This window comes from Lactuca sativa, chromosome 2 (assembly GCF_002870075.4).
Source record: "Lactuca sativa cultivar Salinas chromosome 2, Lsat_Salinas_v11, whole genome shotgun sequence".
In the NCBI taxonomy this organism is placed as follows: domain Eukaryota; kingdom Viridiplantae; phylum Streptophyta; class Magnoliopsida; order Asterales; family Asteraceae; genus Lactuca; species Lactuca sativa.
In genome coordinates this window covers 14,305,030-14,377,118 of record NC_056624.2, presented here as the reverse complement: position 1 = coordinate 14,377,118, position 72,089 = coordinate 14,305,030, and the positions used below count along the sequence as shown (strand labels likewise).

Sequence of the window (72,089 nt, the reverse complement as noted above, 5' to 3'; positions counted from 1 at the left end):
TCTCCATATTTGGTAAATTCTCGACTTTCCATAAATAACAATATAAGAACCAAATCCATTATTGCTAATAATAGAAACATTTTAACATCAATTTTTCATACACGCCATTGTAAGTATAAATAAATAAAATTTAAAATCAAAATTTATTTTATTGCGGAAAAAATTTGTCCTTACAACGCAACTCATTGAAAAACTTATGCTAATACATCTTTCTTAGCAATCTAATTCTAACTCTAAGTAGCAGCTCAAGAATCTATTCTTCGAGAAATGCGATCGAAATCCATTCCTTCGCGGTTAGATTCTGCTCACTTCTTCCCTTAAGCTTCCTTTGTTTTCTTCGATCCTACAAAACATCAATTGTAATCTTATTACATTATGTATTAAGAATCTAGGATAGAAGCTTAAAAGAGTTAGTAAATGGATTTTACCTATATTAGAGCCATACGTTTCGACTCTCCCATCTCTTAGATCTCTTAGGTAAATAGGGCAGCTTTGTCTCCAATGCCCCTTCTCTTGGCAATAAAAGCAAATCGACTCTTTTGGAACAACACATGGAACTACTTCAGACATTGTCTTTCTCTTATGATCAAACTTTTCGATCATAGCATGTCTTTCGTTGCCATCGTCTATATCCATAGAGGTCTTGAAGGCAGATTCACCAATCAACTTTGCTTTTCTTTTGCGCCAAATCATTGCTGATTCAGCAGCAATAAGCATGTAGGTGAGATCTATAAGGGTCACGTCGTATTTCATCATATAGTACTCTCTTACAAACTCACTATATGAGTTAGGAAGTGACTGAAGAACCCAATCAACAACCATTTCCTCACAGACAACGGATCCCAACATTCTTAACCTATCAATGTGTGACTTCATCCCTAGGACGTGTGCACACACCGACTTTCCTTCTTTATGTTTACTTGCCAAAAGGGCTTGAGTGATCTTGAACTTTTCAAGCCTTTGAACTTGTGGGTTAGGGAGAATAATTGGAGGTAGAGGAAGTGAAGCATGATTTCTTGTTCCTCGATCGAATCGTGGAATATCATCTTCATGTGGAATGCTTGTTCCACGGGATTTGGGAAGACCATAGTTGTCGAACTTTGACATCTATAATACGGGAGAAAACGAATTCAAGTTAGTTGATTGAATGAGTCCTTAGTAAATCACCCAAATGAGATACTAAGGCTAGGACCCAACACAATATTCTACAACTCGGGATAGGGATGCCGTAACCCAAATTGCAGAATATTTGAAGGTAAGTGAATGACGATTCACTAATTTCCACCATGAAAAACGAAAAAGAAATTTAAGTTTTAAATCTATGAAAACTCCTAGATCCTTTGAGATTCATTGAACTTTCAATGGCATGTTTATATCTCGATATGCCCCTCTTGTTTGTGACTGGGATGCCGAGGATCACAAAGCGGGTGTGAATAACCATGCAAACTACATGGTGCCCTCACATGTTACGGTCACCTATTCGATGTGCCGGTAAACCACACACGCTCCACCGAACTATGACAAACATTGAGTCACCCTTTGCTACCTTTGCTTAGACCCATTTAGTGTGCCGGTTAACCACACACGCTCCACTAACGTCTTCGCAAGGGCACAAAGTGTAATTTCATGGAATTGCATCAATTCACTTTTGCCTAAGTAACTAAGATTGGGAATTTTGTGAAAACATTTAGTTACTTTAGTAATTCATTATACTTATAATGGAAGGTTTCGTCCTATCCTACCCGTTCGGCTAACGACCCTCCACTAGTCAAGAGTGCGGTGGGTAAGAGTGGATACCCATTCAATCGCCATTTTATAGGCAATTTCCTTAAACACCCCTTATAGACCTTGGAAAGCAGAGAGTCACAAGTGTCACTCCTCTAATGGCTTACAAACACCATAAGCAAGTGGAGAAGGTATAAAGAGAGAGGAGGGAGGTTAGAATTCGTCTCTAAGACTTCTTAGGAAGGGATACACGAATTCATGACCTTGGGGTTGTTTATATAGGTGTAGAGATAGGGTTTCAGTCATTATCCTTATCTAGTTGATTATCCATTAAGCAACCAATAAGATAATCCTTGAATCCTTATCATACTCGAATTCTAAGAGATTTACACCTCAAATTCGTTCACCATATATATAAGATAATCCTTACCTTATTTTGTAACTATCACATAATTACAAATCAGCCCCTCTAGTTTAATTAATTACACTTGATCACAAAATTAATTCTTAATTAATTATTGACCAATATTAATTAAACAAATATGATTTCTCCTTTAATATATTATTTTTATAACATATTAATAAATCATAATAACTTCTCTCTCTTTATTTATTTCTCCAATCAAGTTGCTTTGGTGAAGGCAACCCAAAAGGACCATGCACCATCGGGTCAAGTACATACCAAAATAGTTATGGACTTAGACACTAATCCAACAGGAACTCGCTAAGCTCTGTGCTTATGGTTTTCAGTTTTGGTTTTAGGTACTTCCTCTTTGAAGGGAAAGAATCCAGCATGATCGCAGTGCATCACACTGCATTTTCTACATCGGAGATCTTTGAGATTTATACTCTGATGTTGTTTTATCATGACATGTTTTGAATATTGATACTTTGGTTTTGATATTAGTTGATACTATGGTTGTTTTCAGAAAAATGGTATTATAATTGTTATATTAAAAATGAAATTTTTGGTCGTAAATTTTGGGATGTTACATACAGATTATCTGGAATGCTTACAGAGCCTTCAGCATGACTGGAACGCCGCACTGGCCTACAGACTATCGGGCATGCTCACAGAGCCTTCAGCATGACTGGAACGTTGTACTAGCTTGTAGATTCTTTGAGACGCTCACAGTACCTTCAGCATGACTGGAACGCCTCATCGAGCCTTCATCCTATTTGGACCGTTCTCTTGGCCTTCGGCCTAACTAGTATGCCTAATGGGCCTGCTGTCTATCCGGGATGCCCTAGATCTCTTAGGCTTAAGTCTACGCTGGTCCAATTCAACCCAACCACACACAACATGTCAACATATTCATAACAGATAAACATACATATAACTAGTCAACAATCAGACAGATCTTACAGATCACTAATCATAGCATCATCCTATATAACAGGATACTGATCTAACAGATCACTACAACACGATATCATACTATCACATAATTGGATATCTAATCCCATAGGTCGGCCTTGGTGCCTTTGACCCATGAGTACAGTGAGGAAACTCACCTGAAGCGGTTGAATATCTCATACAAATGCTTGGACCGCTGATTTGGAAATCCACATGTGCTAGCACCATCAAATATCATCCAATTAATAATTGAATCTCGACCCATAATCAAGAATCTAAATTACTTGCCTAATGACCAGGGTAAAAGACCATTTTACCATTTTTCTTACTTTGCCTAAAACCAAGGCCCGATATGGTCCAACTTCCTAATTGGGCCCAAAAACTATCATGAATCAAATTCCAAGAAAGCCCATAATCAATGCATTGCCCAAGGTCAAAAGTCCAATGGCCCAACAAGGCCCAAACCAAAAGGCCCAAATTTTCACATCCTGAAGAGTACGCCCCGCGTACCAGAAGTGTACGCCCCACGTACACACCCTCTAAGCTCAATTTACAAGTCCTTAAAGCATGAAACCCCATTTATGCTAAACATACTTCTGAGTATATCCAACGTACTCATCAGGGGCCAAAAATTCATAGTAAGCTCTTATTGGGTTAAGTCAAAGGCATCCAACCACTTCTTTTAACCCTAAATGATGTCTTAAACCATAAAGTCAAAACCTTTAAGCCTTTGCATGGCTAAAGAGGGCTAAATCTCCAAAATCCTTCTTTATACAACACTCAAAACCACTTAACTCTTGCATGGTTCTAAGGAAATGATCAAGCAATCATATTTATGGCTCAATACACTTCAAGGCCTCAAAAAGGAAAATTAATATGCTTTGGAGTACTCCATACTCACAAAGATCCAAACTTTAGGAAAAAACTTATGAAACTATGACATAACAAGATCTATGAATAGATTCATCAAGTTTGAAGCTTTATACCTTGAGAAGTTAGATCAAGATGCACTAAGCCTGGATCCACAAGCTCCAAGCAATCCTACACTTCTCCATGAAGCTCCTTCTTCTATGAGCACCAAAATGCATGAAATACCACCAAGAACTCAAGAACCACACCAATGGAGGATAGGGCTTAGGGTTTAAGGGGATGGAGGCTAAATATCATATGGTTTAGTGGTGAGTTAAGGTGCTTAAATACGGTCCAAGACCCTAAATTAGGGTTTGGGTCTGACTGAAGTACGCCCTGCATACTCCCTTAAGCATCATCGGCCAATCTGCCTAGTACACCCCGTGTACTCCCATGTACGTCCAACATACTAGGCTCAACACAAGTACCCCCAACGTACACTTATGCATGCCCCGCGTACTGGGTTTAACCCTTGAACCACCAAACTTCCAAAGGTCATAACTTCTTCGTTCTAAGTCCGTTTTTGACGATCCTTATATCCCCATAATGGTAACGAGAAGATCTGCACTTCTGTCAACTCATTCTTACCTTAAAATTTTCCAAACAAAAATCCAAAATTCATAAAAAGCCCGACTACCACATTAGGATTATACCCTTGGGCTCCAAATCACCAACCGAATTTCAAGATCATTTATCCTACCTTATCCACACCCAAATGGGTCTAAATCTCTCATTCTCAAAGGCCCTAATGTTGGTATAGTGTCCAAGGTTATTAACTATTGATAATATTTCTAATAATAACAGGGTCCTTTTGGGTTTCCCTAAAGACCCAAATTGAGTAGAATAAACAAAGGAGAATTCGGTTTATTAATTATTATGGTTAGTAATTAATTAGAAACTTATTGGAAATATATTTTGGGGATTAATTAACAGTTTAATTAATCAAAGGGTTAAATATTCAATTAATCAATAGTTGGTTGATCAGGAATATTCTAGAACCCTAAGAAGAAGGGTGGTGGACGAAAATTCCCTCAGGATAAGGGGAATTTCATTTTAGTGCTATCCCATCCCACATGGGCTTGAGGATAAAACCTTAGGAGGTATTCAAGGCTATAAATAGGGCCTTAGGGATTCAATCCTCTTTCCTCATTCTTGGCTTGAAGTTTCGCCTCTTCTTCCTCCTCGCATAGGTACAATTTCTAACCCTTTTTGGGTTTGTCAAATTGACCCTTCTCCAACTTATTTTTATTCCACTCTATGGTTTCACTGGGTGTGATACCATTAGAGGGATTCTGGTTTGGGTCCTCTCATCCAAGCAACTTCATGGAGGATCAAGATATCAAGCATAGATATCATTGGCTGCACAAGAGGTATGTGTTCTTCCCTTGTATTTTCGATTTTCTTAGGGTAGATGTAACTAGCTTGAAACCATAGATCCATAGGTTGCATCTATACTTAGGTATATCGTAGATTTGATTTTTCCAGTACCTAGTTTAGAGTGTATTTGATGCGTAGAAAACCTAACAGTGGTATCAGAGTCATTGGTTCATGATTACATTCACCCTAGGTTCATATTTTTCGAAATACTTGTTTAAAATTGAATGAAAGAAGAATAATTGAAAATTTTGTAAGTGTTAAAACCTAATCATTGTTCATGACGTGAGAGCATAGGGCTCACGACGTGAGCGCAACATAATTAGGGTTTCGATTTTTCTTCCATTTTTCAACTTAGAAGTTTTATCAAATATGGATAAATACCAAATTTAAAATAATCTGGAAAATTGATAAATATTATCTAAATATGATTATTTGAATCTGAATATTTATTTATTAATTTAAATATTTAATATTATTTATAATAGGGATTTATAAATTTGAATATTAAACCCTCGTTATTTATTAATTGTTACATTGCGTCATCGCAATTAATTAGAATTAATAATAGACAACTAAATTTACAATGTTTTAAATTTACCCCATGTATTTATATATATTAGAATTGTGTCTATTATATGTATAAGAATGTTACAATATGCGTCCTCGTTTGTTTTAAATATTGACATTGTCAGTCTTACCATGACTAGTGTAACGCCCGCAGATCCGGGCTGGTCAATTTAGAGACGATGAGCATCAAAAATGAGTTTTTGATGGAAGATTATTTAGAAGGATCAATCTAAACCAAGTTGTATTTTATGTTACAAGGGTTCCGTACATATAAAGAACGCCGAAATCCGAGTTATAACGAAGAAGTTATGGCCTGTCAAAGTTTTACGGCAAAACCAGCACGGCACCGGGAGACGTAAATAGTGAATTTATGGTAGAGGACTTTTTATCCTTAGTGATCTAAACAAAATTTGTAGTATACGTTAAACCGATAACATACAAAAAAAAACGCCCAAATATGACTTTGTATAAGGAAGTTATGAATTTTCTATGATTTGGCTTTGTAGTGCACAGCCCGAAACTCGAATTTTCGATTGAGCGGTTTTTGGCCTATGCGACCTAAATAAGAATTTAAGATCTCATTAATAGGAACTCAACGGTAAAAAGACAGATGAAAACAGAGTCCATATGTAGAATTTATGAATTTTACGCATACATTTAACAGTATAATCTCCTCGTACTGTTAAATTTAAGATCGGTCGAGAATTAGCCGACAGATTCAAAATGAAAGTTGTAGATCTTATTTTTACCTACACGCGGATATAAAGAACTTCAAAAATGGAGGTCGTATGTGAAAGTTACGGATTTTAGAAGTCGGAAGTGTGTTGTGCGAAAATGGATGATGTTACACAATCTTGGCCATTGCTTTCTCCCCAAGTCTTGCCACTAGAAACCCTAGGAGGCACATGTAATTTTCGAAATTAAAATATAATTAGGGTTAGGATACATACCTTGATTTTTATATTGTAATAACAATCAAATCCTTGAAGATCTTGAACTTTGGTAGCAAGCACCACAAGTGTCGCGCCTCTAATGGCTCACAAACAAACCTAGCAACCAAGGATTACTATGGATAGAGAGAGAGGTAGAGTAGAATTTCGGCCCTTAGCCTTTCTTGGAGTGCCATCCACGAAATCCAACCCTATAGGGGTTTATATAGGTGATAAGGAAGGTTTAGGATAAGGCAAGTGTATCTTAGATAACCTTAATCCCTTAACTTCCTCCCTAAGGCTTCCAAGGCACCCTTAGAGCCCAAGGAAACCCTAGGACACTCTAGATTTCGTTCCCCGCCTCTAAGGGAGGTTCTAGAATGCTCAATGCACAACTTTTGAACATTGTCACCTTTAGTCCCTGTAGTTTCAATTAATTCCTTTAATCCCAAAATTAATTTATGATTAAATATTAATTAAACAATATGATTTCTAATTAATATATTATATCCATAATACATTAATAAATCATTTATCTTGATTATTAATTTATTAACCAAGCAATAAATTAATAGATTATTCTTCTCTCTCTAACAATTATACTATTCAATTGCCAGGTTTGAAGGCAACCCAAAAGGACATTGCTACTATAAATTCAAGTACATAACAATTATAGTTATGGGCTTAGACACCTAATCCAACAGTCTCCCACTTGGATAAGTCTAATAACTATAATTGCAAGTATAACTTCAAAATTTGACAAGCAAATTTTAGCTACCAAAAGTTGTTGTCGAACTCTGACCTAGTCAGTGACGTGTCCTTAGATAAGGGATCATATATTCCTCCATTCTAGATATCGTATAGACATAAGACATGGATCTTAATCATTTTCTCTGTCTATGTTCTGTTTCCCGATTTTCGATTTATGACGACTGACTAATTGAACAAATCAGATCAGTCCTGGCTTGGCCAAGCACTTTATGGTGTCATCACTAAATCATCGAGCGGCCCACAGATATCGCTTTTATCCAACTTTGGGTAATAGGAACGGATAAACATCGACTCATATGCTTGCTCTATTTACTCATCAAATCACACACAACAATACGTTTTATAACACCAAGTTACTGGTGCGTTTACGTATTATCAATGTGCAACCGATTTGCAAACTGTAACTCATATCTCTTTGTTTCAAGAATATAAGATATTATCGTCTCACAATCACTCGTGATAAAATCCATGAAGTGATTCAAGTGAGCGTGGGTTTAATCCAATACTCTAATCTTATTAAAGCACTCATGAACTCTGCAACAAACGTTTGCTATGTATAAACACTTTAGACAATCTACAGACGGACTCATGGCAGTCTTGCTTCATACCTACTCCCAATGTATGAGCGACTGTGGATGTTTGAATAACCTAGTTATTCTGGAAGTCAAAACATGCAAAGTGAAACGCAATAATAATATTAATCCTATATGGCCCCAAAACTTTTGAGCGTAAATAAAAACACTTTTATTTAAACACCATATTAATTACTCATTATTCACTGCTTATTGTTTCAGAAAATCAACTTATTACTCGAATTATAACCACAATTGTACCATGCTCCAAGCATGCACACTTTGGTTTCCTATGGTCCATACTTTGTGAAATAGATCCATTGAAACTTTTCCAACGAAACTCATTTCACAATCCCCAATCCTTATTATTAGTATAAGAAAACCAAATTCTTGCCACTTTTAGAATATGTTAGATTCTAACATTTTATGCAATGATTCTTTCGTAATGTCATAGCACAAAAGTCACCAAGACCCGGCTAATGAAATTGCAAGGTATTCTATCGGAAATTGTTACAAGACAATTTCATAGACGTGAAGTCTCACATTCAAAGTACAATCCTTCTCGCATAAAAGTTTGTAACCTAGACATATTTCTTAATATCCAACTCCCATTAATGGAAACATTTCCATATTTGCCATATGACAACTCATTCTTAATAGAATCTTATCTATTCATAATAATGTCAATATAGTCCATCCAATACTATACTTCCAACTACTCACAAGCAACAAATCCTCAGTGAACCTCAGATCGTCCTTTGATAGTTGTTTAATTATTTTAGTCAAAACCAATTCTAGTCCTTTTTCCCTCTTAATGCCCTAGTCATTTGGAAAATTTTAGAATGGTCAAATATTATTGGACACGATGCATAATGTCTCATATAAAGACATGATACTTTATCAGTCTTTTGCCATAATATTTTGTTAGCCATGTTCTCACAATTCAAACTATAAAGAGGGATGCCGTAATCATAATCGAATGTTGAGAACGTGCTATGTATCCTTGACTAAATTTTATTAGCATTTCTTGATCTAAGCTTTTAGATTTTGAAACGAAGTATAATATTCTCTCCCTTGATTATAGAAAAACAACTTTTCAACCCCTACAACTTTGCAAAGTTAATCTTTGTTTTCTATAATTAATATTGCTAACTAGCAATACTTGAAATAATAATCATGCTCCCACTAACACAATGATTATTTCTATACAAGCATAACACTTATGCTCCCACTAGCTTTGACATGTATTCAGAAAACACTTGAACTTCTAGAAAACAATGCTTATTTAATTCCTTAAGTTCATATTTCTAATACCCAATGCTTCGATAAGCCTTTATCTAAGCTTCTCAAAATCACACACCTTTCCTTAGATAGCTCACATGTGTGTCTAGACTAATTCAGAACTTATTTTACTAAGTCCCAAATGTTCAGACTAATTGCCAAATCTCACAATTCGAACTATGAAGAGGGATGTCGTAATCATAATCAAATTTGAGAATGCAATTTACATAATCGCTATCTTCTTAAAATCTCTCTTAGTGAAAGCGTTTCCTCACAATCATTTTCATGAAGGAGAGAAACCTTATGACACTTAGATTTTATGGTGTATGTGTTCCTATCCATGTGAATTTGCCATAACCATAATCGAAAGATAATGTTTGTGACAAATTCAAACTCTTATGGATAGAACTTGTTCATTCTTAATTTCTTGCCATCAAGGGTCCCACCATTGCTTCCCAGTTATTTGGCAGCTCACCTATGCCAATCAATGTACTTTCATTGATGAAGGTGTTTGCCCTTATGCATTCAATTGAGAACTCGTAGAACTCATATGCATAATCACTCAACTGGATTGGCACAGAAATACAATTTTGTCAACACGATAGGTTATAATCCTCAAGTCGTGTTCTAGTGTTTAATAGGTTTACTTCTTGATTTGTTCTTGAAATTTTTCAAGACAATTTAGACTCCCACTGACCTCTTGACATATATGATTCTCTTGTCAAGAATCTTTCCTAGACAAAACAAATATTCAAGAGTTAGTGTAGTTCTTATCAAGACAAAACACTTCACATAGTTGCTCCTAGTTGGTCTTTGTCATATCCAAGACAGCACAACTTACCAACTTTCAAATGTGCAAGAATAAGAAAGCCTTTTCCAAACCCCACATTTGATGAATGCTATAAACCTACTTAAGACTTGTCACTCAATTCACAATCTTGGAATATAACTCTAAGACTTGATATTGGAACGAAGTATGATTGACTTCTTGATTTTAACCATTTCTACAATTCTCGATTCCTCTTCTTAGACATACAAATGCACTAAGACTCACTTGGAGGATCAATTGAGATATGGTTCATAATCATTAAGACTTATCATAAAACACAATAAAAGGTACTCTCCCTTCTTCTTAGAATAGAGAAACTTTTATCTTTCTACCTACTTGATTCTTCTTATTCGTTCTGCTATTGATTGAAACTCTTTCAATCAACTCAGAATTACACTTAATCTTATAAGTATAACCATACTTTAGTAAATCATGACGAATATCTTTATCACTCTTGTGGTGGACTAGATCAATGCACAACCTAGTGTACTCGATCTCCTAGTCCTTCTCTCGACACTTTGTCAAAGAATTAGTCTAATTTCCAAATATGAAGTTTCTCATTCATCACGCAACCAAGTTGCATGACTCCAAGTTTCTGTCAAACTGAAACTTGGGCGATGAGAATCTTCCCTTATTCGGCAAATTCTCGACATTTCCACAAATAACATAATTAAGAATCAAATCCATTATAGCTAACAATAGAAACAATCAAACATCATTTTTTCATACACACCATTGCAAGGATAAATAAATAAGCCAAAATCAAAATTTATTTTATTGCGGAAAAATATTGTCCTTACAATGCGATTACTAATGAAAACTATGTAAATATTACTTAGCAATCTATCCTAACTCTAAAGTAGTAGCTTTAATATCTGATCCTTGAATCATGCGATAGAAATCCATTTCCTCGCGATCAGACTCAGCTTGCTTCTTCCTTTAAACGTCCTTTCCTTTTTTCGATCCTTCAAAACATCGAAATGTAATCTTATTACATCATGTATTAAGAATCTCCAAATAGGAACTTAATAGAGTTAGATAGTGGATTTTTACCTGAAGCAGAGTCATACATCTTGACTCTCCCATCTCTTAGATCTCTCAGGTAGTCAGGGCAGCTTCGTAACCAATGGCCCTTTTTTTGGCAGTAGAAACTTATGGACTCTCTAGAATGGCACACGGGACTATCTCAAACTCAGACTTTCTCTTGCGTAGAGAAAACTTTTCTGGACTTCCAATGTTACCATTGCCCATAGAGGGTTGGGATATTGATTTACGAGACAAATATGATGACCAGTGCGCCAAATCATTTCTGATTCAGCAGCAATAAGTAAATAAGTCAAATCAATAAGGGTCGTGTCGTGGTCCATCACATAGTACTCTCTAACGAACTTACCATATGATTCGGGAAGTGACTGAAGAACCAAGTCAACAGCCAACTTTCTTTAAACATCGACACCCAACAATCCCAATTTATCAACCTTTTATCCAAGATATGAGCACATATAGACTTTCCATTTTCGTGTCTTTTGCCAATAGGGCTTGAGTGACCTTGAACTGTTCAAGTCTTCGAACATGTGGGTCAGGGAGAATTATTAGAGGAGACGGAGGAAATGAAGCATGATTTCTATTTCCACAATACAATCGTGGAAGATCATCTTCATGTGGAAAACTTTTTCCAACGGATTTAGGAAGACCATAGTTGTCAGACTTTGACATCTGTAAAACGGGAGAAAATTCAAGTTAGTCGATTAAGTCCTTAATAAAACACCAAATGAGATATTAAGGCTAGGATCCAACACAATATTCTACAATTTGGAAGAGGGATGTCATAATCCAACTTGCAGAACATTTGAAGGTAAGTGAATGACGATTCACTAATTTTCCACCATGAAAAACGAAAAGAAGATTAAGTTTTAAATGTATTGAAAACTCCTAGATCTTTTGAGATTCATTGAACTTTTCAATGGCATTTAAATCTCGATATGCCCCTCGATTTGTGACTGGGATGCCGAGGATCACAAAACAGGGTGTGAATAACCATGCAAACTTACATGGTGCCCACAATGTTACAGTCACGTATTCGATGTGCCGGTTAACCACACACGCTCCACCGAACTATGACAAACATTGATTCACCCTTTGCTACCTTTGCTTAGAACCACTTAGTGTGTCGGTTAACCACACACGCTCCACTAACGTCTTTGCAAGGGTACAAAGTGTAATTTCATGGAATTGCATCAAATTCACTTTTGCCTAAAGTAACTAAGATTAGGAATTTTATATAAAACATTTAGTTACTTTATACTTCATTATACTTTTAATGGAAAGGGTTTTCCTTATCCTACCCGTTCAGCTAACGACCCTCCACCAATCAAGAAAGCAGTGGGTGAGATTGGACACCCATTAAACGGCCATTTTATAGGCCATAACCTTATACCCCCCTTATAGATCGGCTTTGTGAATGAGGTCTACTAACGGTAAGACTAGCAGTTTAAGTTATACATATATAATATTAGACTTTTAATGTTATATATAGTATAAGGGTGTATTTTACACTTTTAAAATACTAGGTAGTCTAATTTAATAAATTAGACTTTTAATTTAATTAAATGTAAACCATATCACTATGGGTTTATTAACTCTCTTTTAATTATACACTTAATTAATTTAATAAAACCATAAGGGTGCAATTTGAACTATTTTGATTTAATAATTATTCAAAAATTAAACAATTAATTAAATTAATAAATCAAATAAGGATTACCAATTTAAATTAAATATATTAACTTAATTTAATCCTATATCCATGGATTTCAAATTTTAGGCAGGGATATCTTTAATTATCCAATTAAACAATTAACAAGATAATTACCAAAAATAACAACCTACTAACAAATTCCTTAGATTTCGAAATTTTAAGGCAAGGCTTTCAAACTTGCCTAAAAATCAAAAACCCTAGGGTTAGGAAACCCTAGATTTTGACTCCAAGGTGGCCAAAGGAAAGGGTTTTAAAACCCTTAGGGATTTTCAAAAAATAGGGTTCTTAAACCCTAATTTGCCAAAATTTAAAGGCCTTAGGGTTTAATAGCCATAAACCCTAATTTTGTCTAGTTCAATCAATTGTACCAAATCTAATTGAAAACAAAAACCATACGCTCTGATACCACTGATGGGTTTTATACAAACAAACAATCCTATGTGTGCATGCAACCCTAGATTTGAGGATCTATGTTTTCACTATTAGACATACAAGCATTGAACACAAAAACTAGAAACCCTAGGAGGCACATGTAATTTTCGAAATTAACATATAATTAGGGTTAGGATACATACCTTGATTGTTATATTGTAATAACAATCAAATCCTTGAAGATCTTGAACTTTGGTAGCAAGCGCCACAAGTGTCGCGCCTCTAATGGCTCACAAACAAACCTAGCAACCAAGGATTACTATGGAGAGAGAGAGAGAGAGAGAGAAGTAGAGTAGAATTTCGGCCCTTAGCCTTTCTTGGAGTTCCATCCACGAAATCCAACCCTATAGGGGTTTATATAGGTGATAAGGAAGGTTTAGGATAAGGCAGGTGTATCTTAGATAACCTTAATCCCTTAACTTCCTCCCTAAGGCTTCCAAGGCACCCTTAGAGCCCAAGGAAACCCTAGGACACTCTAGATTTCGTTCCTCACATCTAAGGGAGGTTCTAGAATTCTCAATACACAACTTTTGAACATTGTCACCTTTAGTCCCTGTAGTTTTAATTAATTCATTTAATCCCAAAATTAATTTCTGATTAAATATTAATTAAACAATATGATTTCTAATTAATATATTATATCCATAATACATTAATAAATCATTTATCTTGATTATTAATTTATTAACCAAGCAATAAATTAATAGATTATTCTTCTCTCTCTAACAATTATACTATTCAATTGCCAGGTTTGAAGGCAACCCAAAAGGACATTGCTACTATAAATTCAAGTACATAACAATTATAGTTATGAGCTTAGACACCTAATCCAACACTTTATATGTACGAAAACCTTGAGACATATTCTACAACTTGGTTAAGACTATTTATTATAAATAATATTTTTAGGAAAAGTCGTTTTCGACACTTATTGCCTCTAAATTAACTAGCCCGGGTTTACGCGCGTTACAGGTTAAAAGGCTATTAGTGTTGGTATACCTAATCTAGGCCCAAATGCCAATGAAAAAGAAATGATTATTCTAAGACATGCTCTAATAGCAATCTGTTTTCATAATAAGAAAGGACTTAGAAAGCATATATGACTAAAATATATATTTGAGGTGAAAGGACTGAAACATGAAGAAGTTAAATTTGATCAAGGATTACGAGCCCTTGCTATTTTCCATAGGATTAAAAGATAGCTAGTTCTCCCATGTTTGGTGATTAGTCAAATATGTGGATTTATAATGCCATCAGAACACTACTTCTAAACCTTGAGTATTTCACTACGGATTAAGTACTGACATTTGTAAGAATGTGCAATGGCTAAAATGAAGTAAGAAGACTGAAACATGGAGAAGATAATTTAATTGTGAATACGAGCCTTGCTACTATTCATAGGATCAAAAGACAACTCATTCCCAAATGTTTGGTCTATGGTATTATAATTGAAATGGTTTATACTATGATTCATGAGATAGTTCTGACTTATTTAGATGTGGAACATTCAAACATGTTAAAAGAAAGTCATGAAATCTATGAAGCTGGTATAGTAGCAATAGTTCAAAATTGATTCAAATATTTGAATAAGGTGTATTATTGTGGTGCGAATATCTGTTGAAATTAGTTTACATAATGGATCATTCGGATTGACCATAATAGGTATTGATTCAAATACATCCAAAAGCTTTGCGTAAATGTATTTGTGGAATCACAGTCTTGGAAAAATAAATGAGAAGCGCATTACCAAGTATCCAGTTGGATCAGATTTTAGATATCATTTGACTTGGAGTCTCATGATAAATGAAATTCTTATTTATCAAGATAGATGATGAATACATCATTGGGTGATGTGAATATCTGTTGGAATTGGTTTGTACTAATGGACCATTCAGATTAACCACGATACATGGTAAAACCAACTTCTTATGAACGTGAGTCTGGAACCTTTCATGTGCTCAGAGCTCTCAAAAAGCAAAGATAAGAATCAACTGGGCAATAGGATGAGACACTCATAGTGAGCATCTCAGTCCAAAACTTTATCGATCATTTAAGAATTTGTGAAAGAGTCTCACGAGCTATCTCCACCCAAAACACTACCACAAGGAGTGTTAGTTGGATAGAGATACAAATCACTGATTGATTTTGTACTAGATGAGTCATATTATGCATACTAACAGTTCATGGACTATACCATGAATAGTGTTACGAGAAGTCCTTTGGTCTTGTACCAACTAAGAAGGTTCATGAAACACTCTATGATATGTGAAGTGTGATTCATTCCTCAATAGCACATATGGAAGTCTACGATTATGAGGCTTACGCTCGTCGTGAAGCGCTCGACAATCTAGAACTCAGAATAGAGATGTGTTATCTCGGTGGAGAACCCATCAAGCATTTTGGATAATTGTTTAACAATCTTTTTGAGAATGAAGTGTATGTAACTCGAAGGGCAGTATTCTAAGAGAGGGAGCTGATTTCTGAAAGGGGTAGTGGGAGCCACATTTATCTTGATAAGATTCGTGATTCAACCAACGAAGAACCTAAAGTTGGACCTAGCATTCAGTTCGAGATTGAAAGAGCTATAGAGGAAACTAACATATTTCCACCTCTTCCTTATAGATATGATAGAGTACATCATACGCCTAGTTATATAAGAGTTTATATTATTGAGGTAAATGATTCACTAGTATGGAGCAATCAGAGTGTACCAAGTATCAGAAATTATGGTAGGACCTAAAGGCTACAACATGGAAGGAGGACATGGAAAGCGAGATTCAGTCCATGTAGGTTGAAGCTTGGTAGATCAAGCACTTGGCCTTAACCATTAGGCGGAAGTGGATCTTCAAGAAGAGACAAGCATGGATAGGAACAGACACGTCATCAAACCAAGATAGGTTGTGGAAGATGTGTAAGCTTAATAAGTTCATTTATGGACCAAAATAAGCTTTTCACAAGTGGGATCATTATTTCAATGAGAAAGTTCAAAGAGTTTGAATTTTGAGATGAAACGCCCCGATTCCCAGGTATCGTTCAAATAAGAATTTAATTGGTTTCAAGGCTTACTCGACGAGTTGGTTGCCCTACTCGTCGAGTAGCAACGGGTTTGACATGCATGTTTAGTGACCTACTCGCTGAGTCCATGAAGAGACTCGACGAGTAGGAGCTGGCAGATGAAACCCTAAATCCCGGGGTTTTGCACCCTATTTAAAGGAGCCTCAGCCTCCTTTGGCCTCTTTACAGCCTTTGAGAAGCTTAGTGAAACCCTAATTCGTGTGGTACTCTTCTTGGTGTGATTTAAGCCTTGGAAAGAAGGTTGGCTAGGAGGGAAAAGCTTGAAGAGCAAAGGAGTTAAAGCAAGGAAGGTGTGGGAAGCAGAACTTACCTCAGCTAGCATCTTCTGGAGGTATCAAGTTGCAATCTTTACTTCCCTTTCCTTTTAGATCTCTTTTCTCTTGGTTGAGTTTTAGGGTTTTATGGATTTTGAGTTGATATGGGGAGCTATGGGCTAGATCTGAAGTTGTAACTTCAGATCTGGACCCTTCCTAAGTCCTAGAGCCATAAAGTTACGGGTATGTGTTAGAACGTAGTTCTTTCAGGATCGAATGATTCTAAACATGCAAACAAATAAGTACGTAAAGTAAACACGGATATGGATTGAATACGTTGAATGATTAATACTTTAAAACCTCAGAAGAGCTCGATTAAGAACTTCGACTATAGAGGTGTATTAGGGTTACAAAACTCAAGCGTATTTAAAAGAACGTCTCCCCATAATGCATGCACGCATATATATAGTCTAACCCTAAGAGATAATCACGGATGGACAGGCCCAATCCGGATATATACAAAAGACCTAAGATGCAACACAATAAGCCCCAACAATCTCCCTTTTGCATCTTCGGGACCGAGACTTCAACCCTGTTTAACAACCGAGGGCTTCTTCACCGTCTTGAACACTCTCGGTATGATAGCTAACAAATGGTACCGAAAGGTAATGTACCACCGAAGCATATCCTTAAAATTTTTCTTATCAGCATCCGAGTTCTGCTTGCACTGATGTATCAAATTAATAATGTGCTCCAAGCAGTCATTAGAAAATAGATGTTTATCTACCAAAGCGAACAAGAACTCGTTAGCTTCCCCCTTCATAAACATCACAGTCAGATGCTTAGAATCAATATGACCGATCTTCATCTTGTTCACATCCCCCGGTTTTTGAGTAGTCTTGATCGTCGGCTTCTTATTCATCACTCTTGCTATCTCCTGATCTGTTGTTGCAACTTCATAGATGTAGGAGGCCAACATTCTTTTCAAGTGCTCCAAAATCGGCTCATACTCCTTAGAATTGGTGAGCAAAATGTTGTATAGCAAAACCCAATCATGTGGATTGAGATTGGGAAGATCTGCCAAGGATATCATCAAGACAGAGTTTGCAGACCCTCTTGTGATCTTGAAATTTACATTCACAAATTTGTCGGAGGGAGATGGTTTCAATACCTTGACAATTGTAATTTTCTGGGCAGTCCATATCAAATATTAGGGTTGGCCATACTTCAAGTAAAAGTCTATAAGCTCTCAGTCAACCTTCGGGTTTGGAAAAGGAACCTCAACTGTTGAGTCAAAACAATGAAATGTAAATGCCTTTCTTGTAATCGACATATCAAACTGTGAGTCCTTCGAGTTATCGCAGTCAAAAGAAGCAATCAGTTCCAACCAATAGATACTTGGCGATTCAATTGCTTGACTGATCAACACATCCCTCGTCCATTCAGGAAACAGAGCCTTCTTACATTTCAAGATATCTTCTTGTTCTTTATTGCGTCTCTCTGTCTCCTCAGCCTCTTTTGTGATTTTTAAATTTTCATCTAATTCTTTGTCTCTCTTCTTTCGTTTAAGCGGATCAGCGATAGTTTCTTCTTCTTCACTATCAGAGTCATCAACAACTTGTTTCAGTTTTTCAGTTGGACCAGAACCTAAAGCTACATTAACCTTCAGTTCTTTTGTGACAACCACTTTTTGTGGTCCCTCTCCCCCTTGTTTTGGAGTAATGAAAGGCTCCGAAACACCTTTCATCTCATGAAGCATGGCAAGGGCAGGGAGCAGTTTGCTTGTTAAATGATTGCGAATGGTGAGAGTAAGAATCAGATCATGAGCACCAAGGAGATTGGTCAACATGTCCTTAACATCACTTGCACAACTACGAAAGACAGCTCGCTCTGTTTTTAACAATGAAATTTCCTTCTCTGATTGACCAAGTTGAACTTGCTGAAGTGCAATTGTAGAGGCTTGACGAGCTATCTCCTCTTTCAAGGCACTCTCTTTGGCAATGTTGGCATGTAGTGAGTCCAGTCAAGAAGAGACCGAACCTAGCAGAGAAGCGTTGTCAGCTTTGATAGAAGAACGAACTTCATCAAACTTCTGTTGTTCTTCCTTTAATGACTGGGAAAGTGATTCAACCAATTCATGAATTTTGGCAGCATTCATATCAACATGACCTTTCAAGGATTCTAAGAATATCTGCGTAGTGCGAATAACTTCAGCAACATCACCAGATGCTTTCTTGCAAGTTGAAGTGGATTCCTTCATGGTATCGGTTGATTTATCCATATCTTGTGTATATTGCTCTATAGTTGTCTCCACAAAAGCTTTTAGAACAACCCCTCCATAAGCTTTATTGTCCACAAGCAGCTTATCCAACTTCTCGTGAATGCTCTGTAAATGTTGGCGGTTGACAGGAGCATCTGTGTCTTCATCAGACTGAAGCCGATAGGGACTAAAGTATGTAGAATCAAACTCATCATTGTCACCTCCGAGTGTAGCACCGGACTTTGTTGAGTGGGTTGGAGAGATAGGCTTAGTGTTGACAGGGGTTTCGGTTTCAGTAGGTGCCCCCGTATCAGATACGTTGACCCTTGCTGATTGTTCTGGAAGTGTAGTAGTAATGGGTTGGGTAATGATCAGAGTTGACAAAGTTGTTAGAGAAATGGAAACAAAATAAACTGGTGGAGGTGGGAGAGAAGTTTCTGTTGGTGTAATGGGAACAACCGAAACTAAGACTTTCGGTGTCGGCTTTGGTGGTGTCTATTTCGGTGATGGAGGTGGGGTTAGAATTTTAAGAGGTGGAGATTCGGTTTGTGGAGGTGAACGAGGAGGAGTATTACCTCATGGAGATTCCGGAGGAACGTTATCCTCTTCATCATGTTCAGAATGATCAGGACTTGTAGGAATTTGTTGTTTTGATCTCTTCGCCATTTTCTTTATCTTCTTTGGCTTTGAAGAGAACTCCGATTCTGACTTTCGCTTTGTCGATTTTAAAGGTTTAGGTTGTTCCTCCTCGGTTGTTTCCTTCTTTGCAGCCACTCGTTTCCCCCTGTTGCTCGGCTTGTCAACAGCTTCTAAGGCAGCCTGTTGTTCAGGAGTAAGAACTATCGGCTCCTTTGGTGGAAGTTGTTTGTAATCAACCATCACTTTGCTTTTGGTTGTCACACCCCTGTACATGGTTTCCGGTATAGAACCATAATGAGTAAACTCTGTGGGGTCTGAGATGATGATCTTCTTGGTATGGAAAGTGGAAATGGAAGCGATGAGAGCATCCTTCATCGTTGGAACTTCCAGAGTATCAATTGCCCTTCGGGTGATGAGAGTCCAAAACCTTCCACATTAAATTTCTGATTGACGAGTGGAAGTGTTAAGGCTCTGCACAACCTAAGACCATATGATAGAGCCATAGTCCAGGTTGATACCATTATACAGACCATAGAGAATGGTCAAGAACCCTTTACTCGTGCCATCCGATCTAGCACTTCTTTCCGCCAAGCCTTTAATGAGTAAAGTGAGAAGACCGTTCGACTGAGAAGGCAGACACGACTTCTTTACTTTAGCAATGGTAGTCAACACGTCTGTATAGCCCATTTCATACAACATTGAGAAGATCTGTGTTGTTGTGATAAAGTCTGGAGAAATCACCGAAGAATCCACTGCTAGATGAAGTAAGGAACAAAACATCCCTTTGGAAATAGAGGCTTTCTTGGAGTGTATTTAAAAATATATTCATTCCTTGTTCTTGCCATACGATGCAGAAGAATAAACTTGAGATAATAAGGACATCGGAACAGCCTTGAACTGGGTTAGGGCAATAACCAAAGGAGAGTACTTCAAGCATTCAACAACTTGTAACATATAAGAATCATATAGAAACGGATTAAGTTCTATAATCATATTCTGATTTGGTTTGATGGTCAGAAAAGCAGATGAAGTAATTTGATCTTGTGCAGAAGATGAGGTCGCCATTGTTGAACAAGTGAAGAAGATGAACAGTTGAAATCGCCGTTACAGTGTAGAAATATTATGACTGGTAGAAGACAATGAATCGTGCAAACCCTTTATATACTGTTGCCAGGAGAGAGAAAATTGTGATGATTGTGATGTTATAGCTAAACTGTAGCCTAAAAAAGCAGGATTTGATAGGTTGGGTGTTCCTAGGTATGCGGCAGCACGCGTGCGTAGTGTGACCATTCAAATTCACGCGCCCAAAAAGATTTTGACGATCTGCATTTGAAATAGACTGCACCATCCGAACCTGAATTGCCCTTGATTCACTAGAGGACAAATAAACTCAAACAAACCATCAACAGAATGTGGGAAAATTAAAAATTTTCATGCATTCGAGTGACAAATGATAAGGTAATAAAGCAAATGTGTATGGGATGTGAGTGATGTCTGATTATCAGACACGAAACAGGGAATTCTGGGCAAGAATCGCTTCCTTCGAAGTCAATAATGACTTGAAGTGCTTGTGTGGATTCCCGAGAATACGATCAAGTGTTTGCAAATAAACATTGAAAGGCTTCTTTTTATGACATAGGCTCAGGGTGGCTTATCTTCAACCGAACATCGATTCTCAAAATAAGACCGAGTGTTGGAAGAAGTACTTGTGAGACCGATGTGGTCTGTTGAACAAGTAGGCAGGTTATATTGGGTTATGACAAAAGAGTGTATAGAAATCTCAAAAAAAATTAAATTGGATCTTTTTGGGAAGAATAGTCTTGGTTTTAGACAAATTCATAAAAGACCTCGCAAAGAAAAGATATTTCATTTGGTAACAAGTAAGATCTTGAATATAGAAATTCACCGTTAATTCATTATGGGTGTTGAATTTTGGGTTTCACTCAGCACGTAGTATACGCATCTAAGATCATAAACACAGATTTTGTGCAACCATAAACCTCAGTGGTAAGAACCGAGAGTCTCAAGGGTTACAATTGTGAACCGAGAGTCTCAAGGGTTACAATTGTGAACCGAGAGTAGATGGAGAATGGTTTGAGGATGGCGAAAGAAACGGAAGCACCTTCTGCTATAAAACAGGACAACGCAGAGAAACTCTTAACTCATGTGAAAAGAGTAAGGTGGCTCCAGACCGAGTAAATAAAAATAGCCTGATTGGGAAGAAACGATAGGTATTGATCGAATCATTAAGGCCTTGATCTAGGTCGTAGAGACTTAGGTCAACATGCAGCAGCATGCTTCTAGGGACCCTTAACTAATTCATTAAATAAACATTATACCTTTCTCGACTCCAAATTCTGTGATACGTGTACCCTTGTTACTGAATATTCTGAAAAATAATACAAACAAATATACCTCACAAACAAAATGAAGAATATTTTCAGGAGATTGAATATTCTGAAAAATAATAAAAACAGAAAGAGAAAATATTTTTGGATTTTTGAAGTTTTCTGAAAAATAATAAAAACAGAAAAAGAAAATATTTTTGGATTTTTGAAGTTTTCTGAAAAAGAATAAAACTAGAAAAAGAAAATATTTGAAGCAAATGAAAGACGAGAAAAGAAACAAAAAATAATTTACAACCGAAACCTAAACTTAGTTGAGTGAAGCGAAATAGACCGAGCGATCGGTTCATTTCGGTTCCCGAATTTTAAGGAGCCGAAATAGACCGAGTGGTCGGTTTATTTCGGTTCTCAAAATTTGAGGAGCCGAAATAGACCGAGCGGTCGCTCCATTTCGCTTGTCTGATTTTTAGTGAAAGGATTGAAGATTCGGTACCGACTCTGCTTCCATCATACCCAAGACTTGTAAGATTTTGTTAAAGAGGGCTTCAGGTAATGCCTTAGTGAATATATCGACCAATTGATCACTAGATCGAACAAAATGTACTTCTACGTTCCCATCTTCTACATGATCCTTAATGAAGTGATATCGAAGTGCAATGTGCTTCGTTTTTCGAGTGTTGCATCGGATTGTGACAAATCCTTATTGCACTTTCTGAATCACAATAGAGTGGAATCTTCTTCATGCTTAGCCCGTAATCTCTCAGTTGATTTTGAATCCAGATTACTTGAGAAGTTCAAGAGGCTGCAGCAATATACTCTGCTTCGGCTGTAGACAATGACATGCAAGCTTGCTTCTTGGACTGCCAACTAACAAGTTTTCCATCAAGGAATTGGCGTCCACCTGTAGTGCTCTTTCTGTCTAATCCACTCCTCCTAGATCAACATCAGAATAAGATTGAATGAAGAATCCGGTTCTTGCAGGATACCAGAGACCAAGAGATGAAGTACTCTTTAGATAACGGAATATGTTCTTCACAGCAATCATGTGAGGTTCTCTTGGATTAGCTTGAAACCTAGCAAAATAACACACAGAAAACATAATGTTCGGTCTACTAGTTGTTAAATACATAAGTGACCCTATCATTTGTAATATTCATTTATAATATTCATTCAGTCTCCAATATGTTTCATTGGAATCTCTAGTTTATGTTGTATTAGTCTCTAATATTATTTTTCAAGGACTATATATTAGTCTTTGATACTGTCATCTTTAGTCTGCAACGTCTTTCCTTCTAGGACCAACTTATAGCATATAAGTCTTTGATACTATCATTCTAGAACTAACTTGATTTTTTAATTACTAGATATTAGTCTTAGACACAATGTCATTCAATCTGTAACCTGCTTTTTTAGCTACAGAATATTGGTCACGAATCTAATGTCATTAAGTCCCTTATCAATGACTACGGTTTTGATAACCAGCCTGAACAGTTCAACCAGTTGATCTAGAACCAATCAGCCATCCAGATCTGCAAGACTTAAAAAAGGCTGAAAACAAACCAATAAAACCGACAAACTGGTAAGAACTACACAGTTATTCAAAAACCATTTTGGTTATTCCTTAAACTAGTTTTCTAACAATAATATTCTTAATATTTGAAACACAAATGTCTTCAAAATCTAATAAGCATAAATATTGTGCTAGTAACACTAAAAATATAAAACTATCAAATGTTAATTAGAGAAAGAAAACTAAAATAATCATCATATTTTCTCACAAAGTGACCAAACACAATACAAATTTACTAACCTTTGACAAACAAATATTGACATTGTTGAAGCTCACTGTAGTTTTTAATATTAAAATAATAGGAAAAAATTTTAGGATGCAAAAAATTACTATTACATTGTTAGATGGCCCAAAACTAATATGATTTTTGCCCTCATCTTCCCTGATCTATTTAATTATCTTCTTGACATTTTGGTGACTGAAACCACAGGTGGATAGTGAACACCTCAACCTGCCGGATCATGAACGTGCTGAAGAAAGGGCAAACAAATTAATAAAACCATCTATGAGAATAAGATACCCATATCAGTGATTTTAGATGGATGTATAATTATCTAAATTTGGAAAAGATGTAAGAAAAATACAATCATATATACAGATATACTCGATTCATACGGTAACAAATTATTGAATATGACAAACACCTTTAAATATTTACTTGACACTTGACAGAAAGCAAATTAGTCGAATACACATTCTTTTCCATATCAATTGTAACTTGGAGAAATGCAAGATTACATCAATGAGAAACGTAATGTTTAATCTTTTCGAAGTTACTCAGCACAATAGATATCTAATGAATTAAAAAAAAAAAAAAAAAAAAAAAAAAAAAAAAAAAAAAACAAACAAACAAACTTATTTACATCAATGTAAAAGAAATGTATACCTCGCATGATAAAAAAAAAAAGTAATGAAAGAAATCATAGGGCTATCAACTAATGGATTAATAAAAACTATTTAACCACATAATAACTTGAAATTGGAACTCTATTTCCTATAACCACATAATCTTACGGATTACAATGGCCTAGTGTTAATATGTGTTTCCTGGACACCGAGAGAATATAATAGCTTGGCTATTGAATTTCCCCATCTCGACATGTTTAAATTCGAATTCATTTTACAATATCTATTATAGAAATAAATCGTCAATTCGATAGCTAACTTGAGATAGTTAAGGGTTAAAAAAGTTACCTGAGATTTAATTCTTGATTCTTGATCAATCGAACAACTTCTTGGATAAAATAACATTAACAAAGACTCTGAACAGCTTTTCCTTCGACTCTAAGATTGAAATTGATCTATCTTGAAGGTCTTCTTGTTTCAATACATGTGATATCAGGGACAAAGAGACATATAGGGTTTTTTCACTTTTGCCTAATTATGAAAACATAAATTAGCGCGGGATTTAAATTTTCAAAAACTTTGAATTTAGGGGGGACGAAATTCGAAATACTAAATGAGATTATTAATATCTTAAATGATATAATATATTGAAAAATAATAACATTAAGGTTATATTAAAATAACATCACAAAATTAAACAATAAAAATATAAAAAAATATATTAAAAAATGTTACAAAATCATTTAATTGAAAATTATTGTAATTTAATCGTTTATAATAAATTTTCCCTCTTTAATTATTTTAGGATGTAAAGGCGGGGAAGAAGCATGTTACTCGGAGATGCTAGAAGTTGTGGTTGTAATTGTGAAAATGGTGGTGTCAGTGGCAGAGGTGGTGATAGTGATGGTGGTGGTAGTGTTGGTAGAGGGGGTAGAGGTGGTAAAAATAGTGGAAAAAGGGGTGGAGGTGGATATTATTGTGGTGGCAGAGGTGGTGGTAGTGATGGTAGTGGTGGTGGCGAATATGTAGAGTTGGTAGTAGTGGCGATGGTTATGGACTATATGTGGGAAAGTAGTCATGATGGCATAGATAACGATAATGGTGGTGACGCGTAGCTGGGGACATAGGTGGAGGGGGTGATGGTTGTAGAGGTTATGATGATGATAGAGATGATGTTGAGGTGGATATGGATGTGGTGGTGACGGTAGAGGTGATATCGGTAGAGGGACTGGATGTGGCAATTGTGGTGGTTATGACGAAGACAATAACGAATGTGGTAGTGATGGTGATGATGGTCATTGACGTGGCAATGCTGTTGATTGAGGTGGTGGTGGTGGTAGTGGTGGTTGATGGGGCGAAGTTGGTGGTAATATATGGGGAAAAGGTGGTTGTGGAAGAGGTAGTGGTAGCAGGGACGATAAAGGTGATTTTTGATGTAATGGTAGAGGTAGATGTGACCGTGGTGAGGGAGGTGACAGGTGTGGTGAAAGCGACAGTCATAGGTGGTGGTGACGGTGAAGGAGGGGACTGAAATTCAGTATTTAAAAGTTTCACATCCAAAGGAAAATTGGTGCAGATATATCCATGACTGAAATTCAGTCCCTAACAAGTTCCATACACAATCAAAACTGGCACAAGTCTATCAGGGACTGAAATTTAGTCCCACATAGCTTTCCATCTAAAGTCAAAGTGTCGGTAGACTATTCGAGACTAAAATTCAGTGTCCAATGTGTTTTCCACCGAACATAAACATGCGCAAATAGATTAGGGACTGAATTCTAGTCTCAAATAAGTTTGGCCAGTCTCTAACGATTAACACATTAAAATCAGTCTTAGATAGTATCTGAGACTAATTTATCAGTCCCGGATACATGGTATCCAAGACTGATTAATCAGTCTTTGATATTTTAGTCACAAAAGCCCCTTTTTCTTGTAGTGTCAACAGCAGGTTTATCCAAAGATGGTGTTAATTAGTGCCAAACGCCATTGGAACCTTCACTTTTGAGTCGCCTGTCATACCGAATTTCGTTAGTAATGTCTTTGTATAAGCCTCCTGGTTGATAAATATACCTTTTGTTCCCTGTCTAATGTTTAAACCAAGGAAAAAGTTAATTGGACCCATTGCGCTCATTTCAAATTTAGTCTCCATCAACTTTCTGAATTCAGCTGTTAAGCTAGGATTCGTAGAGCCGAAGATGATATCATCAACATAAATTTGAACAATTATTAGATGTTCGCCTTCTTTCTTTCGAAAGAAGATAGGGTCAACTGAACCTTGCTTAAATTTTGACATTTTTAGAAAACGAGTTAAGGTTTCATACCAGGCTCTCGGTGCTTGCTTTAATCCATAGATTGCTTTATCTAGCACATAACAATGATCAGGGAATTTCTCGTTCACGAACCCAGGCAGTTGCTCAACATAAATTGTTTCTTCTAGTTCTCCATTCAAGAAAGCACATTTGACATCCATTTGGAAAACTTCAAAGTTTTTATGAGCAACATATGCCAAGAAGATCCTTACTGATTCCAACCTAGCTACCGGAGCAAAGGTTTCCTCATAATCTATCCCTTCTTATTGACAATATCCTTTCACCACTAATCGTGCCTTGTTGCAAATTACATTCCCTTCTTTATCCAACTTATTTTTGAAGACCCACTTCAAGCCAACTACAGACGCATCCTATGGTATAGGTATCAACCTCCAAACTCGGTTCCGCTCAAACTCATGGAGCTCATCTTGCATTGCTTGGACCCAATCTAAATGATCAAGTGCAGCATTTACAGTTTTCGATTCAATCTTGGAAACAAACGAATTAAACATGCAAAATTCAACTTTAGAGAACAATGCAATTTGTTTTGCTTTTAACTGAGACAGAGTAAGGAATTTTTTGGAAGTTTCACCAATAATCTGTGCTTTGGGATGGTCTTTGGTCTCTTTTTCCCCCTCGACTGGCGAAGTATAATCTGTGTCTTCACTGATGGTCGCATTCGGTGTAGAAGTAGAACTCTCCCCCTCGGTTGTACTACCGATAGGTGGATTTAGAGCAGAACCATCCTCTGAGCCTTTATGAGATTGAGTCGAAAGTGGATCCTCCCCCTCTAAAGATTCTTTGTTTGTTTCTGATGCTTTTGAGCTTTCCCCTTGACATGTTGGATTACTCTTAGCAATTGGAGGTTGATCTTCCATCTCTTTAGCAGCTTCATTAATAATCTCCTTGAGACTTTCAATTTTGTTGTATGTGGCTTTCGCTTCTGAGGTTGCTGCTTTCTCTGATTCATCAAACAGGCGCATGTATTCTTCAAACAGGTTGGCTATAGGAACCAAGACTTGTCCTGATTTTGGAAAAATGTCTCCCAAGTCACTTTCACTTCTTTGAGCTTTCTTCATGTAACTATCATCGAAGGTGACATAATAGGTTTCTTCAATTCTTTTTGAGCGTTTATTCAACCCTCTGTATGCTTTCGACGTGAGTGAGTAACCCAGAAAAATTCCTTCATCAGCTTTGACGTCGAACTTATTTCGGTTCTCTTTGGAGTTGAAAATAAAACACCTTGAACCGAATATGTGGAAAAATTTGACATTTGGCTTTCGTTTGTTCAAGATCTCATATGGAGTGATTGGGAATCTTTTATTTAGCAAGGACCGATTCTGAGTATAGCATGCAGTTGCAACAGCATCAGCCCAAAAATATAATGGAAGTGAAGCGAAACTGAGCATGGTTCTGGCAGCTTCACACAAAGAACGGTTTCGTCTTTCAACGATTCCATTTTGTTGTGGTGTATAAGGGGCCGAAAATTATGAGTTATTCCCTTGTCAGCCAGAAAGCTCTCAAAATCATTATTCTTGAATTCCAGACCATTGTCACTTCTGATATTTCGCACCGTTTTCCTCAGCTGTACTTCCACTTGCTTGATGAATGTTTTCAGCTTAGGAGTTGCATCTGATTTCTGTTTAAGAAAGAAAACCCAGGTGAAGCATGAAAAGTCATCTACAATTACAAGAATATACTTACTTCCACCAAAGCTTTCAATAGCCGAAGGTCCACATAAGTCGATGTGCAAGAGTTCAAGAGCTTCAATTATCTTCGTGTTGATTCGAGTAGGGTGGCTCTTTCTGCTTTGTTTGCCCATTTCACATGCTACACATAGAAGGTCCTTGTCGAACTTGAGAATAGGAAGTTCACGAACATGATCACCAAGCACTAACTTATCAATGTCTTTAAAGTTCAAGTGTGATAGTCGTCTATGCCACAACCAGCTATCATCTGTATTTGCCTTTGTCAGCAAACATATTGCTAGTTTTCCTTGTATGGGATTGAGATTTAAAGGATACATCTCTCCCTTACGTTCAGATTTCAACAGAACCTTCTTGGATTGTTTCTCAATTATCTCAGAGCCCTCTTCATCAAACGATACTTTCAAACCTGTGCCCACAACTAATTATGACACACTAATGAGGTTGTGCTACAAACCTTCTACATAAGCCACTTTCTGAATCGTGAAGTCACCATTTGTTATCATGCCATATCCCTTTATTGTTCCATATGAGTTATTTCCATATTTCACACAGCCACCATCTTTCAGAGATCGAAACTCCCTCAGTTCTTCCTTCCTACCTGTCATGTGACACGAGCAGCCACTGTCTATATACCATTCTTCGTCGAACTGCTTGTCACTGATTACCTACAAATTTAAGCAGATTTAGGAACCCAAAGTTGCTTGGGTCCTTGTGAGTTTTTCACAGAAAAAGGAATTGCAGTAGAAATATCAACCAAGTATGTTCGTTTTACTAAGGTGGTATGATCTTTTCTTTTAATTGTATAAACTTTGATTTTGGTTTTGTTTTGTTTAAATTTTTATTCATTGGTTAGTTTGTTTGATGACATTTGACACCTAGGATCAGCTGATGACTTCTTATTATTGATCTTAGCTTTCCTTTTCCTTTGATGTGTTCCCTGGAATATGCTTTGCCTTGGGACTTGGTGTGACCGAAACCTGACTTAGGACCGAAACTAGTCTGCTGACCGAAAGTGGACTTTCGGTTTCTGTTTTGAGTGACGTTCGGACCGAATCTGGTCTGTGGACCGAAAGTGGACTTTCGGTTTTGAGACTTTGAATAATACGAACTTGGACTGAAATTTTCCTTCACCTTTTCCTTTCCTTTGTCGTTGAGATCTTCTTAGGAGGAATATGGTTGGGATTTTGGGAATGCCAGTAAATCTTTCGCTCATTCAGATTCTTTGCATATCTTTGATTTCTTAAGTGTTTATGTTCAGCTAGCTCCTTCTGCGATTTGTGGATATTGTAACTGGCCTTTGAATTCTCTCGTGGAGTTTCGGTTGTATTGTCTTGAACTTCGGTTCTTCTCTTGGTTCCACAGGGATTTCTTTGGTTCCACCTGTGCTCGGTTTGTCAAAACTCGAGGGTTTGTTTATAGGTTCAGCTACGTACCTTCCTTTAACTCTCCAAGAGGTCTGCTCAGATAGGCCTACAGTTTCGTCTGCATTATCAATAGGAGCAGACCAAAAGAAATCTTCGCACCCTTCTGCATTGTCTTTTTCTACCAAGACTCTTAGCTCCGCTGTTTGTCTAGAAGTGACTCCTTTTGTCGCATATACTTGGTTCAACACAATTTGAACCTTTTGATAAACTACAGCCTTTTCTTTGAGCTTCTTTTCCTTATTCTTTGCTAGACGAGCAAATTCCACTGAATTTTTTGAGATTAGTGGTTGCTCATTCTCAGTTTCGCTCTTCATAAACTCAGAGAAATCAACTACGTCTTCTACAGATATCTCGCTCATCTCACTTTCTTCATCAACTTCAAACGTATGTTCTAAGTCTAATTTATTTTCAGAAGCTAGTTTGGCATTGGATTGGTCGAATGAGTGAATAGTGCCCGACTTAATTTTCAATCTATCATTTTCATCTAAAATGTCTTTTAACATGCATTTGTGTTCCTTTGAATCAATGAAGGTTTCGATTTTATCCAGTCCAATTTTGTATGACATGAACGTCTCTTCCGATGAAACTTCTGATTCACATTCTGCTATTACCTCGTCTTCCTTAAATTCAAGGAATGGCAAAATCATCTTATGAATTTTCTTTCCTACCTCACAACTTAAATGTAATTGAGCTATATTAGTATATAAACGCTTAGCAATTAAACAAAATACATTCCTCTGTTTTAAAAACTTTAAATTGTCTTTTTGTAAATAAAAACTTTCATCCCTAGCTCTAATTAACTTCGCTTCCTTTAGCTCAATCCACATCCTTCTCTCCTCACTCTTCGAAGACACCCTGCTGAGTTGGTCAGATAGGTTAGAATTTGCTAAGCGAGTTTGCATGAGACTTCCACTTAAGTTGGTGAATTTAAATTTTAATTCATTTAATTCTTCTTCATAATTGGTTATTGGAACTTTAAGTGATTCAAGAATAGATTGTACCTTTTTGATCAAACGATCGCAGTCGTTGATTTGCTCACTGACTGGATTTGCTGCAAAAGATTTGTTTTCAGTCAGATTCGGTTCTTCAACTGTACTTTCGGTTGATGATCCAGCAGTGACCATAAAGCACTTCCTAGCCAAACCTCCTTCCTTTGCTACATATGCCTATCCATGAGAGGGCTTTCTCACCTCTTCATCTTCAGAGTCGGTTGACCAAACTTCCACTCCACCGAACTCATCATCATCAGCATCTTCCTGCACAATTAAAGCATTCATTGTACCTTTTGCCCCATTAGCTGTTTTCTTGTTCTTGATTTCTTCTAGCTTGCGCTTGTAGTACGCCTCATCATCTTCACCATCTCTTTTCTCAACCATCTTTCTGAGAATGCAATCCTTGGCAAAGTGGTTCTTGCCATGACAGTAATTGCAGTCGTATCCAGAGTCTCCTGCAAGTTTGCTCTCCCTCTTGTCTTCATCCTTTTGAGAAGAGATCTTCGCTTCATCCTTCAGCTTTTCAGAGCTATAACTTCCCTGCCAGTTTCGGTTCTTGCTGACCGGAAAATTTCTTCTTGCAAACTTCTTTGGATTGGTGACCATCATAGCATACTCCTCACCTGTAAGGTCACACTCAGACAAACCCGACTCTTCTTCTTCTTCTGCAACACCTTTTGCTTTTGAGACAAGAGCCAATGATCCTACCCCAGAAACCACCTTTGCTTCTTTGGTTACAACACTTTCATGGGAATTGAGTATTCCAACCAGTTTCGCTAGCGAGTAAGACTTGAATTGTTCATGCGCTTTTACAGTAGAAACCACAGCCATCCATTCTGGTCATCAGCAATCAACTTGTTGTATTCCTTTTGCGTCTTGACAGTGGTGCTTGTTCCTAAATGAACAAACGGCCCAAGAGTGATAGCTTCCCAGATAAGATAGTCGTTTTCTTCAGATCCAACCACATAGTCTTCGAAGTGATGTGCCCATACTTCGTAGTCTTGAGTGTAGAGAATGGGTATCCTGGTTGTATAACCAATGCTGTTTGAGATATTGATGGGATTTGTTTGAGAATCTTCGTGAGACGTGGTGAGCTTTTAGATTCAAACATGTAAACTTGAGATTAGGGTTTTATCTAAAACAAAGTTACCGTCGAAACAAAGAAGACGACTTGTTATTTATACGATAAAAGCGGAAACCCTAACGAATTCTGAATACAGAAGGAATGTGTATTGATCACACAGTCTCCTGCTCTGATACCAATTGTTAGAACGTAGTTCTTTCAGGATCGAATGATTCTAAACATGCAAACAAATAAGTACGTAAAGTAAACACGAATATGGCTTGAATACGTTGAATGATTAATACTTCAAAACCTCAGAAGAGCTCGATTAAGAACTTCGACTGTAGAGGTGTATTAGGGTTACAAAACTCAAGCGTATTTAAAAGAACGTCTCCCCATAATGCATGCATGCATATATATAGTTTAACCCTAAGAGATAATCACGGATGGACAGGCCCAATCCGGATATATACAAAAGACCTAATACGCAACACAATAAGCCCCAACAGTATGGGGGTGATTGAAATCCTCCTTGTGCATGAAACCCCATTAAGAGCTTAGAATTGCCATTAAGAGCCTTTTTAGCCATGCATACATGTAAAGTTTGCAACTTTACATGAAAAGCATGCTCTAGAAGCTTGGATCTGTAATTTGGAGCCATTGCATGGCTTAAATGAGTCTGTATGGCTTAAGGGCTAAAGGAACTTGGCGAGTCGTATGAAGATGGCCTTGAACTCGCCGAGTTGGATGAGCAACTCGGCGAGTCCGATGAAAATTGTCACAGGCTTGGCGAGTTGTATGAACAACTCCGCGAGTCGGATGAGTTTTCTACAGGATATGTATGCGTGTGTATCTGTCGAGTTGCAAGAAGGAAACTCGACGGGTGGCTTAAAAGTGTGATCGAGAATCGGAGGAACTCGATGAGTCACCTCGATGACTCGGCGAGTTGGATAGTGCTTTAAGTAACTCGGCGAGTAGTCGAGGGTGCTCGGCGAGTTAAGGTCAACATGGACTGTTGACCTTGACGGAGGACTTTGACCTTGGCCAGGGGTTTACTAGTGGGTTATGGAATACCTTATAAGGTTAAGGACTTATGAGTATATTGTACTATGGTAATAGGTGGTGGAGCATGTGTCAAGTGACTTGAGAGTTGGAGTTTATCTTCCGAGTGGACATCTACAAGGTGAGTTATCCTCACTATATCGATAGGGTCTAAGGAACCAAGGCCGACCCTTTAGTTGTTATCGTTACGGTATGCTACATGTGGATATGATCCGTTAGATCAGAATCAGGATAGACTATATGTTATGTTCTTATGATCCGTAGGGATTGATATGTTAGTGACCTGCTAGGTTAGTGCTCTAGTTATAAAAGATTGCTATGTTTGGTAATCAATGAGATAGATATGTTCGATGTTTTGTATATGCCAGTAAATGTTTTTTATGCGCACATGGTTATTTGCTTGTTGCATGGGTTGAGGCGGTCCTGCTTTGTGCCGAAGGCCAACACACCTTAGGAGCGGTCCGGGAAGACTGTAGAACTATGTGGCGGTCCAGTCATGCCGAAGGCTTGATGTAGATCCAGTTGGACTGTAGGCCCTGTAGGGCGGTCCAGTCAGGCCGATGGCCTAGTATGCATGTTGATTAATTGGTTATTACAGATATGGTATTATCAGCGTGGTATTGGTATTTTGGGGGTATCTCACTAAGCCCTTGGGCTTACAGTTTTTAGTTTATTGTTTCAGGTACCTCAGGAGTTCATGGAAAGGCAAATGCGTGACCGTACCGCTCCTCATCCTTATGATCTGGATTTTTGGACACTCTGATTGAATAATGAATTGAAAACACTTTTGTAAACAATTACTATTTGGTTTTATTTATGCTTGAAAAGTTTAAATTTGGCGTAAAATTTTCGGATGTTACACTAGAAATAAAGATAAGCCATATATATGTCAAAGCTAATGGAATTGATTGAAATATTTGTTTCAATGAGAAAGTTCAAGGAGTTTGAATTTCGAGAAACATAGATAAACCATATATATTTCAATGCTAGTGGAAGCATTGTAGTCACCCTTGTACTGTACATCGAAAATGTACAATTCATAGGAAACTATATTCTAACTTAGCAAGTGTAAAAACTTGGTTTGCTATGAGAATTGTTTCGCTATGATATACATGGGAGATACAAGACACATACATAATAAGGATCTATGGAGATAGATTAAAGTGATTCGTGTCACACCCCCAAACCAGAACGACGGAAACGTTCGAGGGCGGATGACTTCTTGGGCATTATCATAACAATGAATATAATAGTGAAGAAAGCAAACACAACCATCATCAATATAATTGAAAAAGTTACATCGTAGTATATGTTTACATGTTTTCGAAATCAATTACATCATGATGACAAAATATGTTTTTGAACTTGACGCCTTAGCGTCTCTGTCCTCAAAGCTATGCATTTCCTGTTTACTGAAATCCTGAGAATACAAGTAGTTTTGAAAAAGTGTCAACTTCTAAGTTGGTGAGTTCATAAGAGTTTTATTTTGAAACGAAACTATTTTCCTTTGTAAAAGCAGTAAAGTCGTTCCAGAAAATCCGATATTTTCCTTAAAGAGTGAATTGAAAGTTTCTATGTTATGAAATAGTGCATCCTAGAATTTCCTATAGTTTCCTTCTATAATCTCCAAGTATATATAAGTTATATAAAATTAAAGTTAGATAAAATGTCGAATGTAATGGGTCTACCTTAAGCCCACAACCAAACAAGGAACAGGAAATAAAGCGGACCCACAAATTCTAAGTCGATCACGACTAAATTCTATATAACTCTAGCATATACACTTAGTAATTATGGCTGAAAACTAACAATTCTAGATAGAATGTAGTCTTAAAAACCAAAGACCGAGACTATGCCTATCATAGTTCATCAAGTGGTGGTAGTGGACATTAACTATACATATCATAATTCACCAAATAATGGTAGTGATAGTGAACATGAATTATGCATATTATAGTTTATCCAAAAGTGGTGGTGGTAGCGAACATAAACTATACATATCATAATTCACCAAATAGTGGTAGTGATAGTGAAGATGAATTATGCATATTATAGTTTATCCAAATTGTTTGTAATGTGATGCAACCTAACTATACCTACTATAGTTAGCATATTTGTTGGTAGTGTACACTTATTATAGTTTATTGTAATTACTAGTAGTAGTGGCAAACCTTAGTATATGATTCATATCTTCGAGATAAGGTAAATAATATGTAATATCATTCACATGTATTCAATTAGTACTATCCTTGTCATGGTTTACCAATTGTTTGTATGTAACGGATGTAAACTTTGTTTATGACAATTTATTATTTCACCATACTTAATATAGTAAAAACCCATTTGTTTTATAATGTATGTCTACATACCAAGACAAAATGACACATAATGTAATAAAATATAATCACATAATGATACACACCTTGCTCAACAAGTTACAAGGTGTGAATGGAAGTTGTAAGTTGTCAACTTGTTTTTAACATTTCTGTATTGTTTTGGAAAAATCCCAAAAAACTCATACGAAGTCGAAAACTGAATCCGTAAACTCTGTGAGTTTAGAAAATGTTTCTATTTTGTTCATAAATTTTATCATGATTTTTAGATGTCTCTAACTTGTGTGAAAATGTCCATATTCACAGACTGGTCCGGATTCATAGCTATAGTGATAGGCAATTTTGTAAAAATCACCATAAATTGTAGAAAAATTGTATGGAGATGTACAAGTAGTCATTTTAAAGTTATATACCTTAACTTTTTGCATCTAATACAGTTTTGAAAACTAAAATGTTTAAGTTGACCAAAACAGTCCGTGAATGGAGTTAAACTTTCCTGATGAAAGCTGTTGGAAAAGTTTAGTTGTGTTCTTGGTGTTTTAACTTGTATCCCCCCTTAAAATTTAAGAAAACATGAAAAGATAGGGGTATGAACTCACTTTGTGTGTTCTTAGTGGATGGATGTTGAAAAAAAGGAGTGTTCAACTCAAGAACACTTAGAAGATGCCTTGATGAATCGAGAACCTAACATGAAGGTGACGATGTTTGTGTGAGATTTCTATGATTTTGAGTATAAGGAAGTGCAATAACCATAAGAAGGGTGATGATACTTACCAAATGTAGAAGGAAAGCTTGATAAATGTCTTGTAAATCTCGAAATTGAGAGAGAAAAGGTTGAGAGAAAAGTGTTTGATCTTTTGGTGGAAATAAGGGAAAATGAGTGAAGTGAGGAGAAGGGGTGGGTTGTCCAGCTCTTAAGACGTGAGAATGGTAGGAGATTGATGGAAAAGTACAAAGAAGTTACTAGGTATGGTGGGGAGGGGTGTGGGCTGGTCATGGAGTGGGTGTGGGTGGTTGTTTGTGTCATAAACTAAAGAAAAGTCAACACTCCACCTCTAGTACTTCACCCACTCTTCTTGGATAAGATTTATCCACAAAAACATGATTAATTAATAAACATGGGGCCTTATATGTTAAAATAAAGTTTTGGGTGAAAATCCCGCGTTAAAATGATGAAAAACGGGCTTAAAATGAAGTCGTAGTCGAAAACCGGGAAGAAAAGTTGAATCTGCGAGGCTTCTCGCATGGGGGGCCAAAGGCGCGAGGGTTCGCTCCTTAGAGGGTGGGACCGAACTTCGTTTGTGTGCATGGAGGTGAAATGGAGCGAAGGCGGAAAGAGATTTTGGACCGAGAGGACCTTCGGGTTAGGTGCTCAGGCGAGGTTCGGTCCGAAGGGAGGAGGTTCGGTCCTCCTGGTTTCGGGTCTACGGCAGTTCGGTCCTTAGGGTTTTGGTTTTTATGGGCTTCGGTCCTTAGGAGTTTGCTTATAGAGGGTTCGGCCTTAAGAGGGTTCACTCTTAAAGAGTGGGTTTCGGGTCCTTAAGGCTATTTTACCCGTTTTTACCCCGTTTTAGGTGATTTTTGACCCGGTTAAAGGTCGGGATGACCCGAATGATTTCAAAAAGTTATAGGAACTTTTGAGAGAGATTTGGGAGAGAGTTTTAATAGATAGAGATAGAGTGAAAGAGATTGGGAGAGGCTCCTTTTGTGACCTTTTGAGTGTTTGGCTTCGCAATGCAAGGTCCGTAAGCCCCGTTAAGCCATGTTTAAGGATCTTATACACTCCCGATGAGTATGCAACCTTGTTTTATTGGTTTGGTTCATTACTTAACACAATTTTAGATTAAGGAAATCTAGATATACGAACTTTTCAATTGGTGATTTCTCATTAGAATGTCGAGTTGTAAAGTAATTACATAACATAAATCCTAGTATATAAGGGTTAACTGAGTTGACCGGTTTGACTTGTTGACTTTGTTTAACTTTGACCTGACCAAAATTTGATGGTTGTCACAATTCGTTTGATTAAGCAAAGGTATATTAAATCTTGAGGAAACTCGACATGAATAACTCAAAAAGGAGTTCATGCTTATATGGCATCACATTAAGCAATACTAATGTCCTAGTTCTACTATTGAGTTAGAGGTTATGAGTCTTGTCCCATAGGCTTCCACTATGGGATCAATCATATATGCCATGACATGTATCAGATCTAATGACTCGTATGCCTTGAGCATGACAAGTTAGATTATATCAATTTAGCAAGAATCAATTAATCAAGATCCAGAACATTCTTAAGTGTCCTAGGAGGACAAAGGAAATGATCTTGATGGTATGGAAGAGATCATTGTAAGAGTTGCATTGATTCTAAACTTCTAAACTGATAAAAATGATTCTATTTACTGTTGAAATTCGTGCTTTTACTGAATAATGAAGTATTGGCTTGGAAGATTACCAAGTAATACACCATAGTGGATTTGACAAACTTAGAGTATATTGCATTTAGTCAAATTGAAAAGAAGACAATGTGACTGAAAGAGATTCATTAGTGACATCTTTGTTGAAATTCAATCATTGATGGTCCTTTTGGAGGCTCTTTGTGACTTTAAGGGTAAACTTACCTTGAGTATGGATCCCATGGACACACAAGCTCACATGATACATACTCAGTAAGTTCCAACACATTTGATAGTGAGTAAAATGTAAAGACATCATAGTCAACGAGTCATATCAAAAGATAATCTTGTCGATCCATTCCATAAGCCAATGTCATTGACCAATTCTGACAGTTAGACAGAGTCAAGAGGAATTAGATTTGCAAATGAATTGGCTCGAACACTTTTATTTTAGTTTGTTTTAAACTTGAGAACTTAAAGAAATAGAAGTGTTGATTCAATTTGGCGATTATTAAGTGGAGATCTTAATATATGATGGAGTTTGGTCATTTCAATTAACTTATCACTGTGTTCTCCTTTTGCATGTTTGGAACCCACTTTCTGATTATTAATTTACTCAAACATCCACATTCGGCCATACTCTTCGAAGTAAATAATGATTTAAGACTGTCATGAGTATTAGTGGATTATCCATAGTGATTAGACATAACATAGAGATTGCGCTAACACTCATGAGTACTTAATAGGGATTTAAGTATTGGACCAACTCGCGCTTAGATATTACTTCATGGATACAGTCACGAGTAATTCTAAGACAATAATATCTTCTATTCTTCAAACCTAGATATATGTGGAGTTTTGCTCTATGATTTTGTTATGCATTGGTCTACTTCAACACTATCCGTAAATGGTATTTATAAAGGGTATGTCTACATGTGACATGATGAAACAGACAAAAACTATGTATTTGAAGTTTATTTGTTCCTTCTGCCTTAATAAGAGAAGTGATATTTATAGGCCCCTCGATGATTTGGTGCTGGCATCTAAAGTGCTTGGCCGAGCCCTGACTGAAATTGATGTGTTCAATTTAGTAGTCAGATGTAGTCATCACAAATCTATATCGGGAAACATAATCTTGAATTCTGAGATTGACCATTATCCATGTCTCGAATTTATACAAATATCATAGAATGAAGGGATAGTTGATTACTTATCTAAGGGTTGAATTTTGATTAGATCAAGAGTTCGGCAGTTGCATTGGATGACTAACTTTCTGTTGATTATTAGAGAAATATTGGTCCTCGTATAGTTGATAACCTGTCCAAGTGGGAGACTGTTGGAATAACATCGAATGTCATTAACTATTGGTAATATTTCTAATAATAACAGTGTCCTTTTGGGTTGCCCTCAAGACCCAAATTGAGTAGAATAAATAAATGAGAAATTGGTTTATTAATTTAATAATTAATTAGAAACTTATTGGAAATATATTTTCGGAATTAATTAATAGTTTAATTAATCAAATGGTTGAATATTCAATTAATCAATTGTTGGTTGATCATGGAATATTCCAGAACCCTAAGAAGAAGGGTGGTGGATGAAAATTCCCTTATGATAAGGGGAATTTCGTTCTACGGCTATCCCATCCCACATGGGTTTGAGGATATAACCCTAGGAGGTATCCAAGACTATAAATAGGGCCTTAGGGATTCATTTAACCTTGCTCATTCTTAGCTTAAAGTTTCGCCTCTTCTTCCTCATCCTACAGGGACGATTTCTAACCCTCTTTGGGTTTGTGAAATTGACCATTTTCCTAGTTATTTTTATTCCACTCTTTGGTGTCATTGGGTGTGATACCATTAGAGGGATTCTAGTTTGGGTCCTCTCATCCAAGCAACTTCATAGAGGATCAAGATTTCAAGTATGGAGATCATTGGTTGTACAAGAGGTATGTGTTCTTCCCTTGTATTTTCGGTTTTCTTAGGGTAGATGTAATTAGCATGAAATATGATTGTAATGAACGTGAATCGGTTTTAAGCAAATTCGTTGAATTGTTGTTGTTGTGCTCATGTTTTTTGTTGTTGTTGTACAAGTAATCAAATTAATTGAGTCGATTTCGAGCAAATTCGTTTAATATTCATCATCGTTGAAGTTGTTCATTGTCTGTGATTATACATGCATGGGTGGTGTTTGATTAATTGTTTTAATAGAATTTTTATTGAACAAATATGTATGTTATAACCTCTTGGTGAAATATCAATACATTATAACCTTATGCTATGGTGGGTGAACTTTTGTCTCATTTAAATATGTTTGTGATTTTAGGACATGAAATGTCCGAGTAAATGCCCAAATGAAATCTTATTTAGAAGGTATAATATCTATAGGACAATTTTTAAAGACAGTCATAAAAAATGTTGTCAATGGGTAATATAGTCATTTTGTATTATCAGTTAGATGCAAAATCAACAACAAATTTCAGTTAGAAGTTTACTCAGTCAGAACTTTGAACTCGGTTAGCTTCTAATCTAGTCAACTCTAACTCAATGGACAACAATCAAACGACCCCTAACTTATTCTCTTATCCATTTCACTATTATTGTTTCGCACTACCATAAGTACTTAACGCGTAACTAAACCTTTGAGGATGTTAATTGATTCTTCAATGTTTCATTATGTAACTTTTTATTAAGAAAACCCAACGTATCTCCATAAAAAAAAAAAAACAATGCCAACCTTAGTATTTCATTTCAATTAAACTAGAAAATATTTTCAATACTTAATTCAATTAAAATATCATCAATTTAAATAACCTGTTTTCTATGAAATTCACATGTCACACATATGAACGAACTTGCAAAGAATTTCAGCTTAATTTGTGTTGTATGTATTTTCCATATTTTTATTAGAAATGTCTAGGTACACTTGATTTGCCAAACACAATTTATAATCAACTGAAACCTGAATCACATCAGCTTATATCAATATAAAAAAAATTTGTTCACCGAACAAAACAAGAAAGAACTAAAACTGAATCTAGAACCAAACTCATGCAAAAGTTTAAACCACATTCAAATGGAAGATTATAAAACGACATCTTCCAAGTTTGAAAAATAAAAAACCTAAATAAAACCGGTTCAATTTGAGATTTGACATGGGTGGACAACCGATTTTTTTAACTATCTTAAATTGAGATTTTTTTCTTAAAAATATATAGAACTAAGAATGAATTATATATAAATTTTTAAGAACGACAAATATAAGTTATATAAGTTATATAACCGTACACTTTGATTTGACTTTCTTTATGGGTTTGGACCTATTTTTGCACACCATGAATAATGTTAATGGTTGGAAAAATTAGTAAAATTCGAGATAAACAAGAGAAATAGGCCCAAATCCACCAAGCAAACCCAATCCACCGTGAACCGGTTTTCTGTTGCATCAAAGAAAAACCGTGAGCTAACTATAAACCGGCTACAGTACTAATTTACTAAAATACTCCTCGACATACATCACTCAAGTCTCAGAGTAAAGCATATTCTCGGATCCTCTTACCTTTACCAAGGGTACTTCCGTCTTTTCACTAATCTGGCGATCCACAGATTCGCTATAAATAGGCGATTCTTATCTGTGATCTGCGTTGGACTTTACCTAATCTCATCGGAGTTTTCGAGTTTTCTTTCTCTGCAAGTCGAATTTTTTTGATCAAAATGGGTCGTAAGTTTTTCGTTGGTGGTAACTGGAAATGCGTAAGTATCTGATCTCAGTTCTTGTTGTAAATCAAGCACATGAACGCAAATTTGATTGTGTTTTTAGTTTATCGGCTATGATCTAGTTAGATTCGTGTTTGATGAACTATACTATTTTTTTAATCGCAAATTTTTATTTTCAGTGTATTGACAAATCTGATTTTCGAGTGAAGTAAGCAGGATCAGATTCCTCCTTGATGAACTCTTTTAACTTAATAGTGTACTCTTTTTTAGTTTCATTTTCACTGTATCAACGAATCTGTTTTTCGAGCTAAGTGATAGTAGCCATATGCTCGTATCGAGGTTCGATTGAGTAGATCTTTGATATGCACATTTTGGATCCGAAATTAGTTCGAGAAAATAATTTCTGAAAGGATCGGGTAAAGGAAAATCAGAGGATACGCATAAATTAGTACTGATTTGATGATTTCTTGTCTACTTTTCTGCTTAATGATAAATTTACTGGAAATTTATCGTCAAATGAATTCAGCATGCTTTGCATTTGCTAGATGATGCGATCACGGTTTTATGGATTAGTAAGGCGAGATAAATTTCATTTTAATTATGGATTTGAAAAGTGAGAAGTTTGAATAAAAAGTCAACAGTGATGATCTGATTTCTGTACAGAAAGAAACATACTCTTTGAATGTAATAGTGTTTCTCTGTTTTAGTGTTAACGTATACTTGTGGTAGGATATAATATGAGTATTGAATTTGGAAATCTCATTTGCTGATTTGATATTTCATTTGGTAGAATGGAACTGCTGAGGATGTGAAGAAGATCGTGGCTACACTTAATGCTGGTCAAATTCCATCCACCGATGTTGTTGGTAAGTAACCTACAGATGATATCTGCCCCAAGTTCTTCTTAATGAAGGCATAGATCAGATCTTATATGTATAACCTCTGAATCTTGTAAGGTATTCATCTTATATATGTCTCAATTCTCAACAATCCTTTATTCTTGCAGAGGTGGTGGTGAGCCCTCCTTTTGTGTTTCTTACCTCTGTTAAAAGTGAATTGAGGCCTGAAATCCAAGTTGCAGCTCAAAATTGTTGGGTTAAGAAGGGTGGTGCATTCACCGGTGAGGTTAGGTATGTTTCAAAGTGTCATTTATCAAATTACCATCCTTTTTTTTTTGCTAAAACTTTTCAATTTCCTATGCATGATTTCTTCTTCTTGATTCTTACTAAATACTGAAGTTGGTTTTCTATATTTACAGTGCTGAGATGCTTGCCAATTTGGGTGTCCCATGGGTCATCCTAGGTCACTCTGAAAGGAGAGCCCTGTTAAATGAAACTAATGAGGTACCCTTTTCCTTGAGTAGATTTTACTCAGCCTATTCAAATCATTCACATTTTTGCTTCTGAACATCTTAATCGGTGTTGTATGCAAAATAACTGAAAAAGTTTTTTTTTTTTTTTCTTGTTTCATTCAGTTTGTTGGAGACAAGGTTGCATACGCACTATCTCAAGGTTTGAAGGTTATTGCTTGTGTTGGGGAGACTCTTGAGCAACGAGAAGCTGGAACCACCATGGAAGTTGTTGCTGCACAAACCAAGGCAATTGCTGGTAATTATTTTAAAACTAAACTTGCTTCTACTGTATGTAAAAAATCAAAATCTTGTTTTATCTTTGATATAATAAGTAACTTGCACACAAAAGTTATGATTTTGGTGTTTAATGCAAGAAATCACAATATGCCTTTTCTATGTGATTCTGATTTTGGTAATTTTTTGTTGCAGATAAAATCTCAAGTTGGGATAATGTTGTTTTGGCTTATGAGCCAGTTTGGGCTATTGGAACCGGAAAGGTTGCATCTCCAGCTCAGGCTCAAGAAGTAAGTGGGACCCAATACTTGCATGTTTTAAAACATAATAAATAGTAAGAATTTAAGTTTCATTTCTCAACTTCCAATGTATCAGGTACATGCAGGATTGAGGAAATGGTTTTGTGACAATGTCAGTGCTGAAGTGTCTGCTTCAACCAGGATTATCTATGGAGGTATCTTTATTTTTCTACCTTGTCATTAATGATCTGTTTTGGGTTCTCGTGGCTGGATATGTAAAATCACAATGTATTTTCACCATTTTATTTAATTTTGGTCTAAAAACATTGGCATGACAATATGACATTGACATTGCAGGATCTGTGAGTGGTTCCAATTGCAAGGAATTGGGAGGACAAACAGACGTTGATGGTTTCTTGGTTGGTGGAGCTTCACTCAAGGTAAATTCTTGGTCTTTTTTTTTTAATCAACTATATTCTATAATGATTAAATCTTTGTAATTATTTTTTGAAAAAGTTTCCAAGTTAAAACTAGGGAGCAAAATTTCAAATTCTCATTTTGTTCTAATTGTTTGTTTGGTTTATTATAATAGCCGGAGTTCATTGACATCATCAAGGCTGCTGAAGTGAAGAAGAGTGCATAAGTTTTTTTGTACAATTCGCCAAGGGTTTTTTTTAGTAATTGTATTTTGTTGTTTGAAATAAGCATATGACAAATGTTTGGTGAGCACTAGGTGCTACAAGTGACACCATGTGGTTTTTTGGTCAATAACTCAGCACTACGTTGTTCCTTTTTGTGAAAAGCTATGAGATGGGTGATATAAGAACCACCAGAAATTGATAATTTTATAGTCTCTGTAGACATTTAAGTACCATTTTTTTTTTCTTTTTGGGTATTTTTCTTTTTGCTTATTCTTATGTTCGCATATATGAATGCATCCTTTTTTGTGTGTTGAGAACTCTTCAAAAACTTTTGTTATTCTGTTGCATTTATGTGTTTGAAAGAATCTTGAGATAAGCATCGCTTTGGAACTAGAAAACAACCGGATGAAGGGATTTATTGAATTGATGAAAAACCTAATTGATAAGATTATTGAAGCAAAGAATAAAAGTAAGCTTTATTTGTGGAACTAGAGTATTGAAGCAAAGAATAAAAGTAAGCTTTATTTGTGGAACTAGAGTATGAGAAAGAGCTTTCCAATTAATCCTTAATTCTCAAAATACGATCAGGTAATGATGAATAGTGAGTTTCTCATGTTGGTCGGTGTGGTAGATTTTTTTTTTTTTTTTTTTTTTTTTTTTTTTTTTTTTTTTTTCACTATAGTTTCTTTGCCACAAACTAGGCGTGGTGTCACATTTTTTAATAATATAATTTAAATAAAATTTTCAATTTTAATAAAAAAATATTAAATTACTTAAAAATAAAAAACATAACATTGTATTACTTAATATATATATATATATATATATATATATATATATATATATATATATATATATATATATATATATATATAAAACATGAAATTAAAAAGTCTTAAATACTTAGAAAATAAAAATAACAAGAAATTTTAAAGATGTAAGCATAAAAAACCACACAACAACCGATTAAAAATAACTAGAAATTTTAAACTTATTTAGCATAATGTTTTCTAACGTCAACTTTCATCGACAAAACAATTTCGAGTTTCTTCCCGGTCATGTGCGATGTGTATCAATAGTACTTTCATGTCACTATCTCTTTCTTTCCGAACGTCGGTTTCAGAAGCAATTTGCAAAAATTTATCTGTTCTTTCTTTTATATCTTTCATATCGTCTCCTATTTCTTTAAGTCATCTAAATCTATCGTTTTGCCTTTGTCTTTGCGTTTTGCTTTGTCCTTTCTCATTAGTCATAAAGGTTGTATAACTTGAACGGGTTCATCATCGTTGAGGTCGAACCCAACATGAACATCTTATGTAGTGTAGTCAGATTCAAATGTTCTTAACGTTTTGAACCACTATCGATATGCTCGACAGATGTTTTGTTCATTTTTTATTTTTTGTTATCTTTCACGACATTTCAAAACTCAATAAACTTTAACGTTTTCTTATTTTCTTGATGGTACACTTTTAGAGCTCTCTTCAAAATCACTTCATCATTTTCTCAACTTTTTCATTAACATTTCATGTTGTTTTACAAATCAAAAAAGAACATGACTTCCTTATTTGTCTTCTCCCATTTGAAGTGCACTTAATGTTTTGAACGATACTCTGGAAACTTATTCCTTTGTGGAGCCTTTTTGTAACTCGTCTCAAAAAATGGTCATGTTTTTTTGTCTTTTTATGTCTTCGCATCTTTTGAAATATCAATCCATGATTGTGCTTATACTAACACTTCTTCGAGTTCCATCCTTTGGTTGCTGCCTTCTCTTTTCTTTTACTTGGTGCTTGAGTGGGTTGGGTTTCTCAAACGATTTCGGTTTCGGAATCGAAAATCGGTGCTTGAGTTTCTTGAACAAATTTTGGTTGAGACAGAAAATCAAGTGGATTAAAATCTGTGTCGGGTACAGTTTGGGTTTGGGTTTGTGTTTGTGTTTGTGTTGGTCGTTGTGAGAATTTGTGTGGATAATACGATAACATACCATCATAGTGATAAAGCGGAGATGAATAAAACAGCTGATGGGAGAAGACAATTGAGAGTTTTTGAAATAAAAAACAAAAAAGATAGTGAAAGATAAAAGAATTTGATTGAAGTTTGGTAAATTAGGGTTTGTAAAGTTTTATTTCTAGGTAAAAAATTTTATAAAAAAACAACATCAAATTTAAAAAAAAAAAAAAAATGACGGTTCAATGTTGGGAAAAGAGAGAGCAAGAGGGAGAAAGGTGCAACCAAAAATAGCCGCATACGGTGAGACTGTAGAGGAAACCGTAGGGTGGGCACGATGTACCCCCTGCCACCGTGGCAAAAATAAGACCAAACCGCATCCACACCATTTGGTCTTAGACTTACAAATGATCTTCAACAACCATTAAAAAAATCTAACACTTTCAAAGCTAAAAAAAGTATACATTCATGAAGTTTGTCGTATTCCAATCATAGTGCATGCTAGTATGCACACTAATGTTGTTTTATTACCAACTGTAGTTTTTTTTAGAAAATTACAAATCTAGCCTAATATTTTAATGACTTCTTAAAAAATAACAAAAATATCCGGTCTTTCTAAAAATAGTCATAGGTGGCTAGGCTGACTTGCGATTCCATACCCTCTAGCTGTTATTGCCCTCTTCTTGGGCTGCAATTTGTCCCCAATTTCGGCTCATGGCCCAAAACTAAGGTATAGCCGTATAGGTATAAGAGTTCTCTTTTTTAATTTTAAATTTCCCTAGAAATCGCAGGCCATGCGATTTCCTCTTATTTAAATATGATTTCCTCTTATCTAACTAGGATTTCCTCACGAATTTGGATATCTTTTTTGTATCCCAATGGTAACAATATGACAGAAAAACCATTTTTTTTGCCACTAATAATAATAAAACGATTCTAAAAGTCAAAGAATTAATTAATAACTTAGAACTCACATATGTAAGAATTAATTTGGAACCCCTTGGAGCCTATTAAAAGGACTCTTCAAAATCTAATTTCAGCTGGCTGGTGTGCAAATTAATTTACAACTTATAATGCATGAGATACAAGTCATTACATAGAAAAAATACAACCATGTTTTCTTCCCATCATTTCATGCTCCCTTATGTGTCAATCAACAACACACACAAGATTTCACAGTTACAAAAACAACGTAATTGCATGACATCCACTCAAAATCTGCAATAAAAATAAAAAATGTTTAAATGTAAGAAATAACAACGTACTTTCAAGTATTTCTTCTTATTACAGCATTGTATTTTGAAAAATATACCGAATTACACTAAGACTATGTTTGGTGTGCCACAGCTAACTGATAAGCTAACTTATTTTTCGAGCTCTTTTATATTGTGTTTTGCAAACCAAAAAGTAGCTTATAAGCTAGCTTTTTAAAAAGCTACTTAGTCTATTTTTGGCGCGCTTTGGTAGCTGAAAAGCTAGCTGATGGTTAAAAAGCTAGCTGCTAGATGATAAAAAAGAGTGTTTGGTAAAAACTAACTGATAAGCTAGCTGAAAGATATAAAATCACATAAAAGAGTATTTTCCAAAATAAGTTTTCTATAATTAATTAAGGGTATATTTGGAAGTTTGTAAAAAAGCTCCTCAAAAGCTACTCCAAGTAGCTTTTTAAAAGCTAACTTTTTGGCTTACCAAACACGACAACCCAAAAAAGCTCAAAAAATAAGCGCACCAAATGCAGCCTTAGACTAGCTTTTTAGGAGCATTTTAAAAATTTTCCAAATATACCCCTTAATTAATTATAGAAACACATTTTCTTAAATACCCTTTTATGTAATTTTATATCTTTCAGTTAGTTTTACCAAACGTCATTTTTTATCTGCTAGCTTTTTTTTAACAGCTAGTTTTTCAGCTAGTATATCAAACATAGCCTAATGGCATCCAAATACAAAGTCATTTCCGCTGCTATAATTAATTAAAAAAAAAAATTTAAGTACATAATTGAAAGAAAAGAAATTAAAATGTTACAATACACAAACAGATAAAAGTATGTTGCTATTTCTTGCATTTAGTCCAAAGTTTTACCACTTCAAAAATCCACCACATACAGCAATCATTCGGTTAAGGTATCCATTTTGACATCTGTCACATCAAGTTGCAGAATTTCAGCCCTACACCCGAGAATAGACCCAATGCTGCAACATTGAAAATTAAAAAAATAAGAAAATCAGATAAAAACAATTTACTAAATGGTTAAATTACACATCGAAAAGGTGAAAAACAGAATGTTGGTTGCATTAATTATGTTTGCATGGGTTAATAAAATGGTGAAAGTAGTTGCATTTTTCTATTTGTAGTTAACCCTATGTAAATTTACATGGTTGCCCTTGATATGAGGGGCACACACCAGAAAACGCTTTAGTGGCATATTTTTCAATAAAATTTTAAAATGACATGAACTTAAGTGGTTAAAAAAAGTGTTAATGTACCTAGGATTTGTACGTCCAAGATCTCCATGAACAAATTCTTTAATATAAGTTCCAGCCTGTTGATTAAAAAATAAAAGGAAAAACAATAATTAATTATGGATTATATTTTAAGATAATATTACAACAATTATAAATTGCATTTTCTTATGGTTATTAATTTGTTTGTTGTATATTGGCATCCACCCATTTAGCAACCAAACACACCATGGAATGGAATCTTGAATTCCAATTCCATCGGAATACGCAATTTAATCTTACTATCATCTCTATTCAATTTAATCTTACTATCATCTCTATTCAAACATAATTGAGAAATGAGAATCAAATCTTACTTGAGTGCATAGATGAAGTAGAAAATACTGACAACTTCCAGCAATTTTCTCAATTTTCATCCTGCCATTAAAAATTAATATCATAAAAAAACACATCAAAAAAGTTAAATAACATATTACATATATATAATAAAACTTATAATTAACAGACGCAGAGTTTGTACCAATGAATAGTCTTTTCTCGATCCAAAGGACTTCGCCTATGAAGAACCCTAACCGGTGTTCTCTGCAAAACTTTCTGCAACACCCAAGGAATTTAGGGTTTGAAAATACAAGAAATAGCATCGTACTTTCATTGATTTTTATTTATTTATTATTAGTATCTTAATATCATATCTACATATAACTATAGGAATGTTACTAAAATACAAAACATGTTCCACTTATATAACGAGCTCAATTATTTAAAGTATAATGTGATAATAATGAAAACATATATAATGTTCATCAATAATAATAGATATTTTCAAGGGCCCACATATAATTTACCAATTCCTTGAGGGATGTCACAGCTTCCACATCATCATCACTAATAGGTCGAGATATCCACACCAAAGCAGCATATTGTTTCTGTTTGCAAAAAAACATATGACAAGAAGAAAATACCCATGTTAAGAGCTAAATGCAAGAAATAGCAATGTACTTTGCTTTCATTTATTTATTTGTTTATTATATTATAGCATCAACTTTCATTTTTTTCATTTATTTGATTATGAAAGTAATTCTACATTTAAACTTAAGTGACAATTACCTGTTTTTCTGCTTCTCCTTCACGCATTAAGCTCCATCCTTGACTCCCTACAACCTTCAGATGTCTTACTCTAACCTAGGTACACAATGCATTCAGTATGGATCCAAGTTTTTAATGTTAGTCTATGAAAATGACGTAAATGCCCTCAACATTCTCATCAAAAAAAAAAATAGCACTAAAAAGCTTGACCAGTCTGATCCAATGGGACAAAAAAAAAAGTTATAATTTTTTGTTCCATCCAAAGAGATAGGATACGGACTCGCTTTCGATCTATCGTCTGTGAAAAAAGACGTAAATGCCCTCCTCAATCATCTCATGAAAAAAACCCATAAAAAGCGTAACAAATGCAGCCTATAACTCACCAAGTTACTTTCGAGACTATTTATCTTGTTTTCCATTTCCTTGATGGATACTTCAGAAGGGACAAAACGGGCATTTTGTATCTCAACCAAAAATGGCCTACCTGACCCCAACATCCTCACCTGAAAAGTACACAGCTTTCATGATCAGACCACAATTAGTGGACAAAAAAGTCAAAAAAATGAGTAAATTACACGAATGGTCCCTATGGTTTATGGTAATTTGTGCATTTGGTCCCTAACTTACTTTTTTAACTCGGAAGGTCCCTATTGTTTGATTTTGTTACACGTTTGGTCCCTGTCATACATAAAAAGACTATTTTTCCATTGATTTTTTAATTTATTTAAATACACACACCCTCAACCCCACCCCTCTCACCTTAACTTATCTATCCCACCATTTTCCCTATTTAAATAATAATCGTTTTAGTTAAGAGAGGGATCAAGCGCGTAACAAAAACAAACAATAGGGACCAAGTGCGTGACTAAAACAAAAAGTAGGGACCTTCCGAGTTAAAAAAATGAGTTAGGGACCAAACGCGCAAATTACCCCAAACCATAGGGACCATTTGTGTAATTTACTCCTAAAAAATTTACACTGAGTAAAGAATGTATACATACGTCTATATCCTCTCTCCCAGCAGCATGAAACTTGTAGCTATCACCATTACACATGGGAAGGATATTGCCACCAATAAGCTCCTAAAAAATCAGCCAATTTTTTCACAATTTTAAAAAAATAAAAGATGATTTCTTTTGCAAAATGAAAATTAATCCAGTAAGTACCTCAACAGATGCATCTCCCTTCCTTTCTTCATCAATTATCCAGCGGGTTTGACTCACATTTCTTGAGAACTAACACAAAAAAGGAGCAGATTTGTTAGTAATTCCAACACCTATATCAGTCTAACAAAAGCAAAAGTTAATATTTAAAATACCTTGAGATATCGACCACCAATGAAGACAGGTGCCCTAGAACAAACCAATGTCATGTGACAAGGTTGACCAACCTAAGAGAAAAGAGAATAAGACAAAATAAAGGTCAAAAACACCACAACACAACTCAAACTAATGCTTCATGAGACATTATATTTAGTATTTACTTTTTTCAGTGGGGAATTAATGTCAGATGCATCACCACTTTGCATTGTTCCATTGCTACATTTAACAAGTCCATTACTTTCATCTGCAATTGATCTTGTTAGTATATATTTTGAATTATACAGTTATTTGTGAGTTGGAAATTTTTTAAAACCTGTTATGTAAATTCAAATAGATGCAAATATAAACTTTTTTAAAATTTGGACAAAGAAGAATAAGTAAACCATACATCATACATGCCTGATTTTATTCTTTTATTCCCTTGGTTTTTCCCTATCCTGTTTTCAGCAGATGTAGCATCAACATGTTCGAATGTCAAACGAATACGAAAATCACTAACACCAGATTTAACACCCTGCAATAATTGAATTGCATAAACAAAAAGCTTTTCTAAAATACCTTACTAAAAAAATTTAATCGAGTTTATCTTTTATATTGGTGTTTTATCTATAACAAGATTCATACACACGTTGAGCATGTAAAAGTCATAAGCATAAAGGAGGAAATTTTCTCCAAATGTGGTAAATATTTGAGGTAAGTCAAATTACCAAAAGTTTTTCAAGGGGATGTGTCATAGATAGCTTGAGTGCATCCTTTACTGAAATATGTTCAGATGAGAATTTCTCTTGAAACCAAACTTCAGAAGCATACTTCTTCTTCAAATACAACCTGGATAAGAAAATAAGAGGGAGTTAATGGTGATGAACTTGCATAGATTGAAAATCTAATTTGAGAATAATAACTTACAGAATCACTTGTTCATTTTCTGTAATGAGTGTTGGCAACGAGACTTCAAGGGTAAAACTGGGAATTTCATGACCTTTCTCTTTCACACTTTCAGCAACTGCCATGGCAAAGTCTTCAGCATGATCCTTCCCCAACAAAGTATCTCTCTCATCAAGATAACTAAATTGCAAGACACCTAAGCAAACTGAACAAATACTTGACTTCACTTCTAACTCTGGAGATGACTGCAAACTCTTTGCATCTACAGTATCTTCAGTGCTCTTAATTGCCATATCTTCTGAATTTATAGCTTTTTTAATAATGGAATATATGGTTGTTGGTGATAGCAAAGCATAAATACCCTCATGAATGTTAAATAACCGAAAAATGCATCGGACACACACCTGCATTACATGAAAGAAGTTCAGAAGCTACATCACCACTGTATGCAAAGTAGCAATGCATAAAGGCAGTAATCAGATCTCAAAAAGATATTAAGATCAGATGGATCTTTAGATAAAAATGCCTACCTAGTGAAACAATTCGATCGTGTACTTTATTCTTTGCTTGTATATTGGCGATATTTTTATGCATGGAACCAACATTCAATAAACAAAACTAAAGTTCTCTTATGTCAAAGTACACTTAAATTTGAATGTATCATTCATAGTTTCATACATGCAGATGCAAAGGGTGTATCTATATGAGATTCTTGACAGGGTGTATCTATACTTCTAACCAAGTATCCAAAGAGATATATACTTTTTGGATTCTTCCAATGCCATTATACAGGGAAAAGTTGTTCAATAATCACCGCTCATGATTTGCTCAAATCATGAAACAGCTGTTAACGCCTTCTAATGAAACATACTATAGTCTATAGGCACTAAATTGAATGCCAAAATGTGTCTCAGGAGAAGCAAGCACATTAGAAATTCAACATCGATTACATGACTATCTGAAACAACAGTCTCAAACTTGGTAAAATAAATAATACACAAAAAACGCTTCTCTGAAAATTCAGAAAGATTTAAAGTGTAGCTACTAGCTAGTAAGAGATTGAAGATACAAACACACGAGTCTCATGATCAGCTCTTTCGTAGGCGTATTAAAATTAACATTGGTTATGAAACTTTCGGAAAAAAAATTGCCAAAATCTTGAACTTGTTTAATATTCAATACAAATAAAATGTTCCCCTATAATTTCAGAAAAACCTCAAGTGTAACAAGAGATTGAAATAAAAACGCACAAACCTCGTGCGCAAACAGGTCTTTCACTGCGTGAGCAGGTAGTTCTTGCACGGCATATCCAAGAAGCTTCATCTCGTCCGCGGCCGCTATTGCGGGATCTTGATCGTTAACAACCGGCGCGCTGACGGATTCGTCGGCCATTATCGGTTGGGGGTTTTACGTTAAGCGGCGAGGTTTTGAGGTACATACGGGTTGAAACTGTTATGGACCTGTGTCCTTTGGTATAATAAATTCGCATATGGTACTTCTACTTCTTGTTAATGTTAGTTTAGCCCCTACATTGAATAGTGGTTAACCGTATGGAAAACGAAGTAGAAGGGTAGTTAACTATTAAAATTATTCAAAAAAAAAAAATCATTGAAGTTTAATAAATACAAAGAAATCAGTAAACTATAGTATTTGTACACATAATATCATATAAGTAAATCATTTTGTTCAAATCACACCTTATAGTAACAAGTTACTTCATATTAGTATATGAGTCTTACTGCTAAGTTAGTAAGTAGACATACTGACTCAGCATTAAATAATATATCCCACCTTAATGAATCGAGTTAGGGCAAGAACCAATGTGTGGCAATCCTCGTGAATGACTTCTTCATCTTTCATGGCTTCTTCGTGTAAATCGGTGAGCTCTAGCTCAAATACACACATTTCCGAGACAAAGAGGTCATTTGATGATGCAAAGTCTTTGTGATCGTAGGTACCATTCTCAAATTTAGACATCATTCATGAAGGCTAATCTTGGTAGAATGCTAAAGGTTTGTCCTAACTCTTTGGTAAGTGTATTCGAAAGTTTTGGTATATCCTTTTCCTAAATAATGGCTTGGTTATATGAATTACTTTTTGAATATGAAGGATTTAAAGAAGAAAAAAATATAATTTTTGGGAATATGTTGACAAAGATGGAGATCCAATAAATAAAAATATGAAATATATATAAAGCAAAAACAGACTAATATGAAGATATTACTTGGAACATCTCCCTCTTGCATGTAATACAATATTGTCCGCTTTAGGCTCCCGATATAAAAATTCTCTCGAGGTTCACTATAGCAATCGAATATGTGAGTATTTAAATATATTTTATTCATGGTATAGATACCGTTTTGGACATGATACGTTTGAGCAAAGTCAAGAAAATAGATAAACAAAAGAGTGTAACGTATTCTTAAAAAATTAGATTCTAAGTAGTTTTTCAAAAAAGTTAATTTATAAACTATTTTTTTATTTGTGATCACAACGTAAAAAAAAATAAATAAAAAAATAGTTTGGTCAAACACAACTTAAATCAATGTTTTAAAACCCGGGTTGACCCGCCCGGTTCAACCGGTTGGACCGTGACCCAGGGTAGAAGGCGGGTCAATTGAGACCGGTTTTTTGTAAAAATATGAACCAGATTGAATCGGCCGGGTTTCCTCTAAAGCTGCGGTTCAACCGCTTATGTCGAACCGGTTAAACCCGGATTGACCCGTTTTAATAAGGTTTGGATAGTTGGAAACAAGTAGCGAACGCCAAAACAACGAGCCGTTTGCGGTTTCTTCAATGTTTTTAAATATTTAAACTTTGTGGACTTTAAATTATTGGTTTTATATGTTTATGCATTATGCATGAAAGTAAAAATATATAAAAATAGAAAAAGACTATAAACCAGGTTGACCCGGCGGTTCAACCGGTTGAACCGGTCATCATACCGGATCAACCAAAAACCCAGGTTTTAAAACATTTACTAGATAGATCCACCTAACTACCCATCAATTTTACCCACACCTACATGGGCCAGGCTTATTTGACTTCTTGGAATGTTCAACGGCAAGGAAGTCATAAAATTTTATCTCATACCTCGAACTGCGTAATATCATATAATCTCTTCTCCGACGCAAGTAAACTCTCTTCTTCAATCTATACTACTATACTGCCAAGAAAATAAAATAGAGACTTGGTAAGAGTTTGAGCTTCGAAAGTATTAGTTTCAATTGATATATACTATTTGTAGCATTAATTTTAGTATTTCCACTTCTGGTTATGTTTTAGATCACCAGGAGGAGCAATCATGAGTGACGATTCCATGATTAATCCAGAGCTTGTAATTGATCACAAATTCCCAGAGGTATCAAAAAATTCACCGTTATTTCCATCCGCAATCAGTTATTTCAAATCACTTATGATTATTAGGTACCGCGATCATGCTATGTTGCAGAAAATACACTTTTAACATATTGAAATCAGTCTTCGTTTTGAAATTCGTTGGTTGTAGTGGTAGCGATCCGTTTCTAGTTTAGGAACTATAAACTAAGCACATATAATTTGACCACTATTGGTTTAATTTGACTTTATTCTGTTGTGTAATTGCAGACGACATACACCTATAATGAAAGGTAGGTTGAACATATACACATCATTTGTAATTATCATTCCTCTCGACACTTGGATTTATTACTCATTGGTTGCTTTCTTTGAGGTAAAATAGAGATGTTGCAGTATACGCCCTAGGAATTGGAGCATGTAGCACAGATGCTTTAGATGATAAGGAGCTCAAATATGTTTACCATGAAGATGGGCAACAATCCATTCAGGTGTTACAAATTGGATAGAATTTCTTATCAAAATCTTTCAGAGTTGATAATTTGAAATTCTTGTGGTGTTTCATCCTTTTTAGGTGCTTCCAACTTTTGCAGCAATCTTTTCCATTGGACTTATTAATAACCTAGAGCAGTTGCCAGGATTTATGTAAGTGCTACTATTATATTGCTAAAATATGCTGTATACTTGTAGCTTAGTGCTGAATGATCATATTAAGAACTGAAAATGATTGATTATGAAATGGAAAGGCTTACAAAAGGTGAACTCAACTGAATTGCGTTGACCTGATTTGACCTCCTTTACTTAACCTTGACCCGTTGACTTTCCCTTTCTTTGCATATCTAATCCTTATATGATGTACACCAAAATATTAACCTATTTCACTTCATTTAATCGACTCTAACCTATTAAAACTTTTCTTATTTGTAATTGTTTAAATCTTGTTTCTATATGTTTTTAGGTTTGATCCACGCCTTCTTTTACATGGTCAGCAATATATTGAGATCTGCAAGCCTTTACCTTCTAATTGTTCAGTGAGAATCTGTTCCTTATTCTGTTGTAAACACTTCTGTTATGTTTTAATAAGGCTATTTTTTCTTTACTCAGACTTAACTGCATATACTCTTTTAAATACTATTCTATGTAACAACTATCCATGTGGGGCCAGTTATTACATGTAACCATTAAACTGTTGCAAAATTACTATTTTATTAACATTTGCATTTATCCCTATATCTTATTGCTGCAGTATTCTTGGTGTCATTGACATCTTTTATTGTCCATTTCCTTTACAGATGCGGAACAAGGCGAGCATTGTAGGATTGCATGATAAAGGTTTGATCTAAATTCTAAATTCTCCATATATTTATGATAGAAATAGTCAAGGGTAACATGGATACATAATTTTTTCAGTAAGAATTACTTCTTTAGTGTTCATTTTTCTATAGGTAAAGCTGCAATTCTTGAGTTTGAAGTTTTGAGTTATGAAAAAGAGACTGGTGAACTACTAAGCATGAATAGGTTAATACTTCTTGAATTATTAATGTAGAAATAAAAAGGTGTCTACAAATGTTATCTATTTGTCACAGTTAGCTTATATTTATATATATTTTTTTTACTCTTCAGAACAACGGTTTATTTAAGGGGTGCTGGTGGATTCTCAAAATCATCTCCACCATATTCATTTTCTAAGTATCCAAAGGATCAAACAGCTTCAAAAACTCCAAAGACTCCACCTTTTGTAGTACATGAGGAACGTATTCAACCATCACAGGTGTGTAAAGCTTTCCACTCTAAATCCATGAACATTTTGATATTTTTATTAGTCAAAATGTTTGTGGTAAACCCGTAAAATAAATGTAGAATATTTAAAAAAAGATTGAATTAGAACTGAAGCTTAATTATATTTTACTAGGCATAATATAATACAGAAAAACACAATGTGCTTTGACCATTTTATGGATTTAGCCACTCTAGGATGAACAAACAAGAAAATAATTGAGTAAATTACATGAATGGTCCCTATGGTTTGGGGTAATTTGCGCGTTTGGTCCCTAACTTATTTTTTTAACTCCGAAGATACCTACTATTTGTTTTTGTTACACACTTGGTCCTTGTCTTACCTAAAAAGACTATTATTTAAATAGGGAAAAATGGTGGGGTAGGTAAGGTAATGTGAGGGGGTGGGGTTGGGGGTGTGTTTATTTAAATAAATTAAAAAATCAAGAGTAAAATTGTCTTTTTACGTAAGATAGGGACGAAACGCGTAACAAAAACAAGCAGTAGGGACCTTCCGAGTTAAAAAAAAAAGTTAGGGACCAAACGCGCAAATTACCCTAAACCATAGGGACCATTCGTGTAATTTACTCAAAATAATTTATACTTCTACCAAAAAGGGAATAATGAACAATGTTTGACTTTATCTTATCATTTTGTGTTTTGTTAACAGAAAAAAAAAGAACTAAATACTTTATTATGTAGGCATTGCTTTACAGGCTCTCTGGTGATTACAACCCTTTGCATGCAGATCCTAATATTGCAGAAGTAGCAGGGTATGTGTATTGGCTACTTAAATGTTGTCTATTTTATGGGCTAAATACCAGAAATAACTAATATTTACATCTGATTATAATTTAGAGTAAATTACTGAAATCGTCCCTATGGTTTGGTCAAAATTGCACGCTTGGTCCCTAACTTTTTTTTTGCACACGGATCGTCCCTGTGGTTTGATTTTGTTGTGTTTTTCGTCCCTTACATACATAAAGTTGGGGACCAAACGTGCAATTTTGACCAAACCAAAGGGACGAACAACGCAACAAAATCAAAACCATAGGACGATCCGAGGGAAAAAAGAAAGTTAGGGACCAAACGTGCAATTTTGACCAAACCATAGGGACGATTTCAGTAATTTACTCTATAATTTACTTGTGTGAAGGTTTTCACGCCCTATTCTTCATGGACTCTGCACAATGGGGTTTACTGTGAGGGCTATTATTAGAACCATTTGCAATGGAGATGCAAGCCTTGTGAAAGCCATTTCAGGCCGATTTCTGTTGCATGTTTACCCTGGTGAAACATTGATCATTGAAATGTGGCCTCAAGGATCCAGGTATTAATTAATTAATTATACTCTTTTTCTTTTGTTAAGGAAAAAAAAACAAATTTGATTTGTTAGAGATGAAATTTGTTCGTTTTTTAAAGTAATTGAATAAAAAATTTGCAGAGTTTTATATCAGACAAAGGTTAAAGAAAGAAACAGAGCAGTGCTTTCTGGATTTGTTGACCTCAATCGTTCAAGAACTTCATCTCTGTGAGTTTTATATCAGACAAAAGTCAAGGCAAGTATCTTTTTGTTTTTCTGTGTAAGAAATGTAATAGAAGCTTGAAATTCTTGTGTTCTGCATTTATTAATAATTATACTGTTTGTCTGTTGTTAGAATTTAAGGTTCTGAAGTTAAATATGATCCAATAAGAAATCTCTACATTTGTTTATGTCTTCATAAAGTAGACACTTTTTTTTTTGGACTTAATTGGGACTAGACTTAAGGGGATGTTTACTTTGAACTTAACGGGGTTAATAAGTTAAGCACTTACTCTAGATAGCTATTTATGGTTGTTTGTTTTTTACTTAATCTGAACATAATGACTTAATGGGTTAAGCCAAAAACATAAGACATCAATCTTTTACTTATATTCTCTTCTTCTTTCTTCCCCAAACCCCTCATGTTAAAGTTGATGACTAATTGACTACTGCTAAAAATATTGTTGGAATGTAAGTGTAAAATGGTCATTTAGTCTCATTCATTCAGATACAATTTATTCGGTCTTAAAAAGGAAATGAAACACACTTTTATGTATATACTATATACAACATTCTATCAATCATATATTATTACACATTAAGTCACTTCATCTATACATGAATTTATGGGGAAAGAAAGAACCATGCCAGTAGAAAGAACGATTTAATAGAGAAACTCAAGAAAATGAGTTTTCCCTCTGTTGCTCAAAGTCTGCAATCATTTTCTCATAGTGTTTTGATAAAGTCGTTATGATTTTGGTTATCTTTTTTTAGTTTTGATGACACCAAATTCATAACGAAACTACTTCGAAAGAATCAAATCTACAATTTTTCTAAGGTTTGAGTCTTAACCAAAGAAAATAACAAAACACAAATGCCATTTCTGCAATTTTGTCATGAACTTTTCATATAAAGTTGCAAAACATGGTTAACAATTAATTATTTGATTATTACAACTTCAATTCAAACAGTATGAATACATCCGAATACTATATTAGACATCCTCTATTGTTATATGATTATTTGCTTTTGATAATTTAATATCATATAATTATTTTCTAAATGTTCATCTTAAACACACATTACTTACTTATAAAGCTAACAAATAAGACATGTAAGAATCAATTACCAATTTTGACACAAACCCTTCGTTGTGGTGAGCCCCAATCGCGATGACCATGGACCACCAAAGCTTCAATCAGTGGCAGAACTAATATGGTGCACTTATTAGGCTTAATAAAAGGTCTAAAATTCTAAATCCTAGTCCAAATAAAGGCCCACTAAATAAATTAAGTAGCCCACTATATTACATACACAAAATGAATCCGACACAACAAATACTCAACAACAATTCAACAAAGGTAAAAACGATTGGACTTTCTTCGGCCCCCTCTTCACAAGTATCAACAACAAAAAGAAAACCTAATATTATTTCGCTTGCTTATGGATTGTCACGCTTGGCTAGTTGCAATGGTTATTTGGCTTGACTTCTCTTCCACAAGCAATAATAAAACAAATATAAGTTATTTACTTTAATCTTCAATGTTTAATATTTTAGTTTAGTTTAGTTGTTCAAATTGAAAACTTAATGGTAGTAGTGATGAAAACAGGGGAGGAAAAAGACTTCAACTACAACCATAACCACTTTTGCATTAGTTTGTTACATCTAATGAGATCGTAATTTAAAAAAAGAAACATCTTAATATTTTTTATTGTTTTTTTTTTCTATCCCTTACAAAAATTTCTGGTTTCACCATTGCCTTCATTCGTGTAGACAATCATGACGGTGAGTATGGGGTTGCCCTTCGAGGGCAACTCTCTCTTCGTGGCATCTTAAACTTTCTTTTGTAAAACTAACAAGAACTTGTTTGGTTTCATGGGTAAGATTGATTTTGATTCATATATTACACCAGAAACACATATGAGTATGGCCATTAACATGTAAAGGTTTAAAAATGCAAGGAATAATTTATTACTTATAAAGTACATATCCAACCACTCAATCACTTATCTTAAAACACAGAGGAAAGAAAACAATAAAAATAAAAGCAATGGATAAAATACTAATAAATGAAAAGAAGTTGAACTTTTGTCATCGTCAGGCTATATTATTGCGCTGTGAAAAGTACCTTCGTTGAAACATTCAACAAAGATTTTTTGTTCATATATATATTTTTTTTAAAACAGATGAGCACAAACAATGGTCGTGTTCATTTATGTTTGTGAACACAAACAATTTTTAGGTTCTTGATTTGAATGTTTCTGTTGGTTTATGTTTCTTTATATCTCTTTATATTTATTTATATGCTTGTTCGTTTATGTTTGTTTAACATCTTAACGAACATAAATAAATGAACAAGAAAATGGAAATTCGTAGTTTATCTATTCATATTCATTTGGTTAAACTTAAACCAACAAATATGAAAAAACTCGTGTTCGTGTTCGTTCGATTTGTTTACATCCATATACATGATCCATATTAGTATCCGTTAGAAACTTAATATTCTCATTAAAAGGTTTATATCATACATAATCAATGAACTACGTTCAACTTAATTATTTAGTTATGAAAGTCGTAAAAAGGACAATAACGCTATTAAACTTAGATTTTTAGAGTTTTATTACGTCACTATGATCAACTATATAACATATGTTTTGATGCATGCTTAACATCTACATAAGCAAAATTTGATGTTGACACATGACATCTAATTGTGGCACGACATGTTGCATAATTCATGGAAATCAAGTTGAAGGGAAGGGGACCATTTTGCATTTTCATTTTCATCTCCATCTACATCGTAAACTAAGAACACAAAATCAAGTTAAAGGGGGCGATGAAAAGGTTCCATGAAGAACACAAAATCAAGTTGGGTTTCACCTGTTTTATATCCCATATAACAATCGAAAACCACATAAGCATCAAAACCAGCTTTACACGCTATAGCAGGCTACTATGACAAAATTAAACAAACAACTCTAGTTTTAGTGGCTATTTAATGTTTAAACTTTTATATTTTATGTGTTTCAAAAGTTTACGATTAATTTTATTAAATAGTTACACACAAATAAAAACAACTTCAAATTTCAACTATCAACTAATTTTATAAAAAAATGTTAGCTCTTGGTTAGAAGTAGCCTTGACAACCGTAAAGTCTCAATGATATAAGCAAGTCTTGTTTTATTTGATGGCTTGGATTTGAATTTTGTTTTTTCTTTTCAAATAATGCAAAGAAACCCACATATGACCATTAATGTTCAAAAATAACACGTAACCACTCATGTTTAAAAACACATCAAATAATTTATTATTTAAAAAAGGTACATGTCTAACCACTCAACCATTCGTGTTTTAAAATAACCAATTAAAATAGAAGGAATCGGAATTTTCATAAGATTGTTTTTCGCTTTGTAAGATCGTGATCGTAAGATTGAATCGGATCGTAACATCCTACCAAAAACATTTTAATACATGAAAAATACATTTCCACTCACAGTTAACAATAAGTTGTTTAAAACATAAAAAAAACATATCCAATACACCATTTAGTGATAAACAATTTAAAATTGGTATTCTACATAATTAGTACATGAAAAAATATTAGAATTTTGTTTTAAAAAAATAGTAATGATCCTATGATCCTACCACGATCTTACCGAAAAAAGATCCAAGTAAGATCGGGATCGATTACCTAGTTAGGATCGTATGATTTTACGATCAGAATCGAAATTTTGACAATCATGAAAGGAATGGATCATGGATAGAAAAATATGAAAAGGCTCGTTATTATTTGGCCATATTTTTAGAAAATTAATGTTTTATTAATAGGTTTATGTCATGTTTATTAGGAAACGAAATATGTTCTTTTTTAAACGGCAAATATTATATATATGTAAAAGTAAAAGCCACAGGATTATCAAGTAACTAGATCGAAGGCAAAGTACAATAGCAAGAAGGCAAAGTACAATAGCAAAAACGAAATAGGTTTGGTTGATCAATTTAGTCATGAAAGTTTTAAAGCTCCATTAGACTAATTAATACATCAATACTCATTGAATTTACAAACTACAAAGGATGCTTCATTAATTAGACCCTCTATATTAAAATATTCTTTATTTCTTTCAAATAAAATACTGAATGTTAAGTTACTTATAAAGGTGTATATTAGATGTGAAGTTACATATAAGCCACAAGTAAAGGTGTACATTACATAATGTTAAAACACAAAATTGGTTTCATTCTTATTGCATGACACTTTTATCCGATTTCATAACAACAAATATGCTTCCCACCACAACGGTTTAGGTGTTGGTTCCTTCCCAATTTCCTTCGAACAAGTTGTTAGTGATTTTAGTGTTATCAATATATTTAGTATGATCAACATTCTTTTCGAGACAAGCTCCATTTGGTTATATATTATGAGATAGGAGGTGCAGAGTGCACACTCATAAAACTATAAGCACTTGTACCACTAGAAAAAGGCAGGGGTTCCTAGGAAATTTTTCCTAAGAAATTCCTTAGAAACTGTCTTTTCCAAGGGATTGCCTTCCATTGAAAAACCCTCCTTGGAAAACTTTACCGAGTGATTCCCTCACAAATATGTAGTAACTTCGGGGGATTCCCAAGGAACAATATTTTAAATGTGCTATTCACATTTGGTACGAAAATCTTGGAAATGCATAGAAACTTCCGAGGAAAAAATTTCCTAGAAAAATTGTAACGCCCCGATTCTCAGGTATTGAATTAATATAAGAATTTTCTTGTTTTCAAGGTCTACTCGACAAGTTGGTTTCCCTACTCGTCGAGTAGCAGCGGGTTGGTTCGCGTGTTTTAGTGACTTGCTCGCCGAGTCCAATAAGGGACTCGACGAGTAGGAGTTGGCAGATGAAACCCTAAATTATGGGGATTTGCACCCTATTTAAGGACCACTTATTCTCCCTAGCCTCTCTTATTGCATCCCTCGAATACAGAAACCCTAATTTGTGCTTTCCCTCTATTTTTGTGTGCTTCTTATCTTGAAAGAAGACTCTTGGAGTAAAGGGTTTGGAGTTCAAGAGGTATGAAGCAAGGGGCTGTTGTAGATCCAGAATCTTCTCTGTCTTGGCATCGTTTTGAAGGTAACAAGTTGTTACCTTGACTCCCTTTTGGTTAGATCTCTTCATTTATGGATTTAGAGCCCTTTTGGGGGTTTTGGAGTGGATATCCGATTTGGGTCAAGATCTGAGATTGGAATCTCAGATCTGGACTCCTTTAGCCCCTCTTTGTCATAAAGTTTCAGTCTTTGTTGATCTATGGCCTTTCCCTTACCTTAAGCCACTCATTTAGCTTGTTTTGGGCCATTATCATCTTGCATGCACGTAAAGTTTGCAACTTTACGTGATAAACATGCCCTAGGAGCTCAAATCTGCAGTATGGATTCTTTGCATGCCCTAAAAAGCATCTGTATGGATGAAGGATTAAAGGGACTCGACGAGTCGCAAGGTCGACTCAGCGAGTCATATGAAGATGGTTATGAACTCGACGAGTTGATGAACAACTCGACGAGTCTGATGGAGATTGCCTTGGGCTCGAAGAGTCGTTTAGGGTTTTCCCAACCTTTGGACACGCACAAACTCGGCGAGTTATATGGAAACTCGACGAGTCAACCAAGGATTTCACGACTTCTCGAGTTCAGGAAGGACTCGACGAGTCGGTGAACTGCACTCGACGAGTCGGGTCAGCATGGACTGTTGACTTTGACCAAGGGTTGACCAGTTGACCTCTGGGGGTATTTTGGTAAATTGGAAATTTATGGAAAAGGGTTTTATGGTGAATATAGGTTGTGGAGTTCATGTTGGTGATTCGAGAGTTTGAGCCTATCACTTCAGTGCGACATCGTAAGGTGAGTTCTCCTCATTATATCAACAGGGTCTACGGCACCAAGGCCGGCCCTTTATGATTTACATACTGGTTTAGGATGGTTACTATGCTAGTAGTATGTTAGATTGATATTTGGTTGTAGGATGGTTGCTATGTTAAGGTTCAGTTAGATCTGTATGACTATCTGTTATTGCATGCTAGCGTATGATATTTATGTGCACATGTTTATTGGTTTGGGGAAAGGGTTGGGGCAAGTCCTGTTGTATGTAGTAGGCCAAGACACCTTGGGCGGACCGGGTAGACTGCAGGCCCGAGCCGGGCAAATCTAGTCAAGTCGAAGGCCTAGCGAGCGGTCCGGATAGGCTGAAGGCCCCGAGGAGGGCGATCCAGACGTGTCGAGGGCTCGGAGAGCGGTCCAGATAGACTGAGGAGCGGGAGTCGGTCCAGTCAGACTGATGGCTCATTATGCATGTTGTATCTGTTTGCTTGTATATTTATATGATATGGTTATATCTATATGGCGTTGGTATTTTGGGGGTAACTCACTAAGCCTTCAAGCTTACATTTATCGATTATTGTTTCAGATACTTCTGATGATCGCAGGAAGGCGAAGGTGTGATCGCACTGCTCCTCACCTTTTATGATTTCATGATTTAATTCTGTGATACTTTGACAATATTCTAGTTTGAAAACAAGTTTTGTAATAACCATGTGTTTTGAAATGTTTTAAAAAGTTTAAATTTGGCATGATTTTTTTTGGTGTTACAAAAATTCCGTAGGAACACGCGTCTTTTTCTAGTAGCGTCAGGAACACGGGGTCCGTGGGAGCGCCCCTGGTGGGGTTCCATGGGGCATCGCCCCTAGCGGGATAGTCTTTTCTTAAATTGGCATTGTTTCCCTTCGTAACCGTCATCTTCCTCATATACAAGGGTATTGATGTTGCAAAAGATAGATAACACATAAAAAATATTTCTTCTCTTTGTGCAATTGTCTTGTCATAACACAAAACAATCAAGGTATTTTTGTGTTTGAGATTTAGAATAGACTTGTAATTTCGATTTTTTTTTTGAATTATACTAAATCAGATTTCGTGATTCCTCAATAGGGTCAAAATCATAGATTTTAGAAAGTATTTGTATACACGATCCTTAAGTTATCCAATTATTATAATGAAATTCGAAACCCAAAATCTACCTCAATCTACTCTAGCCTTAGTGCATTAAACAAATTCCATCAACTTGATAAAATATATTTAAGGGATCAAATATGCTCATTTTTTTTATCGAGTTATATCTCTATGTTTCTTAAAAAGAAATCACTTCACAAGAACCGTATTAACAAGAAGAAAAACTAGATCTAAGAAATGTTAAATCTATGTTGTGCACAAAGTTGTGTAAAGTTAATTAAAATGAGAAAAATATGATTTTTATTTATTTATTATAGGATTCATGACAAAAGGACATTAAGAAAAAAAATGCTACAAGAGAAGGAAACACATGGCGTGCCCCAAGAAGCATGAAGACAACCTAAGCAAAAAAATATTAAAATGAAAACATCATGATCGAACAAACTACAACTTGAAGGAGTTTCATCATCAACTATATATTTCTTACAACAAGTTTATTATTTTCATTCTTTCTTAATTTTAATTTTGCAATCAAAGGGTTAGTGGGCATTTATAATATATGCCATCAAGGTGACTTCACATGTACATAACCATATGATTCAACGAATAAGGGTGACCATATAGAAAATTCATTTTTTATTTTAAATTAGCATTATTATTGTAATTTCAATTTCAAATGGATTTATTCTTCTAAAATTTACCAAAAAGATGGTGAATTGGACCTAGATAAGATAAAATTTATTGGTATGTGGCTCTTAAGGGAACCGTTATGGCTAATGTGGCTCACGAAATGACATTTTGACTTGATTAACACCATCCCCCTTTATCGTTAAGGGGGCCGGTGTTATGTTGGATCTTGTTGTGAAGAAGACGGGTGATTGACTATTGCCTTCATTAACTAATCAAATCATTTTATCTCTTCCTCTTTCTCTACCTTTTAACATGTTATAACATGAGGAACATCATTTTCCTTTTGATGTTATGGTGGAGGTGGCATATGAATTGAATGTTAATGCTCTAAAAAATCGATGTTTAGTATATATTAACACGTTGGTAACTCTTTTGTTTAATAAAATACCATATATATTATTAATATATCTCTCACACACACAAACACACACACACACAGATATATATATATATATATATATATATATATATATATATATATATATATATATATATATATATATATATATATATATATATATATATATACACTAGCCAATTACCCGCGCCAAGCGGCGGGCGAGAATGAATTTTTCAGAATTTAGTTTCTAGAGACGATTATTTTCTTTTAGGCACGAGCTAGTTCCTTATGGTCTTATCGTAGACTGTTTTGTGTCGGATAGTTTTTTTCAAGAGATTGTTTCTAGTTAGGTACATATTTGTACAATATAGTGGACAAATAAGTAAAACTCATGGCTACACATGGGCTAAGGTAATTTACGGGTATTTGGGATTGTTTACGGGGTTCAAAATGGTATTTCAACTTTTAATATCTAAAATAGTATTTTTCGAACACCCATGATAGTTAAGTGAAATTTTTTCGAAAATATTAGGACTTTTCTGATTTCCCTAAGAACAAACATGTAAAATTTTCAAGAAACTAATGCAAACATATCAATACAAAATAACTTAACCATTAACATTTTTTTTTGTCTTTTTAATAAGATTTATGTTACATATTATAAAAATAAATTTACTTGCTAGGAGTGAAATGTTTTTAAAATGACTTGGCTATATATTTTAAACATTTAAACAAAATTAACTAATAATAATAAATAATTAAGTCCGATGACATTTAATCTCAAGTCTAAGCCATCATAGTCACATGTGAAATCTGACATAGCCAAAAAATTCAAGAAAAGAAGCAAAAAACATAATAAATTGCAAGTTAATAGTTTGGCATAATTTAAAAATAATTAAAAAAAAAATTAATGCATGCGTCTCCTGTAGCAAAATGAAGAGCAAAGATATGAAAAATCTCATCAACACCCCCACCATTACTACTCAAACAAACCTGCAACTAATTCAACATAAAAATAAAGAAGGAAATAGAAATTAGGAATGATCATCCATAAACCGAAAAGAATAATATTATGTCATTATAAGAAAATAATATTGTAATTTACCTACAAAGATAATAAATTTGAAAAAAAAAACATTATATGGGTTATGTTACAATTTTCCCTTACACTTGATAGTTTTTTTTTTTTCATTTATATGGTATGAACCATTCTATTCCGGTCCAGATTTGATCATACCAAATAGTATATTGATAAATTAAGGTTGTAAGGAAGGAAACACTTGACTTCCACCATTATTCTTACAACATTGTGCTCTTGTTGATATGATGGATGTGTACCTTTCAAGTTGAATCCATCTTATTCCAATATAGCAACAAAAAGTAAAATATCCTTTGTTGACTAATTTACAAAATTCTGGTGCATCCTTAGTAATGTCATTGATTCCAAATAAAAAAATTGAAACACATGTTAGATAAAGATGATCGATGAGTTTCTTTCATTGTAGGTTGAGCCGTTCATTTTTGGGTTAACAATTGTCATTTTCAATTACTTTTTATAAGAATGATCAATTTTGGTTATCATGTATTATTTTCATATTATTTTTATTTGACAAATAAAAATAATAGTTAATAAAAGTATTCATTAATAACTAAAACTCTTTAGAAAATAAAAAAAATGTTTTTTTTTTCAAATGAAAGTAACTATTTTACAATAATCAAAAGGTAGAAACTATTTCATCCATCTTGGCATCTTTACAGAAATAACAATGTACTGACAAAGTACATTGTTATTTCATAAATAACCTTGTTTTTTTGTAAAATACACTGCCATTTCTTTTAGAACAAAAAATTATTTTCGTTAAGAAAAATAAATTATTTTCATTGCTATTTCATTCATAATAACAACTATTTTAGTAATTTTACTAATGGAATAATGAAGTTATGCAATTAGAAAGCAAACCGTATCAAATATATAGTATCAAAAATTGTAATTTGTAATTTTTTGTTTCATGTAAATATAGTTGGTACTTTTTTCTTTACATATGGCTATTGTTAGGCTTAACACCTCTGTATGGTAACCTGTGACAAACACAAAAAAGAAATATTATTAGTCATAATTTAAAACTACTGTTCAAAATCACAAGATGAAATAAAGAAATTATCAATTTGTTTAACAGCATTGTAGTCAATAAACAGAATGTATACCCAACCAACAACATTCCAGCCCCATTTCATGAAAGTTGCATCTATTGGTCTCTTTCACAGTACATGATTTCACATTGTGTCTGATGCTTTGAAATTACTCTGTTTCACATCTTCAACAACTCGAAAGTGTTAATGACATCATACCTTTCTATTAAAAAAGTCATACTTTAAGTTTAGAAATAAAGAAACCTAGTTCCACAAAGCCAAAGTTTCTAATAGCAACAACGACTTAATCATCTCCCAAAGCTTGGGAAGACCAAGCTTCTCGGCTTCGATCGATTCTTTTAATGGCAAAAAATTATATAACAGTTTCCTCCATTAAGAGCAACAAGCTCATATAGATAACAAAAGAATAAGAAATAAACAACGTAATACATATTTAGTCATATTGGAGATACGGTCTTGGATCTGAACTCATAAATCATGGAATATGAGATAACTCAGAAAACAAAACCAAGAATAAAAAGGGTTAACTAATACTTAGACTTCAATAGAATTTTGTAAACATATATAATAAAAATGTTTAAAAAGCCTTACAACTGAAACCACATAAAGCATTATAATTAAGAATAACTAATTTTTGCTTCTTCCAAGTTAAATGACCATTGAGTAATTCCATCAAACACTTGGTGTTCCAATTAGAATATTGGATGAATTTTCCACCTTAGAAAAGTAAGTATTTCTATATTCATCTTGTATACTGGCCTATATAGTAAATCAAGAAATTAGAAATGAAATAGACAAAAAAAAAAAAATTGATTCATTAACGTTGAGTGTACAACACTCATTATCTAATTGAACTTAATGAAAAAATAACCTGCACAAAGGTGTTAACATTTTCTTACTTTGCAAGCGTAAGGAGGTTCAAGACATATCCCTAAAAACAGTTATATCCACCTCAAATGACAATCAAATGCTTCTTAAAAATGAAAAATTACAAAAAAAAAATGAATTTTTCTTAAAAATGGCAATCGATTTTTTGTAGAACCTGTGATGAACCTATGAAATCATAAAAAAACCACAAATAACCTGTGAAATTAGAATCTACAATAAGCAAAATGTTTAAAAATTATACCTTTAATCAAACTAAAAAACGTGGGGTTGGCTCTAGAAAGTCATAATGAGATTCATTTGCGTATGTGTGAGAGTGAGAGGGAAGTGTGGGGGTTTCACAATTCGAAATGGTGTAGGATCGTGGTCCACAGTGGCACTTGTGGTGAAAACGGAGGTATGGGTTTTCTAGAGGGTAGAGTGCAACCATGGAATGGTCATGACTGACGTTAAATGTCCGGAGAGATTTGGTGAAGAAAAAAATTGAAGCATGAGAATTATGGTTGATGCATCATGAAGGAGATGTGACCGGAGTTCCAATAGTGGCTGACCAATAAGATTGCTTTGAAGGAACAGATGACGGCTAGGGTTGAACCGGAAGAAAATGCATGTCCTTCCATAATTTCACTCTAGTCATTGGTCATATAGGGGATGGGTCTGAGATATGAGGTAAGGCGGGATGTAATTCACATTTGCCGGTATCTCAGCTGTCACACCCCCGAACCAGACGGCGGAAACGTCCGAGGGCTGTTATGACTCAATTGAATATCATCACAATGAATATACATGAATCATAACATCATTCGTCACCATGCATTGAAATATTACATACATCAGTGTTTACATTCAGTACATTGTTTTTACACATTACAATTCCAAAACATAAACTGTTCGATATTAATTAAACAAAACATCATGATATCACTGGGTACATTTCCTTCGATTTACCTGTTACCTGAGAATACAAGTATTTTGGAAAAATGTCAACATATGAAATGTTGGTGAGTTCATAAGTAATGTTTGAAAACTTATGATGTGTATCATTTTGAAAACCACCAGAAAATCCGATATTTTCTGAAAAGATTACTGTAAATAAGAAAAAGTGTGAAGATCCGTAAATATGCTTGTTTATTTATATAAGTGTGAAAAATTGTTAGACTTGGTATGCATCACGTAGGTGTAAGTGTTGAAATCCCTAGGAAAACCCGATGTTTTCCTAATACTTTAAATTATGCGTTTATATATTATTATACCATTTCAACGTGTGTATTCGATGATTCCAGGTGACATCGGATTAGTTATGGGTGGTGAGTTGTTATAATCACGCATTAATGAAAATGACTAGCTTACAACTATACAAACGATCCCTTGGGCGTCGTCTGTACTACTCACCTAATCCAACCACCCTGACTTCCCATAGCCCCACAACCTAAGAAGAAAAGAGGGTGTGAAGCCCCCGTTAATTCCATGAGTCGTTCAAGGCTATCGTGAATGCGAAAGGCCCTTGGCCCGACTCGCATTGGTGAATTCTCAACTTTGCTAGCAGCACCAAAGGACCCTTGGGGCCCAACAGCGCAAAAGCTATTGAAAGTCCTTTTACACGGTATCAGGTCGTATAGGACCCAATGTCATGTAAGCGCGTTTCCTTCGGGCCTAAAGATCATGTCATTGGTCTAGCTAGGCCCAACAAGCACGATTTGAAACTTTCGGGCCCAAAGATGGTGTATCGACGTCTGGTGAATTCCCACGTGTGTATTGACTTCCCGTAATATCAGCGTGTGTATTATAGTATCGTCGTGAATAGATTTTTGATTCATTATTGATTCGAGACCGAATCATTTCGTTTAGTAACGATTTTTGGTGTTGAAGGTGTATTATATTTCGTCGGTAGTCTCGGTACTAGTATTTTGTCATAGAGGATCTATTGTTTAAAACCTTAGAATTTTTCTTTTTGAAGCCCTTTTCTTTTATAAATTTACACTTTTCACCATTTATATGAAAGAATTTCCATTTTAGTCCTTAAACCATTTTTCTTGACACTTTAGTATCAAATCTTGTTGAAAAGGTAATTTTCAGCTCAAATTTACTTGAAAAACAGTTTTACTCCCTCAAAATGCAGTTTTCCCGGTTGAAACCTCTAGTTTCACAATTTTTACAATTTTGACTCAAAATGGAAAATATTTGCAATGTTGGTCCTTTTTAAATTTGAAAAGTAATTTTAACCTTTGAAATGGACTTGGTACACTAGTAGTCCCCTGTTTTACAGAAAAGTGCAGTTTCAGCCCCTCTAAATTAAAAATCTCGCAATTTGGGCTTCATTGGGCCAAAAAGTTCATTTTTGGCCCATTAGGTTTGAAAATTCACATTTTAATCCTTCAAAAGAGTAAAATTTTCAGAAAATACATTTTTGAAACTGTTTTGACTCATCTCAACCCTCAGAATTTGTATTTTGTCATTTTGGGCCCTTTAGTTTTATATTTTTAGCATTTTGAGCCCAAAAATGTGTTTTAAGCCCAAAGAGGTTCATATTAACCAACTTGGTTACTTTTCTAGAATTGATTTGTGTAAAATAACATAAGTTATACTTATTTCATTCAACACATAGTAGATCTCGATTTCTAAGCTCTTTTTGACTAGATCCAACACCACAATCACATAAGGACATATATATATATATATATATATATATATATATATATAAGCATAGAAATCACACAAAGCATACATATACTCATAGAT

At 34.9% G+C, this 72,089-nt stretch overlaps 3 protein-coding genes and 1 long non-coding RNA gene across 5 annotated transcripts; 2 read left to right on the top strand and 2 right to left on the bottom strand.

The window, feature by feature from the left end:
• Positions 1-23,833: 23,833 nt before the first annotated feature.
• LOC122196665 (uncharacterized) lies at positions 23,834-24,998 on the bottom strand. Its single transcript, XR_006188686.1, has 2 exons — positions 24,845-24,998; positions 23,834-24,120 (listed from the first exon to the last, which is right to left on the bottom strand). It is a non-coding gene; the product is annotated as an uncharacterized LOC122196665 (long non-coding RNA).
• A 16,428-nt stretch (positions 24,999-41,426) lies between these two features.
• Positions 41,427-44,278, top strand: LOC111889525 (triosephosphate isomerase, cytosolic-like). The gene is made up of 9 exons (NM_001405348.1): positions 41,427-41,536; positions 42,291-42,366; positions 42,507-42,630; positions 42,759-42,843; positions 42,975-43,107; positions 43,281-43,375; positions 43,461-43,539; positions 43,682-43,764; positions 43,917-44,278. Exons 1-9 carry the CDS (start codon positions 41,498-41,500, stop codon positions 43,965-43,967), a joined length of 765 nt encoding a protein of 254 aa, NP_001392277.1. The 5' UTR covers positions 41,427-41,497; the 3' UTR covers positions 43,968-44,278.
• Positions 44,279-46,888: 2,610 nt separating this feature from the next.
• LOC111889534 (uncharacterized) lies at positions 46,889-53,231 on the bottom strand. 2 transcript variants are annotated; one of them, XM_023885682.3, is made up of 16 exons: positions 52,919-53,231; positions 51,686-52,068; positions 51,487-51,607; positions 51,179-51,293; positions 50,941-51,023; positions 50,776-50,847; positions 50,624-50,692; positions 50,459-50,539; positions 49,841-49,960; positions 49,479-49,553; positions 49,217-49,297; positions 48,892-48,965; positions 48,728-48,788; positions 48,396-48,451; positions 47,992-48,101; positions 46,889-47,127 (listed from the first exon to the last, which is right to left on the bottom strand). In XM_023885682.3, exons 1-15 carry the CDS (start codon positions 53,054-53,056, stop codon positions 48,020-48,022), a joined length of 1,611 nt encoding a protein of 536 aa, XP_023741450.1. In that variant the 5' UTR covers positions 53,057-53,231; the 3' UTR covers positions 46,889-47,127; positions 47,992-48,019. The 2 variants fall into 2 exon arrangements, with proteins under 2 accessions (XP_023741450.1, XP_042754923.1); XM_042898989.2 differs by having other exon boundaries at positions 48,015-48,101.
• Positions 53,232-54,702: 1,471 nt separating this feature from the next.
• LOC111889535 (enoyl-CoA hydratase 2, peroxisomal) lies at positions 54,703-58,489 on the top strand. Its single transcript, XM_023885683.3, has 12 exons — positions 54,703-54,857; positions 54,950-55,025; positions 55,271-55,293; positions 55,386-55,491; positions 55,575-55,645; positions 55,959-56,031; positions 56,293-56,332; positions 56,446-56,518; positions 56,624-56,771; positions 57,479-57,549; positions 57,933-58,106; positions 58,221-58,489. The coding sequence occupies exons 2-12, from the start codon at positions 54,969-54,971 to the stop codon at positions 58,309-58,311; spliced, it is 927 nt and encodes a 308-aa protein (XP_023741451.1). The 5' UTR covers positions 54,703-54,857; positions 54,950-54,968; the 3' UTR covers positions 58,312-58,489.
• The last annotated feature ends 13,600 nt before the right edge of the window (positions 58,490-72,089 follow it).

What these genes read in the sequence shown, in the direction of transcription:
- LOC111889525 (NM_001405348.1), top strand. Translation starts at nt 41,498, where the DNA reads ATGGGTCGTAAGTTTTTCGTTGGTGGTAACTGGAAATGC. An exon ending in AACCAGGATTATCTATGGAG is followed by an intron (nt 43,540 to 43,681) that starts GTATCTTTATTT and finishes TTGACATTGCAG; the next exon opens with GATCTGTGAGTGGTTCCAAT. An exon ending in TTGGTGGAGCTTCACTCAAG is followed by an intron (nt 43,765 to 43,916) that starts GTAAATTCTTGG and finishes TTATTATAATAG; the next exon opens with CCGGAGTTCATTGACATCAT.
- LOC111889534 (XM_023885682.3), bottom strand. Translation starts at nt 53,056, where the DNA reads ATGGCCGACGAATCCGTCAGCGCGCCGGTTGTTAACGATCAAGATCCC. An exon ending in GAAAATGAACAAGTGATTCT is followed by an intron (nt 51,608 to 51,685) that starts GTAAGTTATTAT and finishes TTTCTTATCCAG; the next exon opens with GTTGTATTTGAAGAAGAAGT. An exon ending in TGACATCCCTCAAGGAATTG is followed by an intron (nt 48,966 to 49,216) that starts GTAAATTATATG and finishes TGGGTGTTGCAG; the next exon opens with AAAGTTTTGCAGAGAACACC.
- LOC111889535 (XM_023885683.3), top strand. Translation starts at nt 54,969, where the DNA reads ATGAGTGACGATTCCATGATTAATCCAGAGCTTGTAATTGATCACAAA. An exon ending in TTGATCACAAATTCCCAGAG is followed by an intron (nt 55,026 to 55,270) that starts GTATCAAAAAAT and finishes GTGTAATTGCAG; the next exon opens with ACGACATACACCTATAATGA. An exon ending in GAGCAGTTGCCAGGATTTAT is followed by an intron (nt 55,646 to 55,958) that starts GTAAGTGCTACT and finishes ATATGTTTTTAG; the next exon opens with GTTTGATCCACGCCTTCTTT.